This window comes from Bos indicus, chromosome 28 (assembly GCF_029378745.1).
Source record: "Bos indicus isolate NIAB-ARS_2022 breed Sahiwal x Tharparkar chromosome 28, NIAB-ARS_B.indTharparkar_mat_pri_1.0, whole genome shotgun sequence".
NCBI lineage: Eukaryota > Metazoa > Chordata > Mammalia > Artiodactyla > Bovidae > Bos > Bos indicus.
Window position 1 is genome coordinate 11,686,162 of NC_091787.1, and position 72,089 is coordinate 11,758,250.

A 72,089-nucleotide genomic window follows, 5' to 3' on the forward strand; every position below is an offset into this window, starting at 1 on the left:
TCACACACTAGCAAAGTAATGCTCAAAATGGTCCAAGCCAGCCTTCAACAGTATGTGAACTGTGAACTTCCAGATGTTCAAGTTGGATTTAGAAAAGGAAGAGGAACCAGAGATCAAACTGACAACATCCTATGAATCATCGAAAAAGCAAGAGAGTTCCAGAAAAAAAATCTATTTCTGCTTTATTGACAATGCCAATGCCTTAGACTGTGTGGATCACAACAAACTGTGGAAAATATTAAGAGATGGGAATACCAGACCACCTGACCTGCCTCTTGAGAAATCTGTATGCAGGTCAAGAAGCAACAGACCTGGAACAACAGACTGGTTCCATATCAGGAAGGGATTATATCAAGGCTGTATATTGTCATCCTGTTTATTTAATTTATATGCTGAGTACATCATGAGAAATGCTGGGCTAGATTAAGCACAAGCTGGAATCATGATTGCTGGGAGAAATCTCAATAACCTCAAATATGCAGATGACACCACCCTTATGGCAGAAAGCCAAGAACTAAAGAGCCTCTTTTTTTTTTTCTAATTTTATTTTATTTTTAAACTTTACATAATTGTATTAGTTTTGCCAAATATCAAAATGAATCCGCCACAGGTATACATGTGTTCCCCATCCTGAACCCTCCTCCCTCCTCCCTCCCCATACCATCCCTCTGGGTCATCCCAGAGCACTAGCCCCAAGCATCCAGTATCGTGCAAAGAGCCTCTTGATAAAAGTGAAAGAGGAGAGTGAAAAAGTTGGCTTAAAGCTCAACATTCAGAAAACTAAGGTCATGGCATCTGGTGCCATCACTTCATAACAAATAGATGTGGAAGCAGTGACAGACTTTATTTTTTTGGGTTTCAAAATCACTGCAGATGGTGACTGCAGCCATTAAATTCAAAGATGCTTGCTCCTTGCAATAAAAGCTATGACCAACCTGGATAGCATATTAAAAACCAGAGACATTACTTTGCCGACATAGTCCATCTTGTTAAAGCTACAGTTTTTCCAGTAGTCACATATGGATTGAGAGTTGGACTATAAAGAAAGCTGAGCACCAAAGTATTGATGCTTTTGAACTGTGGTGTTGGAGAAGACTCTTGAGAGTCCCTGGGATTTCAAGGAGATCCAACCAGTCCATCCTAAAGGAAATCAGTCCTGAATGTTCATTGGAAGGACTGAAACTCCAATACTTTGGCCACCTGATGCAAAGAACTGACTCATTTGAAAAAACCCTGATGCTGGGAAAGATTGAAGGCAGGAAGAGAAGGGGACAACAGAGGATGAGATGATTGTATGGCATCACTGACTCAATGGAAATGCCTTTGAGTAAACGCTGGGAGTTGGTGATGGACAGGAAGTCCTGGCATGCTGCAGTCCATGGGGTCACAAAGAGTTGGACACAACTGAGAGACTGAGCTAAACACTGAAAACTGGAAGATTGATGAGGGTAATTGAAGAAGATGAAAAATAAATGGAAAAGTATTCCATGTTCATTGTTTGGAAGAATAAATATTAAAGTGTCCATACTACCAGGAGCCATTTATAAATTCAATGCAACCAATCTCTATCAAGATTTCAATTGTGTATTTTTACAAAAGTAGGATAAACAATCCCTGAAATTTACATGGACCCACAAAAGCAATCCTGAGCAAGAATAACAATGCATAAGGCCTCACAGTTTCCGATTTTAAGCTGTATTAAACAATACAGTAATCAAACATGAGTTTAAGTAGGCTTTGGGAGTTGGTAATGGACAGGAAAGCCTGGTGTGCTGCAGTCCATGGGATTGCAAAAAGTCGGACACAACTCAGTGACTGAACTGAACTGAAAGTAAAAAAATAAACAAACACGAGTACATCAAACTAAAAAGTTTCTGTATAGCAAAGGAAACAGTCAGCAAAATGAAAATATAACATACCATATTAGTATGTTATATCAAAAATATTTGCAAATCTTATTTTTGATAAGTGGTTAGTATGTAAAACATATAAAGAACTCTCAATAGAAGACAATTTTATTATTTTATATTTAATTGAATCTTTCCAACCTAGGAATCAAACCAGGGTCTCCTGTAGTGCAGGCAGATTCTTTACCAACTGAACTATCAGGGAAGCCCATTTTAATGAGCAGAGGAACTGAATAGACATTTTCCTAAGAAAGCAGCCAAATAGTCAGAAAATGCATGAAAAGTACTCCACATCACTAATGATCAGGTGAATATAAACCAAAATACAATGAGAGTGTTACTATTTTCATTAGCATGGTGATCATCAAAAAGACAAGAGATAACAAAGTCTGATGACAATTTGGAAAAAAGGGAACCTTTGTACACTATTAGTACACTCACTATGGAAAATAGCATGGAGGTTCCTCAAGAAATTAAAAAGAGAACTACCATATTGTCCAGCAATTCCACTTCTGGGAATACAAAAACACAAATATGAGATGTATCTGCAACCTTGTGCCCTTTGCAGCATTATTTATAATAGCCAAGAAAAGGAAATAACCTAAGGGTTCAACTGAAAAATGAGTAGCTAAAGAAGTTGTGGTATATTCAAAAAATGGAATACTATTTAACCATAGAAGAAGGACATCCTGTCATTTGCAACAACAGGGATGGACTCTGCGGGCTCTATGTTAAGTGACATAAGGAAGTGAAACACATAGAGAAAGAAAAATACTGTATGATCACCACTTATTTGTGGAACCTTAACAACAAAACAAACTCATGGAAAGTAAGATAAAATTTGGTATTATCAGAGATGGGAGCTAGGGAGGACAGAGATTGAATGAAGGTGGTCAAAAGGTACAAACTTTCCATTAAAATATAAATAATTGCTAAGGATATAACATAGAGCACAATGACTATAGCTGACACTGGTGTATGGCATAGTTGAAAATTGTAAAGAGAATAGATGCCATGAGTTCTCATCAGAAGAAAATATTTTTTCTTTTTTTGTATCTATTGGAGATGGTGCATGCTAACTTAACTTACTGTGGTAATCATTTCAAAATATATGTAAGTTAGGTCACTATGCTATATAATTCAATCTTATATGGTGGTCAGCTCAGCAGTAAACAATTCGCCAGCAATCCAGGAGACACAGGTTCAGTCCCTAGGTCAAGAAGATCCCCTGGGGAAGGAAATGGCAGCCCACTCCAATATTCTTGCCTGGGAAATCCTATGGACAGAGGAGCCTGGCAGGACACAATCCGTGGGGTTGCAGAGTCAACCACAACTAAACAACAAAAACATCAACTGTATTTCAATAAAGCTAGAGGAAAAAATGTCTTCACTGCATTTATACTCTCTTACTTCCCAGTCTTTCTTATCCTAATAAGATTATATCATTTCACTGAGATTCCTATCACTTTCATTTTGGTTGCAGATTTCTAAATATAGTTCACAACTGTAAGCTTCTGTATTACTTGAGCTCTCTGTAGCATGCAAAAATATCATTGTCCTTTAGACATTTTATTTCAGGATAGCGAAGTGAAAGTGAAAGTCGCTCAGTCGTGTTCGACTCTTTGCAACCCCATGGACTTTACTGTGCATGGAATTCTCCAAGCCAGAATACTGGAGAGTGTATCTTTTCCCTTCTCCAGGGGATCTTCCCAACCCAAGGATCGAACCCAGGTCTCCTGCATTGTGAGCAGATTCTTTACCAGCTGAGCCACAATGGAAGCCCAAGAATACTGGAGTGGGTAGCCTATCCCTTCTCCAGCAGATCTTCCCGACCCAAGATAACAACTTCTCAATTCACTGGCTGTCCCTTTTCACCCTTTTTGGTTGATTCTGCTGCATTTTCTTGACCATATTACCATGCCCCATGGATCCTGCATTAGACTTCTCTTCTTACCTCACTGACCCTGTACTCTCATCCAGTCCCATGACTTTACTATTATCCATTTCCTAGTATGCCAAAATGTTTTTCACTTTTAAGAAAACAGGCATACCTGTTGTTTAGTTTGAAGTGTGTCTATATCTCCCCTAAGTGCTCAGTAAAATCTATGTAGATTTTCTAGAAGGAAATTAAGGAACTGGATTCTATCTAGTCTACAGAACTTGGCATAAGGACTATATGAATAAGACACTGAAATTGATGAAATTCAGAAGAAGCAGGAACTTAAAATGAGAAGAAGCTTTGAGAACATAAGAACTACCCGCCTTCAGCCCAAGTGGTGGTGTTCTTGTTTAGTCATGAAGTCATGTCTGACCCTTTTGCCACACCATGGACTGTAGCCCACCAGGCTCCTCTGCCCATGGGATTTCACAGGCAAGAATACTGGAGTGGTTTGCCATTTCCTTCTCCAGGGACTCTTTCCCACCTGGGGATGCAACCCACATCTTCTGCATTGGCAGGCAGATTCTTTACTGCTGAGCCACCAGGGAAGCTCTTCAGTTACTTCAGTGAAATTTGAAGGAAGGAATTGGGTTTTTTTACTAATCATTATCTGGTGATTTAGATTAATTTTGCCTAGGTCTTGGGGAAAGGAGTGTCTCTTTATATATACAGTACACTTAGATAAAACACAATAAACTCTCAATTTTACCAGATAACTTATCTATTAATAATAAATATTTAAAATTTTTAATTTTTTAAAATTGAAAGGTAGCTCCAAATTTGTAAGTACTTGCATGAAAACCTCCCTTATAAAGCGTAATTCCAACCTAAAAGAAACAACTCAAAGATCATTTGAATTTTTCTATTCCTAGTTATATAAAATTATACCAAGATGACTGTTCCCCAGAGTAGGAAAGTACTTCTTCAAAGTATGAGTTATTTGTTTTTATCATAGCTATTCTGGGTTTGAAACAGAGAACAAAATTAGCCTGAAATACTGGTTTCTGAATTCATTGGCTTGTGGTTACCTATTGTTTTGCAATAAATAACCACTGAATTTAGGGGCTTCACTTATTATTTTCTCAGCTTTGCAGACTATAGTCAGTCAACACTCCATATCCATAGCTTCCTGAGCCCTGGATTTAACCAACTGAAGGTCAAAAATATTTGGAAAAAATCCAGAAGGTTCCAAAAAGTAACACTTGATTTTGCCAGATTGGGCAACTATCTATAAAGCAATTACATTGTGCTTACAACTCTTCCTATAGCATTGACTTTGTATTAGATGTTATAAGCTATAGAGATAATGTAAAGTGTATGGGAAGATGTGTATAGGTTATATGAAAATAATTTGCCATTTTATAGAAGACACTTGATCATCCTCAGATTTTCATATCTGAGGAGGGTTCTGAGATCAATCTCCTGTGGATACCAAGGAACGACTGTACTGACCTTAGCTGGATGGTTGTCACTTGGGCTCTCCCATGTTGTAGATGAAGCTGCAGTCAGCTGAAGCTTTCACTAGTTGCTTGTGGTAGATGGGTCACTCACATGACTGAAATTTGATGCTGGATCTAGGCTCAGCTGGCTCTAGGCAGAGCTCAACTATGGCTGTTGATTGGAGTGTCTACGTAAGTGCTCATCTTGTGGCTTGGGATTCTACCTGATGGCTCGGTTCTCAGAAGTCCAAGAGCAGGTATTCTAAAATAACCAAGCAGGAGTTGTTATTCATAAAACTCAGCCTTGGAAATCATACAACGTTACTTAGTTCTTTCTATCTTTTTTATTTTATATTAGAATATAGTTGATTAACAATGTTGTATTAACTTCAGGTATAAGATAAAGTGATTCAGTTATACCTATATATGTATTTATTCTTTTTTCAGATTTTTTTCTCATTTAAGTTGCTACATAATATTTAGCAGAGTTCCCGGTGCTATACGGTAGGTCCTTGTTGGTTATCCTTTTTAAATATAGCAGTGTATACATTCCAATCCCAAACTTTCTATCACCCCCAACACCTTTCCTCCCTGATAACCATAAATTCATTCTTTAAGTCTGTGGGTGTGTTTGTTTTGTAAATAAGTTCATTTGTAGCATCCATTGAAGTTCTTTCACTTTTTATCTGTTAAATGTATCACAGGGTCAGTCCAGATTCAAGGGGTAGGGAATTAGATTTAACCTCTTGAAGAGAAGACTAAGAATTTTCAGCCACCTCTAATTTCTATATATTATGAGTTTTAGTTGTATCTGTGGTTAGACTAGGGATGCCTGCATTGACCAGTATTACCTAGAGTTAACAGAACAATCATAAGTAGGCATTCATGGAGATTCATAAAGTGACTAAGCTATTGAGAAGTACACACACACACACACACACACACATCTTACTGCTAATGGAATGCCACTAAGGATAAATTGAATAAGGACCACTCTTGTGAGTCAATTTTATTCCTTCCAAACCAAAGGCAATGAGCACTTTAAGAAATGAGGAATAATTTCAAAAGCATTTCTATGAAGTACTGCTCTATTAGTAGTCTCTTGTGATAACTTTGTTAAACATACTTGCCCTTATATGTTTAAAATTAATAGAATAATTGAGGTTAGTGGGTTTGTAAGTTTATGGGTTTGTAAATTTAACCTTTATAATACTACAACCATTAGAACAGTTGGGGAAATAAATTTTAAAAGTATGATTGAAATAGCACATTATGATATTTAAAGTTAAGGATCTAAAGGAGATATTCAAAAGTTGACTGGTTTTGTTTTGGGACCTCTAGAGAAACAAATGACTAAAAATCCAAAGCTAGGTGGTTTATTGCTGTGGACAAGCGTTCAGTCATGTCTGACTCTTTGCAACCCCATGTGCTGAAGCCCACCAAGCTACTCTGTCCATGAGATTTTTCCAGGCAAGAATACTGGAGTAGGTAACAATTTCCTTCTACAGGGGATCTCCCCAACCTGGGGACTGAACCTGGCTCTCTTGCATCTGCTGCATTGGCAGGTATAGTCTTCTTCAAAAATATTATTTTCAATTGTTCAGTCTCTAATTAGTCTTATCTAATACTCATTCACTGTCAGAATCATCATTTTTCTTTCTTGTTTCTACGTGAGCATTTTGAAATCAAGGACCAGTGTCTTGAAAATATCTGTAATTCTCATAGGACCAAGTATACTGACTTTCATATTAGAGACAACAAGCAATAAAGGAACTGTGTAGGAAAAGTAATATCTGATCATCTTTGAAAACAGCCAACAAATCTTTCAAGGCAGTTTTACTGCATAAAATTCTTGAATATATCATGCACCTTGCTTTTCTTCAGGCACAGCAACTCTAACTTGTTTAACAAACATGCAGTAACACTTACTATGGGCATAAGGTCCCATGCTAGAGTTTAAGGAGAAAATACAAGTATAAAATGCAGTCATATTTTACACTGATTTGAGTTTAAGTTGATGGATTCAGTTAAGGTAGCATGAGGATATTTAAGTCATTTTCATTTAGTGATAATGTAAAATAACTATTTTGAAGAAATTAATTTTCCCACTTTTCTGTAAGGAAAACAAAACCCAAGAGGTACTTTTGTTATAAAAAGAGTTGGACAAAATATCTGTGTTGTAAAATGAGTATTCATTGTAGTCATTTACTTAAAGTAAAATTCTATTGGAATAATGTCTAAGACCTAAGAAATAGATAATAAGCAAAGGCATGATTTTAAAAGGGGTGGTAACAAACAGTAAGGGAATCTTCATTATCTCTAAGGCATCCCTTGACCAAGAAACTGATAAGCTGTTCACCATAATTCATCTTCTATTCTTTTATCTAGTCTCCAAAGTCTCCACCTATGCACAGCCATATGACCAAACTCTACTCAATGGAAAACGGGTCAGAGTAATGCATGCCATAAAGAATACCAATGGACGTGATTAACCCATTGTTCCTGCTGCTGCTGCTGCTGCTGCTAAGACACTTCAGTCGTGTCCAACTTTGTGCGACGCCATAGATGATAGCCCACCAGGCTCCTCCATCCCTGGGATTCTCCAGGCAACAACAGTGGAGTGGTTTGCCATTTCCTTCTCCAGTGCGTGAAAGTGAAGCAGCTCAGCCATGTCCGACTCTCAGCAACCCCATGGACTGTGTTCCTACTCTGCTCCAATAAAGTAGAACTTTGACTCCTCCCAGCCCCACTTTCTACTAACATGAACCCACGCACCATAGACTGTTACATGTGTGAGAGGTAAACAGTTCTAATTTGTTGACCACTAGACCATTCAGGTATAATCTAAATCAAATCCCTTATGATTATACAGTGGAAGTGAGAAATAGATTTAAGGGCCTAGATCTGATAGATAGAATGCCTGATGAACTATGGACTGAGTTTCATGACATTGTACATAAGACAGGGATCAAGACCATCCTCATGGAAAAGAAATGCCCAAAAGCAAAATGGCTGTCTGAGGAGGCCTCACAAATACCTGTGAAAAGAAGAGAAGCGAAAAGCAATGAGAAAAGGAAAGACATAAACATCTGAATGCAGAGTTCCAAAGAATAGCAAGAAGAGATAAGAAAGCCTTCCTCAGCAATCAATGTAAAGAAAGAGAGGAAAACAACAAAATGGGAAAGACTAGAGATCTCTTCAAGAATATTAGAGATACCAAGGTAACACTTCATGCAAAGATGGGCTCGATAAAGGACAGAAATGGTATGGACCTAACAGAAGCAGAAGATATTAAGAAGAGGTGGAAAGAATACATAGAAGAACTATACAAAAAAGATCTTCAAGACCAAGATAATCACAATGGTGTGATCACTCACCTAGAGCCAGACATCCTGGAATGTGAAGTCAAGTGGGCCTTAGAAAGCATCACTACGAACAAAGCTAGTGGAGGTGATGGAATTCCGTTGAGCTATTCCAAATCCTAAAAGATGATGCTGTGAAAGTGCTGCACTCAATATGCCAGCAAATGTGGAAAACTCAGCAGTGGCCACAGGACTGGAAAAGGTCAGTTTTCATTCCAATCCCAAAGAAAAGCAATGCCAAAGAATGCTCAAACTACTGCACAATTGCACTCATCTCACACGCTAGTAAAGTAATGCTAAAAATTCTCCAAGCCAGGCCTCAGCAATACGTGAGCCCTGAACTTCCAGATGTTCAACTGGTTTTAGAAAAGGCAGAGGAACCAGAGATCAAAGTGCCAACATCCACTGGGTCATTGAAAAAGCAAGAGAGTTCCAGAAAAACATCTATTTCTGCTTTATTGACTACGCCAAAGACTTTGACTATGTGGATCACAATCCACTGTGGAAAATTCTGAAAGAGATGGAAATACCAGACCACCTGACCTGCATCTTGAGAAACCTATATGCAGGTCAGGAAGCAACAGTTAGAACTGGCCATGGAACAACAGACTGGTTCCCAATAGGAAAAGGAGTACGTCAAGGCTGTATGTTGTCACACTGCTTATTTAACTTATACGTAGAGTACATCATGAGAAACTCTGGACTGGAAGAAGCACAAGCTGGAATCAAGATTGCTGGGAGAAATCTCAATAACCTCAGATATGCAGATGACACCACCCTTATGGCAGAAAGTGAAGAGGAACTAGAAAGCCTCTTGATGAAAGTGAAGGAAGAGAGTGAAAAAGTTGGCTTAAACATTTTCAGAGTTTAAGAAAATGAAGATCATGGCATCTGGCCCTCCCTTCATGGGAAATAGTGTCATGGGAAACGTGGAAACAGTGGCAAACTTTATTGTTTTGGACTCCAAAATCACTGCAGATGGTGACTGCAGCCATGAAATTAAAAGATGCTTACTCCTTGGAAGAAAAGTCATGACCAACCTAGATAGCATATTTAAAAGCAGAGACATTACTTTGCCAACAATGGTCGGTCTAGTCAAGGCTATGGTTTTCCCAGTGGTCATATATGGATGTGAGAGTTGGACTCTGAAGAAAGCTGAGCACCAAAAATTGATGCTTTTGAATTGTGATGTTGGAGAAGGCTCTTGAGAGTCCCTTGGACTGCAAGGAGATCCAACCAGTCCATTTTGAAGGAGATCAGTCCTGGGATTTCTTTGGAAGAAATGATGCTAAAGCTGAAACTCCAGTACTTTGGCCCCGTCATGTGAAGAGTTGACTCATTGGAAAAGACTCTGATGCTGGGAGGGATTGGGGGCAGGAGGAGAAGGGGACGACAGAGGATGAGATGGCTGGATGGCATCACTGACTTGATCGATGTGAGTCTGAGTGAACTCTGGGAGTTGGTGATGGACAGGGAGGCCTAGAGTCCTGCGATTCATGGGGTTGCAAAGAGTCGGACACAACTGAGTGACTGAACTGAACTGAATTTGTTGACTCATTCTATTTTGGGGCCTATTTGTTACTCCAGCATAGTCTACCCCAATTCATACATCATAGAAGACATATTGAAAAAAATCTGTATTCCATATTAAAGTTTCTATGAACTTTAAAAAATATCTATGTTTATTAATTCAAAAATATGTCTAAATGAAAACCTTTAGTATACAACTGGCAATAGACTGTTTTTAATCATAGTATAAACCTGGTAAGTTTTGTAGCATAAAAATTTAAACTACAAATTCTTGATAAAATAAAGTCTTGTGAATACCAAATTGACAACTACAGGTAACAATGGTTCATGTATTTAAGTATAAATACTTAAATAAATTTTAACTTTGATTTTACAATTTTTCCCATTAGGAAGCACTACATTTTTTGTGTTCTATTAATATAATGTTTAATGAGTTATTCAAATTGATATCCACTCCATTCAAAAGCACAATTCTAAATCTCTCCAAAAGTAGAAAATGGTGGTATTGCTTTTTTCCAGGCAATCTATGTAGTATACCCTATGCTTATCATATATTATCTACATGGTAAGCTCCAAATAAACAGTTGTTGTATAAGCTGTGGAGAGAATTTCAGTCCTGATAAAACTTGAGCACCAAGTAGGGAAGATCAATATAGTCAGAAATTGGGTAAATGCTTAAAAACTGAATGTATAAGATAGGCCACGAGTCATATTCAAAGACAAATAGGTAGAATACCAAAACCACCCCAAACTGGGATCAGAGATTGAACAATGTTAACCCTGAGTTCCTCAAAAAATCAAATTTATACTAATCAAGAGCTCTAATGGATCCTGGACCTTCAGGGTAAGCCTAGTGATCTTAAATGTATAGGTGGGATGATTTTGCAGTGAGAAAATTTTTCTGCTTCTACTTTACAAGTACTGGCTTCTTATAGTTTGTTAACCTACTGTTTTGTTTTTTTTTTCTAAATTAGTTTTAAACAAGTGGACTGAGGATGCACATAATAAGGAATAAGATTTGATTAGTTCTCAACTTTTTGTAAGGAAGCACTCTTGCTTTAGGTGACCTACATGTGTATCGTTTTTTCCTTTATCCAAGTAACTGATCTTAAGGATATGGTCTGATGAATTCTGGCAAATGTATACACACATGTAACTAAAATTCTTTGTCAAGAAACAGAATAGTACTATCAACTTCATGCCTATTTTCAGTCAATGCTCAAACCTCTCCTGAAACAAAAACTACTTCAATTTTTGTCAGCATAGTTAAATTTTGCTCTTTATAGAATTTGATGTAAATGGAATCATGGAACATATGTTTTATTTCTGCACTCTTTTAGTCAACATAATGCATTTAAGATCCATTCATGCTCTATGTGGGCTTCCCTGATGGCTCAGACTGTAAAGAAACTGCCTGCAATGTGGGAGACCTGGGTTCAATCCCTAGGTCAGGAAGATCTCCTGGAGAAGTGAATGTTTACCCACTCCAGTATTCTTGTCTGGAGAATTTCATGGACAGAGGAGTGTGGTGGGCTGCAGTCCATGGGGACTGAGTGACTAACATTCTCTATGTATATAAATAGTTTGTTCTTTTTATTGTTAAATAGAATATCCTACTTAGTTGATTAACTATTATTCTCTTGTCTAATATTTTCTGCTGTGAACATTTTTGTATTTGTTTTATTTGTCATTACATGCTTTTATCTTGCTTGTATTTATCGCATGAGAAGAGGAACTTCTAGGACATAATAAATATAAAACTTTAAATAAAATTGCCTATCAGTTTTCTGAAGTGGCTGCACTATTTTACACTCCATCAGAAACACACTGAGAGCTCCTGTAGCTCCATCTCCTTAATAACAGTGGGCATTGTCAGGCTTTTTATTATTATCATTTTAGTTGATATGAAGCAGCAAGTCATTGTATGTCTGTGTTTCCCTAATGATTAATGATATTGAGCATCTTTAAGTACTTACTTTGCCAACAAAGGTCCGTCTAGTCAAAGCTATGGTTTTCCCAGTGGTCATGTATGAATGTGAGAGTTGGATTGTGAAAAAGGCTGAGCGCTTTTGAACTGTGGTGTTGGAGAAGACTCTTGAGAGTCCCTTGGACTGCAAGGAGATCCAACCAGTCCATTCTGAAGGAGATCAGCCCTGGGTTTTCTTCAGAAGAAATGATGCTAAAGCTGAAACTCCAATACTTTGGCCACCTCATGCGAAGAGTTGACTCACTGGAAAAGACTCTGATGCTGGGATGGATTGGGGACAGGAAGAGAAGGGCCGACAGAGGATGAGATGGCTGGATGGCATCACTGACTTGATGGACGTGAGTCTGAGTGAACTCCAGGAGTTGGTGATGGACAGGGAGGCCTGGCACAACTGAGTCGGACACAACTGAGTGACTGAACTGAACTGAGTCATTCAAGTATCTTCTTTTAGGAAGCGTCTGTTTCTGTTCTGCCAGTTGTATTTGGATTGTTTACTCTATATTATTGAGTTATAGGATTTCTTTGTCTAATTTAAATATAAGCCCCTGTTAGACCTATTCTATTATATTTTCTCCCAGTCTCTGGCTTTTTCTTTCATTTTCTAGAATGGTGTCTTTTGATGAACAATAGTTCAATTTATTGTTTCTTTCTCTAATAGGTAGAACATTTTATGACAAGTCTAAGAAATATTTGTCTACTCCAGGGTTAAGAAAATATTTTCTGTTGTAAGCTTTTAATAGCTTTATAGTTTAACTTTTATTGTTAAGGTCTATGAGACATTTGGAATTAAAGTTTTGAATAGGGTGAAGGAGGGTCAAGGTGCATTGTTCCACTTGCTTCAGTGTCATTTATTGTAAAGACTTGTTTCAGCACCATTTATCGTAAAGACTGTTTCTCCACTGAATTGCATTTTCTCCTGACTATTTTATTCCATTGATCTATTTGCCTATCGTTCTCTTGATACTATGTTACTAAAATTAATGTAGCTTTATTGTAAGTTTTACAATTAGGAAGTAAGTATATCTTATGATATAGTATATTACCTTGAAACCAAGTGAAAGCCCTCACAAATTGCTTTTTTTTTCCCCTCTTTTCTAGATTGCTTTGGCTATGCTAGATCCTTTTCAATTCCGTATACTTTAGAAACTTCTTGTCAATTTTTACCAAAAAGATGCTGATATTTTCATCCAGATAACATTGAATCACTAGTTTAACTTGAGAGTTGAAATCTTACCAATATTAATTCCACTTTATGAATGTGGTGTGTTTCTTATATTTAAGTCATCTTTGAGTGTGTGCTGTCGCTAAGTCGTGTCTGACTCTTTGCAACCCCATGGACTGTAGCCTGCCAGGCTCCTCAGTCCATGGGATTTTCCAGGCAAGAATACTGGAATTGGTTGCCTTCTCCAGGGATCTTCGCTACCCAGGGATGGAACCTATATCTCCTGTGTCTCCTGCACTGGCAAGTGGATTCTTTACCTTGAGTCACCTGGGAAGTCCAAGTCATCTTTAATATAACTCAATATGGTTTATATTTCATTGTAGAGTTCTTATTTACTAGACATTTGATTCAGTTCAGTTCAGTCACTCAGTCTTGTCCGACTCTTTGAGACCCCATGAATCGCAGCATGCCAGGCCTCCCTGTCCATCTCCAACTCCCGGACTTCACTCAGACTTACATCCATCGAGTCGGTGATGCCATCCAGCCCTCTCATCCTCTGTCGTCCCCTTCTCCTCCTGCCCCCAATCCCTCCCAGCATCAGAGTCTTTTCCAATGAGTCAACTCTTCACATGAGGTGGCCAAAGTACTGGAGTTTCAGCTTTAGCATCATTCCTTCCAAAGAAATCCCAGGACTGATCTCCTTCAGAATAGACTGGTTGGATCTCCTTGCAGTCCAAGGGACTCTCAAGAGTCTTCTCCAACATCACAGTTCAAAAGCATCAATTCTTCGGCACTCAGCCTTCTTCACAATCCAACTCTCACATCCATACATGACCACTGGAAAAACCATAGCCTTGACTAGACGAACCATTGTTGGCAAAATAATGTCTCTGCTTTTCAATATGCTGTCTAGGTTGGTCATAACTTTCCTTCCAAGGAGTAAGCATCTTTTAATTTCATGGCTGCCATAACCTTCTGCAGTGATTTTGGAGCCCAGAAAAATAAAGTCTGACACTGTTTCCACTGTTTCCCCATCTATTTCCCATGAAGGAAGGGAGCGGATGTCATGATCTTCATTTTCTGAATGTGGAGCTTTAAGCCAACTTTTTCACTCTCCTCTTTCACTTTCATCAAGAGGCTTTTTAGTTCCTCTTCATTTTCTGCCATAAGGGTGGTGTCATCTGCATATCTGAGGTTATTGAGATTTCTCCTGGAAGTCTTGATTCCAGCTTGTGTTTCTTCCAGTCCAGCATTTCTCATGATGTACTCTACATAGACGTTAAATAAGCAGGGTGACAATATACAGCCTTGACCTACTCCTTTTCCTATTTGGAACCAGTCTGTTGTTCCATGTCCAGTTCTAACTGTTGCTTCCTGACCTGCATATAGGTTTCTCAAGATGCAGGTCAGGTGGTCTGGTATTCCCATCTCTTTCAGAATTTTCCACATTTTCTTGTGATCCACACAGTCAAAGGCTTTGGCATAGTTAATAAAGCAGAAATAGATGTTTTTCTGGAACTCTCTTTCTTTTTCCATGATTTATTAAATATTCATAATAATTACTAAATATTTTATATTTACTATGTTTATTACAATATTTTATAAAATTAACTATAATTTTATAAAATTTTATAAAATAAAAACATTTTATATACTTACTATATTTATTATAATATTAATATACCATATATAAATGCTTTATATATTTATAAATATAAATAATTATATTTTATTTAGTAAATGTATTTCTAAGGGTCTTATGTTTTTGATACTAAATTACAGTTTGAAAAATATCATTTTTCAATTATTCATCCACATTATATAGAAATGTAGTTAAATTTTGTAAACTGACCTCATGTTTCCTGGCCTTTCCAGCAGTTTTTAAACGATACTTTTGGATTCTATGTTCACTTGAGGACTTTCCTTTAAGGTTTTTAAAGTGATTTTGAACCAATGAATTCACTCAGCTCTTGATTATCTAAATATTTCTTTATTTTTGCCTTCATTTTTAAAGAGCATTTTTGTTGACTGTTGAAAGGAAGCCTGTCTTTTTTCCCTTTGCACACTAGACAACTCTTTTTGTGGTCTACTACCTTCTGTTATGCCTGATAAGTCTACTTCAATTCTTATACTGTATTTCCTTCAGTGCAATATATCTTTTCTCTCAGTCTGCATTCAATATTTTAAAATTACCTTAGGTTTTCAGTAACTTGGCTTTTATGGATCTAAAGGTGGTTATTTTTGTATTTATTGAGCATAGGCTTGCTTTGTGTCTTGGAAATGTATATTGAATTTTTACAAAAAATATGAACCTTTCAAACTATTTTTTCATAAAATACTTTTCTCTATCATATTCTTTCTCTTCTTTTTTGACTCCAACTATAAGTAGATTAGAAATTGGATGTTTTTCTATAGGTCACTAGTTATCTCTTCATTTTTTTTTTTAATCTATTTTTGTCTCTGTGCCTCAATTTGGATAATTTCTACTAACCTGTATAAGGGTAACTAATCGTTTCTTCTGCTATGTATGAATTGTGTCCAAAATTATCATAAAAGATAATATGTGGGAATAGGTTTATACTGCTTTAAATTTCTTATTTTAAATAAATTTTACATTTGAGCTGTCATACATTTATGTTTTAGAATTTTTCTTTCATATACCATATATATTCTTTTCTACCATAATTTTCCATTTCTTTTCCCAACTGTTTTTTGTTTTTATTTTCATTTTTTGCAATACCTTTAAAAGTATTTTGTTTATTTTTTTAGCTGTGCTGGGTCTTTGTTGCTGTGTGGACTTTTCTGTAGTTGTAGTGAGCTGGGGCTGCCCTATAGTTGTGGTGGGTGGGCTTCTTATTGTAGCGGCTTCCCTTGTTGTGGAGTATGGGCTAAGGGCACAGAAGTTTCAGTAGCTGTGGCACATGGCTCAGTAGTTGTGGCTCCTAGGCTCCAGAGCACAGGCTCAACAGTTGTGGCACGTGGACTTAGTTGGTCTGTGGCAGGTGGGATCAGAGTTCAAACCTGTGTCTCCCACATTGGCAAGTGGATTCTTTACCACTGAGCCACCGGGGAAGCCCCTATTCTTAACATAGTTATCATAGTCGTTTTAAACTTTTCTGACTCATTATAATATCTAGGTCATCTGTTGCTCTTCCTCTGTTGACGTTCTTTTCTCTTAATTATGGTAACTTTCCCTGCTTTTTTGCTTTTATAAAAATTTTAATTCTGGGCATTTTCATTAAATAGAGATAAAACTATGAAAGAATTTGTTTTCATCTTGTGTTATTATGTTTCCTAGAGAGCTCAAGTTGTATTCCTGTAACAGGCAGCAAATGGTACAAAGGAATGATTTTTTCAGATTCCATGAAGAATTCGGTTGAGTTTGTATGACCTTGTTACTATAAATTAATTGCATTCAGCTGTGGCTTGAAATTGGATTAATGCCTTCTTTTTACTCTTTAGCTAATCCTTTGATTTTGTCAGACTTGAGCTGGAAGTGATTCAGACTGCAATTTTTGGTAGTTTGGGCTCATTTTTGGAGTCTTCTCTAGCTGACCCTTTGGAATATTAAGCACTGTGGAGCTGTGCATGTCTGCTGGAAGACTTTCTGCTTTTTACCCTCACCTCCACTGCCTTCACCCAGTGGTATTCTGTGAAAGGAAGTGAGAGGCTTGCCAGGCTGAGATATTGAAATTTTTTATTACCGATCTTCTGTCTTCCATTAGTAACTGGTTGATTTTACATTTTCTCTACTAGGCTATCTCTCAATGACAGGCCCACTTCCCCATTTAACTATTACCACACTGGGCGCTTGACCCCAGGGGTAGAAGTGGCACTTTGATAACCTATAAAGGGCTCATCTCTCTCTCTGGAATTTAGTTCATTAAGACATCTTAATGTCCACTGTTCTTCAGTAACATCATAAAAATTATACATCTTAGCATGATGTCTATTTTGTCTTGCTTCTACTATAGGAGTTAAATTATTTCATGTACTCCTATATCCTAATTGGCAGTGGAAACCCAAGTAGCTTTTTCGAAAAACATGAATCTCTAAATTTTGTTAATATTTCAGTGTATATCTTGTAATATTTTCCACAGTATTAAGGTTATATTACCAAGATTTTGCCCAGTTTATTTACTTATCTTGAAAAATGTCCATATTTGTTAATGATATCATTAACTGTATTATTGATTGCATGAGAGCAGTACGTTTCTTTTGAGAGTATGAATTTTGGTGATGGGCGATTTGGGTTGGAGTCCAGGACTGCCGTATACTACTGATCTGACTTTGGTCTCATCTGAAAATGGTGATGCTAATAGTAGTTTCTTCTTTTAGTTGTTATGAGAGTTACATAAATCATCTCCTGTGAAATGTATTGCATGTCTGGTGCATAGTAAGCACTGAGTAATAAGTCCTATTATTGTTCTACATTCCTGTAAATGTCTTCTATTTTCTTACACCTGTCACTCTATTATTATCTTTTGTTTTTTCACTGTCAAATTATCTAACGAGAATTTAGATGTGTTCCAGTGGATGGTCTGCTGCTAAAACAAGGAACTTATTTGCCTATCCAAGTATCACCAACTCAAGTATGTCTAAATCAATTTGACAGACATACAGATGAAAGGCAACTGAGAAAATGGTTACAATGTTTTAAAGAAAAATCAACAGTTACTTTTTATTTAATTCTTTGTCAAAACTTTGGCTTAATGAATCATAGGATGATTTACTAAATGAATTAACCAACTCTTCAGTGAATATAATGAATAACTGATAACTTCAACTGATTATTTTTAAAACAGAAGCATGTAAATTTACACATTTTGCTAAGGCAAATGCATTGAAATGGTAATGTCATTTATAAAGGGGAAGAACATACAATATTACAATGATATATTTATATCTTCCATTTGTATGTTAAACGATGTAATAAGGAGTAATATTCATAATACTTTGTTCTGAGCTGCTAAATGTGTTGCCTAAGTTAAGTTATAAAATTTATTTATGATATTTATTGAATATTGACACTGTACCTTCATAAGAAGCTAACACATATTTTAGAAGGAACTAATATAAAAGAATAAACTTTCATTTATTTATTACTTTTTGAATATTGACAAGATACTGTCAATATTTCATATTGCTAAACAATAAAAAAAAAAAAAAACTTGGATGGCTATTCTTTGCCTTCATCTTTAGGCCCCAAAGAGTTATTAGCTAGGGAAAAGTACTCCATGCCAATTCCCCTGAAGGACACAAAAGCTATGGACATCTTTTCTTTTTGGTTGAGAGTTAAGCTTGCCTAAACTAATTTCCAGTACATTGGGCTTCTGTATTGTGAACATTGGTTTATCTTCCAAATGTAAGAACACCTACAGGCAGAAGTAATCTTCAGGCTACTTTATCACAACTGCAACAGGAGAGGGAAAAAAAAAAAAAACTGTAAAAGTAAGAACACTTAGAACTCCATTAATATGGCTCCTAAAATCCCACCCATGTAGCTTGCTGATTGGGAATCTTTCAGAACTTCCATTTCCCCTTGATTCACCTATAGAACTTCTTGAGGATGGAATGAAGTGACCTCCCCCAAGAGGTTAGCTGGTTACCTACAACCCCAAATCCTTATTTCTTATTATTTTTATATTTTTTTCCAAAAGGATGTTGTTAGAATTTATTGCTTTATACTGTGTTTCCAGCATTGTTTAATCATTTTCTGACACTAGATCTGCATTATGCTGATACACACAATTTCTACACATGAAAATTCAGTAATTAAACTTCTTTTCTTTAGCCTAAGGATACTTGATTCTCCCAGTCACTCCTCCAAGCTCATCAACAAATCTGACCACCTTAAATGGATAAATGATAGTTTCTGAAATTTGGTTTCCTCCAAGCTGGAATCCAAATCGAGAAAGGAGAACATCAAGGCTGTATTTGTCACCCTGCTTTTTTAACTTATATGCAGAGTACATCATACAAAATGCAGGGCTGGATGAAGAACAAGCTGAAATCAAGACTGCCAGGAGAAATATCAATAACCTCAGATGTGAAGATGACACCACTCTTATAGCAAAAAGTGAAGAAGAACTAAAGAGCCTTTTGATAAAAAGTGAATGAAGAGAGTGAAAATTTTGGCTTAAAACTCAAGATGCAAAAGACTAAGATCATGGTATCTGGTCCCATCACTTCATGGCAAATAGATGGGGAAACAATGGAAATAGTGACACTTTTTTTTCTTGGGTTCCAAAATCTCTGCAGATGGTGACTGCAGCCATGAAATTCAAAGATGCTTGTTCCTTGGAAGAAAAGCTTTAATCAACCTAGACAGCATATTAAAAAGCAGAGGTATTACTTTGCCAACAAAGGTCGGTCTAGTCAAAGCTATGGTTTTTCCTTTTCCCAGTAGTCATGTATGGATGTGAGAGTTGAACTATAAAGAAAGAAAGCTGAGTGACGAAGAATTGAGGCTTTTGAACTGTGGTGTTGGAGAAGACTCTTGAGAGTCCCTTGGACTGCAAAGAAATAAAACCAGTCAATCCTAAAGGAAATCAGTTCTGAATGTTCATTGGAAGGACTGAAGCTGAAGCTGAAAATCCAACACATTGGCCACCTGATGTGAAGAACTGACTCCTTGGAAAATACCCTGATGCTGGGAAAGATTGAAGGCAGGAGGAGAAGGGGATGACAGAGGATGAGATGGTTGGATGGCATCCCTGACTCAATGGACATGAGTTTGAGAAAGCTCCAGGAATTGGTGAAGGACAGGGAAGCCTGGTGTGCTAAAGTCCATGGGGTTGCAAAGAGTAAGACACGACTGAGCACCTGAACTGAACTGAAGCTGGAATCAAGATTGCCAGGAGAAATATCAGTAACTTCAGATACACAGATGACACCACCCTTATGGCAGAAAGCAAAGAAGGACTAAAGAGCCTCTTGATGAACTGAAAGAGAGTGAAAATTTTGGCTTAAAACTCAACATTCAAAAGACTAAGATCATGGCCTTTGGTCCCATCACTTCGTGGCAAATAGATGGGGAAACAATGGAAACAGTGACACTTTTTTTTCTTGGGTTCCAAAATCACTGTAGATGGTGACTGCAGCCATGAAATTTAAAGATGCTTGCTCCTTGGAAGAAAAGTTGTGACCAACCTAGACAGGACATTAAAAAGCAGAGACATTACTTTGCTGACAAAGGTCCATCTAGTCAAAGCTATGATTTTTCTAGTAGTAATGTATGGATGTGAGAGTTGGACTGTAAAGAAAGTTGAGTGTTGAAAAATTGATGCTTTTGAATTGTGGTGTTGGAGAAGACTCTTGAGAGTCCCTGGGACTGCAAGGAAACCAAACCAGTCAATCCTAAAGGAAATCAGTCCTGAACATTCATTGGAAGGACTGATGCTGAGGCTGAAACTCCAATAGTTTGGCCAGCTGATGCAAATAACTGACTCCTTGGAAAGGACCCTGAAGCTGGGAAAGATTGAAGGCAGGAGGAGAAGGGCATGACAGAGGATGAGATGATTGGATGGCATAACTGACTCGACGGATGTGAGTTTGAGCAAGCTCTGGGAGTTGGTGATGGACAAGGAAGCCTGGTGTACTGCACTCCCTGGGGCCACAAAGAGTCAGACACGACTGAGTGACTGAACTGAACAAAATGTGAAAGTATATGTGCTCTTTTATCAAATCATTTTTTGATACAAATCATCCATTTGTATTTAAATATTAAATAGATATTTGCAGCCTGTTTAAATACATAAGCCAACTTAGAATGTAGGAAATGTGTTAAAATTTTTAAGATAGGGCAAACTGGTAAATAAGTAATAAATAGTTGATATCAAAGGACTATACATGGAACTAGTCTATATACTTAATGAGAATTCCTTTGACTAACATTTTTTCTTTCATTTTTATTAATTTTATTGGAGAATAGTTGCTTTTGGCTAGTCTTCATTGAATTTTCTTTTCACTCTATAGGCTACTCTTTTTCTTTAAAATCTACACTAAGGAAAGAATTGCTTGCATTGTCTGCTTAAAATGAAAAATTCACTTGTTAAATACCAGTTTTTTTGTTTTCTGCTGCTTTTGCAATTTTGGATATGATTTAAAGAATTCATATACTTTAACTTGTGTATGGGCAGCCTGTGGCAATAAATCTAGTGAACAAGCAGCTGCTTGTGCTGGTCAGTATAAAAACTGTTCAAATCATGTTTTCTTAACTGTTGCCTTGATATGATAGCTTCGATGCACTATGGAATTCTATGCGTATCAGTAGAACATTCAATTTTTCCTGCTTTACTAAGAAATTTGCAGCTTGTTCTCATAGCTAATGAGAGATCATAGAGCTGTCTGATTCTGGGGAAGCAACAGTAGGAGTTAACAGTTAATATTGCATGCAGAAAATTGTCCTTCAACTAAGTGAGGCAGAAAGAAACTGAAGTTCAGGTTTCCAAATGCATAGAGGATAAAACTTAATGTCACGTCAAGGGTACAACCTTTGCTAATGTAGATTACAGCCTCTCCAAAAGACTAAAAGCTTTTAAGGAAATTATAAATATTTCTTTTCACCACTGCTGAGTCTGGGCAAAAATCTTTCTTAGTCATATTCTCTTAGTTGAATCTCAGATAAGATTTATTTATTGATAATTGCTGCCACAGTAGTAATTATGGTTAAAAGTTCTAAGTCTTGAAATAAAAAAACAGCCCATATTTCTTAATTTTCTGTTGATTAACGGAAAAAATCCTTTATTCTCATTTTCTTCAAATTTGGCTTTTATTTATTAGCTGTGTGACCCTGAGCATGATTTTTATACTTGTTGAGGCTAAATTATACCATCACTCAAAACATTTAAAGATCACTCATGTGGAATAATTTAGAAAATGCCTAATATACCCAGCAAAGTGTCAGACACATAGTAAGTACTATTGGAAGTTGTTATTGATATTCATTTGCCAGTATATTTGTTATCTACCCAATCTTAACTAGAATATAATTTTAGTCATCTTATCTCCACAAAAAGAGATTACACAACCAAGGCTATTTGGATGAATCGAGATAGTTCTTGAACAGTCATCTACTGAGCTATTCTGTCTCAGCTTTCTGACTTGTATTCCATTTATGTTTTAATGACTAGACCCCTGGAATGAGCTCCTTGGAATTTTGACTGTGCACACAGATCACATGAAGATGTACTAGGACCCAGGTTCCTGCATTTCTGAAAACTTCTGAGTGATGCCAATGCTGTTTATTCATGGAGATGGTGTGAACGTCCCATATCTGTGTTGTATAGTACATCAGCCACTGAGTACTTACATGTGGCAAGAGCTACTGAGGAACTGCATCTTTATTTTATTTATTTTTAAAACATTCAAATTCACCTATAGCTAGCGGCTGCTGTACTGGACAAGAGCAGCTGTAGTTAACTTGGCTGATTCTCTCCCTTGTATTACCAGGCTATGGGTAGGTTCTGTTCTGAAACAAATAACCTTTGTTACAATCCTGCTAAGGATTGTCACTGCCCTGAGATTCCTGGTCTTTTGTTTCATCTAAAAGATCAGACATGCTAGAATATAACTAAGATTGGTATTAGGCCACCTAACTGGCTCCCAATTCTATAAGTTCTCTGAGTGTCCTGAATGAACACACTGTCTGTTTTTCCAAGAGTTGTTTGATGGTCAGTATTCCTGAAGGCTGAGTTGATGTGATATTCAGCAGTGAAGAGTATTTTTATTTTTATTTGTTTAACAATTTACTACTTTTCTCATTTTACATCCAACTTACAGTTATGTTTCTCTTTAATTCATTTACCTAATAGTTCAGTTTTTTCAGTGAGGTGCTTACTGTTGCTAATGGACAGATGTTTAAAGAGACATGGAGTTAAGTTGGAAGGCATTGCACTGCGATGATACAATCTGAAGGATTTGATATATTAAACTCATATCTTTTTCTCATGATTACCAAAACAAAGGAATGTAAAAATAACATGTTTATACAGAATTTTGGACTTTTTACTTTTACTTATTTTTATTTATTTCATTGGGGTTTAGCCTCTATTCAAAGTCTTCATTCATCCTTTCATCCTATTAGTTTATATTTCCTCTTTTTTCACTTCTTTGCTCTTGATTTCCAAAGTGCCTAACACTGGAGATGTGAAAACTCTAAGCAGAACTCTACAAAAAGCTTACTAGATAAATATACTGACATTTAACACAGCTAAATTAAATATTAAATATGGGGCTTCCCTGGTGGCTTAGCAGTAAAGCATCTGCCTACATTGAGGGAGACATGGGTTCAATCCCAGGGTCAGGAGGATCCCCTGGAGCAGGGCATGGCAACCCATTCCAGTATTCTTTCCTGGAGAATCACATGGATAGAGGAGCCTGCTAGGCTACAGTCCATAGGGTTGCGAAGAGTTGGACACGACTGAAGCATTCTAGCAGGCTGGCATACATATATTTAAATACTTTTGTATATTACACACATACACACACCCATACACATACATAATTATATGTACAACACACACACACACACACATATATATATATATTCTAGTAAAAGAGCATTACTGGAACAATACAGTTGACTTGGTAAATATTTAATGTAAAGCAATTATTAAAATGAAACTTTGGGGAAAATTCTGTCAAGATTCTCTATTACATTACCTAAGTTGCTTTCCCAAGTAAAATGGTCTAGTCCTGAACAATACTTCAGTTGTAAAAGACATTTCTTCTAATGTTATTTAAGTTATTTGATGTTTAAGTGATTTTGCTTTACTTTTGAATCAAATAAATTATTAGGACTTTTATTTTCCTGATTCTTATTTTACCTTTGAAATGGGAAACACCTTATGTAAATATAACAAGTGTTTATGGTTCTTTTTTAGTTATGGATTAGAGAATCTGAGTAAATTTCAGCAGTGATAATTAGTATAATCATATTTTGACTCTGTTTCTTACATTTTTTTTTCTCAGACATTCCTGGAAATTCTCTTATTAATGAATGAAATTCACTGGAAAATAACATTTAGCAAAAGAATAGGAAAATGGATTGTGTTTAGTGTGATAAAACTAAGAATTAAAGGAAATGTTTGAAAATTAAGAGAGACCAGAATATTAAAGAAAAAAAAAAAAGGTCCAAAGATGTTGATCCAAGATACATGAAAGGTAAAATGCCATCGTAGCTTGGGTAGGGGGAGACTTTTTCTATTTTATTTTTAAGAATAAAATATTACAACTAGAAAACAAGAGTAATCCTATGCACTATAGAAGTAAAAGCTTTCACCAAAGCTTGTGATGAAAATGTGACTGAAATGTATGCAGTTCTAGTCTTTTACAGATGAAGAAATTGTCGTGGGGCAGACACTGACTCATGCTAACCTCCCTGCACGCGTACTTAGTCTCTCAGTCATGTCTAATTCTTTGTGACCCTTTGGACTGTAGCCCACCAGGTTCCTCTGTCCATGGGATTTTTCAGGCAAGAATACTGGAGTGGGTTGCCATTTCCTCCCCCAGGGGATCTTCCTGACCCAAGGATTGAACCCACTTCTCTTTTTCTCTTCTGTGTCCTGCATTGCAGGTGGATTCTTTACCTGCTGAGCTATCAGGTAAGCCCACTAACCTCCCTACAGAAGGCCAGAGCCATGAGAAGAACTCAGGTCCCTGATTCTTCTGTCACCAAAGGCATTGTTGCGGGGAAATTAGTTTGCATCTTCCTAAGTCTCACTCCAACACTTGAGACCTTGGAGCCATTTCCTATTGATTCCCACATTGTGTTCTTCTTGGTCTGAAATGTTCACCTGCCTTTTCACTGAACTTCATATTATTTCATTAGCTCATTTTTCCCTTTCAATCTACTTCAATCTCATCCCACTCTGTCCTTCCATCTCATTACTTTTCAGATTGGTTTGATACAAATATCAATTTCTTTTTTTTTAATATAAATTTATTTATTTTAATTAGAGGCTAATTACTTTACAATATTGTATTGGTTTTGCCATACATTTACATTAATCCATCAAATATCAATTTCTTCATCATCTACTTACCCATTTTTCAAAATTAAAAAAATAATTCTAGTATACCTAGAGGTATAGAGGATAATATGAACAATTATGTAGCTACTCAGTTTAAAAAAACAATGAAACAAAGCAACATACGGCTAACATATCCTCATCATAATAGATAGGATGATGATCTGGGCTTTTCTTCAGAGAAGTATTGTCAGATTACTCTAGAGAGAATTAGCATATGTGTGTGTGTGTGTATATATATATATATAGCTATATATATATATATATATATATATATATAGCATATATAGCATTGCCATTTCCTCCTCCAGGGGATCTTCCTAACCCAGGGATCAAACCCTGCATCTCCTGTGGCTCCTGAACTGCAAGTGGATTCTTTACCATTGAGCCATTGGTAAAGATATTACATATATATATATATATATAAAACACATATACATTTTTTATCATATTATTATCAGTATACTAGCATATCAGTATATTAATATATCAGTATATTATATATATATAGGGCTTCCCCAGTGGCTCAGATGGTAAAGAATCCACCTGCAATGCGGGGCAACTGGGTTTGATCCCTGGTTTGGGAAGCTCCCCTGGAGGAGAGCATGGCAACCCACTCTAGTATTCTTGCCTGGAGAATCCCATGGACAGAGGAATGTGGCAGGCTATAGTCCATGGGGTCGCAAAGAGTCGGACACAGCTGAGCAACTAAGCACACACACGTGCATACCCACACACACACACACACACACACATTATATATAATTAGAAACAGAGAGACAGAGATAGATTTATTTTAAGGAATTGGCTCAAGATATTATGAAGGCTAGCAAATCCGAAATCTGCAGGATGGCCTGGGAGGCTGGAGACCCAGAGAAGAGCAGTGCTGTAGTTAAGTCTAAACGCCTTTGCTGGCAGCTTCCTCTTGCCCATGGGAAGGTCAGTCTTTTGTTCTATTCAAGCCTTTAACTCATTGTATAAGGCCTATCCACATTATGGTGGAAAATCTGCTTTTAAATTAGTCCACCAAATAAAATGTTAGTTTCATCTAAAACATCCTCACAGACATATCTGAATAATGAAAAATGTTTGACTAGCTATGGCCCAGCAAATTTGACACATAAAATTAACCCTCACAGTGGGATACCTAAATATAAGTAACAAACAGTAAGTATTCTTTCTTTTACCAGAAGTTATTCCAGGGGAAAGCTCTCTAATCTTTTGCCTGAAGACAGTTAGCAAGTGTCCCTTTAGTCTGGGAGCTAATCAAGGGCTGGGGAACATGCTGTCACCAATATTGCATAGAATTTCTGGGTATCTCCCTGTTTTTCGTGCAGCCCTTCATGCACACTCTCTGCGTGTGTTATCTCTGGAGACTTTCAGTTCAATTTCTCCAAAGGATTAAAGATGGTCTCTGCTAGGGTGTAAAAAGGAATTTGAAACTTTGGCTGGTCCTTTATACAGAAGTCTAATCAATTATCTTATTTTCAGTGCCACAGTTCCCCTATCCCTTCTAGGGTAACTAGATGTCCCTATTCCTGATCATTTCCTAGATTCATAGTATGGATTAGTTTGCTTCCCTTTACATTGCCTTCTGCAAGCCCTTAGATTTCAGCTTTTTTTTTTTTACAGTTAACTTAGTTGCCTTCTTTTGCCAGCTGTCTAATCTTCAAAAATTTGTTCACAAACCTTGTCCATCCACATTGTTTCTGTTTTCTTTACTTTCACGTATTTATACTTTTAAAAAACAGCTTTATGAAGATATAATTCATATACCATGCAATTCATTCATTGGGTTAATAGCTATACCTTTTAAAAATTATTTTTTGGAAATAATGGGAAAAAGTTCCCATGATTTTTTTGCTTTGGCCTTTTAAAACATTGTGTGTAGATATTTTAATTGAAATTTAATTAGCCTATCATAAAATTCACCCTTTAAACCATTCAGAGGTCTATTGTACAGTCCAAAAGTTGTGCAATCATCACCACTACCCAGAGTATTTTCCATTACCCTCAAAAAGAAACCTTATACCTATTATCTGTCACTCTCCATTTCTGCCTTCCTCTGGCCCCTGGACACCAGTAAACTACTTTCTGTCTCTATGGATTTTCCTGTTCTGGACATTCAATATAAATGACAACATACAATATGTGGCCTTTATGTCTGGTTTCTTTATTTTAGCAGTGTATTTTCAAGGTTCACCCATGTTGTAGCATATCAATACTTCACTCCTTTTTATGAATGAGTAATACTCCATTATATAGATATAGCATATATCATTTATCCATTTATCCTTTTTGGGTAGTTTCCATATTTGGTTATTATGAATAATATCGCTCTAACATCGTATACAAGTTTTTTGTGCAAATATATGTTTATTTATCTTGGATTCATATTTGAGTGTGAAATTGCTAAGTCACATGGTTATTTTGTTGTTAACCTTTGAGGAATTGCCAAACTGCTTTTCAAAGTTGCTACAATAACTTACATTCCTACCATCAGTTTCTCAGGACCAACTTGTCCATATCCTCCTCAACACTTGCTATTTTCCATTTCTGATTATAGCTATTGTAGCAGCTATAAAATACCTCATTTTGGTTTTTATTTTAATTTACCTAGTGACTAATAATGTTGAGCATCTGCTCATGGCCATTGTATAAAATCTTTGGGAAAATTTCTAATCAAATCTTTGTCTATTTGTAATCTAGTTTTCTCTTTAACACTGAGTTATGAGATTTTTTAATATTCTGAATATTAGACCCTTATCAGATACATGATTTGCAAATATATTCTCTTTCTCTGTGTGTCATCTTTCCACTTTCTTGAGAGTGTCCTGTGAAGCACACTTTTTTTTTAATTTGAAAATATCCAATTTATATTTTATTCTTGATTGCCTGTGCTTTGATGTCATGTTTAAGAAATCATTGCCTAATTTAAACTCACAAATATTTATACTTATTTTCCCTTCTAATAATTTTATTGTTTTACCCCCTACATTTATGTCTTCAATCAATTTTGAGTTAATTCTTATATGAGGTAGGCCAGAGATTCAATGCTCAATGCTATTATAAGTAAAAATAAGGTATTTTCTGGTTTTGGTATTAAGACAAAATCAGCCTCCTAGAATAAATTATGACAAGTTCCCTGCTCTTCTTTTTTTTTTTTTCTTTTTGGAATATTTTAAGACCAATTGGTATAATTCTTTTTTAAACATTTGTAGAATTCCAGAGAATGTATTCAGTCCTGACCTCTTCATTGTTGGAAGTCTTTGTTTGCTGCCCAGTAGAATACTTGTTATAGCTACTTGGATTTTTCATGTCTTCTTGAATCAATTTTGGTAGTTTGTGTCTCTCCAGGAATTTACTTATTATATCCAGGTTAACTACTATTTCTTTATAATTCATTTTTTTCCCTTTAAGGTTGGTTATAATCTCCCTCTTTCATTTCTCATCATAATAATTGGTATCTCTTCACTTTTTCCTTTTTTAGTTAGTCTGGCTAAAGTTTATCCACCATTCATTCTTTCAAAGGGACACTTTCCTTTAAAATAAACATTTCTCTAAATTTGTGAGTCTGTTTCTATTTTGTAAATAAGTTCATTTGTATCATTTCTTTGAGAGAGCACATATAAGTGATATCATTGATACCTGTCCTTGTCTAAGGGACTAACATGTACACACTGCTATATTTAAAAGAGATAACCAATATAGACCTATGCCTAACTCAAGGAACTCTGATTCATACTTTGTAATAACCGAAATGGGAAAATAATTTGAAAACGAATAGATACATGCATATATATAACTGAATTAATTTGTTGAACATCTGAAACTAACAAAACATTGTTAATCAAATATACTTCAATATAAAATTAAAATTAAAGAAAAAGACATTTTTTTCTCTATTTTTTAATTTCCTATTTCATTAATTTCTGTTCTATTTTTATTGTTTCCTTCTTTCTGCTTGGTTTGGAATTTATTTGCTTTTCTGTTTCAATCTTTTTAAGGTGGAAATTCAACTTCTTTTCTTGAGGAACTTAATGTTTTGATATACGCATTTACAGATGTTAATTTCCTTCTAAATCCTGTTTCACTCCATCTCATAAGTTTTGTGTAGTTTTAGAATAAGCTTTGCCTCTGTTTTCATTTTCATTAATCTCAAGATATTTTCAATTCTTTTTTCTTTGATTCATTGGCTATTTAGGAGGATATATTTAATTTACACTAAATATTGTAAGTTCTCAACTTTTTTTCTATTATTGATTTCAAACTTTGTTCAGATCAGATCAGATCAGTCACTCAGTCGTATCTGACTCTTTGCGACCGCATGAATTGCAGCATGCCAGGCCTCCCTGTCCATCATCAACTCCCGGAATTCACTGAAACTCACGTCCATTGAGTCAGTGATGCCATCCAGCCATCTCATCCTCTGTCGTCCCCTTCTCCTCCTGCCCCCAATCACTCCCAGCATCAGAGTCTTTTCCAATGAGTCAACTCTTCACATGAGGTGGCCAAAGAACTGGAGTTTCAGCTTTAGCATCATTCCTTCCAAAGAAATCCCAGGGCTGATCTCCTTCAGAATGGACTGGGTGGATCTCCTTGCAGTCCAAGGGACTCTCAAGAGTCTTCTCCAACACCACAGTTCAAAAGCATCAATTCTTCGGTGCTCAGCTCTCTTCACAGTCCAACTCTCACATCCATACATGATCACAGGAAAAACCACAGCCTTGACTAGATGGACCTTTGTTGGCAAAGTAATGTCTCTGCTTTTGAATATGCTATCTAGGTTGGTCATAAGTTTCCTTCCAAGGAGTAAGTGTCTTTTAATTTGATGACTGCAGTCACCATCTGCAGTGATTTTGGAGCCCAAAAAAATAAAGTCTGACACTGTTTCCACTGTTTCCCCATCTATTTCCCATGAAATGATGGGACCAGATGCTATGATCTTAGTTTTCTGAATGTTGAGCTTTAAGCCAACTTCTTCACTCTCCACTTTCACCTTCATCAAGAGGCTTTTGAGTTCCTCTTCACTTTCTGCCCTAAGGGTAGTGTCATCTGCATATCTGAGGTTATTGATATTTCTCCCAGCAATCTTGATTCCAGCTTGTGCTTCTTTCAGTCCAGCGTTTCTCATGAGGTACTCTGCATATAAGTTAAATAAGCAGGGTGACAATTTACAGCTTTGATGTACTCCTTTTCCTATTTGGAACCAGTCTGTTGTTCCATGTCCAGTTCTAACTGTTGCTTCCTGACCTGCATATAGGTTTCTCAAGAGGCAGGTCAGGTGGTCTGGTATTCCCATCTCTTTCAGAATTTTCCACACTTTCTTGTGATCCACACAGTCAAAGGCTTTGGCATAGTCAATAAAGCAGAAATAGATGTTTTTCTGGAACTCTCTTGCTTTTTCCATGATCCAGAGGATGTTGGCAATTTGATCTCTGGTTCCTCTGCCTTTTCTAAAACCAGCTTGAACATCAGGAAGTTCATGGTTCACATATTGCTGAAGCCTGGCTTGGAGAATTTTGAGCATTACTTTACTAGTGTGTGAGATGAGTGCAATTGTGCGGTAGTTTGAGCGTTCTTTGGCATTGCCTTTCTTTGGGATTGGAATGAAAACTGACCTTTTCCAGTCCTGTGGCCACTGCTGAGTTTTCCAAATTTGCTGACATATTGAGTGCAGCACTTTCATAGCATCATCTTTCAGGATTTGGAATACACTGTGATTAAAGTATACAATTTGTATAATTTTTATACTCAATTTACTGAGGCATAATATCCTTTCAAAAGGCTCTGCCCCTTTCCCTCCTTTCTCTCCTTCTGGGAATCCCATTGTGTAACTGAAAACTGAAAATGTGCTCTTACACATATCTGAGACTCTGGCAAATTTCCTTCATCATATTTTGTTTCGATTCCTCAGACAGGATAATCTCAAATGGGCTACATTCGAGTTCCTCAATTCTTTCTTTTACCCAACATGCTTTTGGGCCCCTCTAGTGAATGTTTTTACTTCAGCTATCATACTTTGAAATTAAAAATTTCTACTATATATATATATATATATATACACACTCAAAAATATATTCATACATATATATATTAAATATTATTAAAACACAAAAATACATATGTATATGTGTATGTCTATATGTAATTTTTGTGTTTTAATAATATTTAATGATATTCTCTATTTGATATCCCAATGTCTAGGCATCCTTAAGAGTCATATCTATTTATTGATTTTTCCCCCCTATATATGGATAACATGTTTATCCATTTATCTGCATGTCTCTATTTTTCTTGTTGTTGTTGTGGTTAACTGGAAATTTAAAAATAATACAGTGTGGTAACTCTAGAAACCAAATTCTCCCTTTTCCAGAGTCTGCTGTTATTGCTATCTTTTTTTTTTATCGGTAGGGACTTCTGAATTAACTCTGTAAATTCAGTATTTTTTCTTGTATGTGATCACTGATATCTCTACTCTGTTAACTTTACTTTGGCTTGGCTAATGTTTGAACAGATATTTCCTTAAATGTCATGAACCAACAAATCTCCCAGTCTTTGCTGAGTGGCTTTGTGTTTATGTCCAGGCCTGTTTTCAGCACACCATAAAGCAGTTAACTCTTCTGCATTTTCCTTCATTGCATGCTTATGTAGAGCTTCAAAGTTAGCTAGATATGACAGCTTAGGTTCTCCCAAGTCTTGCCTGGGCAAGTACATCTGTGTATGGTCTCCTAGGTTCTCAGAATATGGCACAACTTTTCAGAAATATTATGGACATCTCATTCCTCAGCTTTCTTTTTCATCTTTTTGATTGGTCTGTTGTCTGCATCAGCCATTATCCTATGTTATGCCAAGGGGTATGAAGTAAAGACACTTGCCTGTAATTGCTTTTGACAAACATCCCCTAGGTGAAGAATTTTTTGCTCCGAGTGAGCTCCAAATTAGGTCAATACAGGCAATCTTGTAAGCAGGATCTTCTAGGGAACTATCAGCAAATTAAATAATGACAGTTCTTTGGTAATAAGGCTTTGAAAGTAATGCAGTCCTGTTCTGCTCCCTCCAATGGCTACCAGGCTGCACTGGGATTGCTATTTTTCAAGGCTGCCACAGAGCTGGAGAGCAAAGAATGGGAATGGGACAAGTTAAAATGCCCCAAAAGCTGTGCTTAACTGAGAGTCAACTGATTTTCTTGAATAAATTTTGCATGGATTGCTGCAAATCTTTGGTTGATTTTCAGAGTTCTGAAATAAACAATATTTATATTCAAAAAATTTTTTGTTTTGCAGAAGCTCATTTTCAAAGGCCTTTACCTTACCATTTTATGGTAATGTCATTGTCATTGGGTTTTGATGATAGAACTTGAGACATTTAGGAAATTATGCTGAAAGTGTAACCTGTAAAGTATACCTTACATGATAAGGCCTATGACTAGCTAACCATGTCATATGATGTGCCCTGATATAATGGATGCATACTTTAGTTCAAATTTTTGTTTTTATCTATGCTTTAATCAACTCACATAACTGTACTTCCTCCTCTGATTGGGTGATGTGAAACAATTTCATATTTAGGTATGACTAACATGTACCATATTGCTGGAGACTTGAGAAATACAAACTTTATGCTCACAGGACTAGGAAACTCAACTTTCTCCCCAGTTGGCCCAAGGTTCAGAGAGGTAGTAATGAAAAATGATTCAGTTTGAAAAATACCTGGAGATATTTTCTGTGTTCAAAGGTCAATTCTGTTAGAGGAAAATAACCAGCTATTAGCTTTATCTTTGATACTAAAAAATTAGCACGCTGTCCTTTAAATGTATTAACCTATAGAAGAATACTGCCCAATGAGCTATAAGAAGAAAATTATTAATGTGGTTATGATTACTTTGCCCTAAATGGGCCATAAATAATGAATACCTTCAGAGGCAACATTAACTGGAATGGTAGCCTTAACTTTTATTACATTCTAGACTCTCTGGCCTGTGGATCTCTAATTATACTTTAGTTTATGGGGCCTGGGTGATAATAGTACCCTCACAAGGTGAAAGGCCATAGTTACTGCTCCTTTCAGGGACAGTGTGCAGGGAAAAAAAAAAATCTATGTCATTCCCGAATATTTCTACAAGCGTGATGTGTATTCAAACCATGCTCAGGTAATAGGTTGATGGCAGTTATTTATGTAGGAGACACAGGAGACCTGGGTTCCATTCCTGGGTCAGGAAGATCCCCTGGAGAAGGGCATGGTGCTCTACTCCAGTATTCTTGCCTGGAGAATCCCATGGACTGAGGAACCTTAAAGGCTACAGTCCAAAGGGTCACAAAGAGTAGGACACAGCTGAGTAACTAGGCACCCACACACGACACTTATTTAATGCTTTTCTCTGTTTGTTTTTGTGGCTTTGCTACTGCTATTATCTCTAACCCTGAATAGCAGTAACCATTTTCTTTAGCCACACAAAAGGTTTATATTAATTTATGATTTCTTTGCACAAGGTTTCCTTGAGTTGCCTGTGCTATGAATTGCTATTATTTTCCCTGTGAGTGTAGAATGTTATGACAGGCCAAGCATAAAATGTGCAGTTATGTATCCTGGCTTGACTAGTACCACTTCTAGTGGCTTCCAACTGGATCAGCTCTCTGACACTCTTTCTGTTTTTCCGTTTTATTTGCTAACTACTGAAGTTCCATGTATCCTGGAAACAAACCAGGAAGCCTGTGCCACCAGTAGCCTAGAAGATCCACAAACCCTGATTTATGAATTCCTATCATCTCTCCTCAATCCTCCTGCCATGAGAGATAAGGCTTCCTTAGCTGGATGGAATCTGCCTGACACTGTGTCCCTTTGACCCTGCTTCAAGTTCCTATGGGCTTCCTTGATGGCTCAGCAGGTAAAGAATCTTTCTGCAATGCAGGAGGCACAGGTTGATCCCTGGGTAAAGAAGATCCCTTGGAGGATAACATGGCAACCCAATCCAGTATTCTTGCCTGGAGAATCCCATGGACAGAGGAGCCAGGCAGGCTACAATCCACAAGGTTGCAAAGAGTCAGACACGACTGAGCGACTAAGCACACACACAAAGGTTCCTATGAAAGCATCCCTTGGCAAGATCAGGGATGCTCCTAGGTGCCTTCCCAGGGTACTTAGTGAATTTTACTTACAATAGTTTGTCATATCTTCTCCTCCAACTTTCAGAGTTGAAACGAGTTTACAAACACATTTGCTATGCCAAATGTCCATGGACTGTATAGTCCATGGGGTCGCAAAGAGTCAGACACAACTGAGCGAATTTCACTTCACTTCATGCCAAATTTATCGAGTAACATCTTATTCCTGATCAGAAGCTCCTTGGTAGTGCTGGGACTTTGGTTTGAATCAGTAGCATAAGGTTTCTAGTAAGCCTGTTTCACAGTCTACCACCATGGGGGTCAAGCATACGCAGATCCCTATGAATCCTTTCGCAGAACATAATGATATTCTCTTTTTAATTGTTTCCCTGTCATCAACAGAGAGGCAAAAGTAATAAACCTATTAACAAGGGCTGAACCATAGCCATGCAGAGCTATAACAGATAGCATCTGCCTACAGGCAGAAACCTGGCTGTAATCCTAGAATTCAGGTGGCACAACTCCCTGAGATCAGCAGACAATTCAAAGTCATTATGTAAGGCTCAGTCCCATATTTCTTTGTACTTTTGACATGGAAAACTCAAATACCAATACAGCACCTCAGAGAGAACTGACTTGACCCAGGAAAGCTTCTGAGTCATCTGAACAGAAGGCATATATGGCTTCATACACTCCAGCCACTGGGGTGCTAGCATGTGCCTTAGTCTGAGAAGGCACAACTAAATATCACAGACTGGGTGGTTTAAACAACAGACATTAATTTCTCGCAACTCTGGAGGCTAAAAGTTTAACATCCAGGAATTGGCAGGATTGGTTTCTTCTGAGGTCTCTCATTTTGGCTTGTAGATGGCTATCTTCTCCCTGTATATTCAGATTACCTTTTTTTCCTGTAGGTATGTAGGTCCAGAGGTCTTCTTCTTCCAAGGACACCAGTAGGATTGGATTAGGACCCATCGTTACAACCTTGTTGGTGTTCAGTTGCTAAGTTCTGTCTGACTCTTTGTGACCTCATGGACTGCAGAATTCCAGGTTTCCATGTCCTTCACTACATCCCAGAGTTTGCTCAAATTCACGTCCATTGAGTTGGTGATTCTATCTAACCATCTCAGCCTCTGCCAGCTCTTCTCCTTTTGACTTCAATCTTTCCCAGCATCAGGGTCTTTTCCAATGAGTTAACTCTTCTCAAAAGGTGGCCAGAATATTGGAGCTTCAGCTTCAACATCATTACTTTCAATGAATAGTCAAGGTTGACTTCCTTTAGGATTGACTTGTTTGATATCCTTACAGGCCAAGGGACTCTCAAAAGTCTTCTCCAGCACCACAATTCAAAAACATCAGTTCTTCGGTGCTCAGCCTTCTTTATGGCCCAACTCTCATATCCATACATAACTACTGGAAAAACTACAGCTTTTACTATACAGATCTTTGTTGACAAAGTGATGTCTGATTTTTAATACACTGTTTAGGTTTGTCATAGCTTTCCTTCTAAGGATCAAGCGTCTTAATTTCATGGTTGTAGTCACCATCCACAATGGTTTTGGAGCCCAAGAAAACAAAGTCTGTCACTGCTTCCTCTTTTTCCCCTTCTATTTGCCATGAAGTGATGGAACCAGATGCCATGATCTCTGTTTTTAGAATGTTGACTTTTAAGCCAGATTTTTCAATTTCTTCTTTCACTTTTATCAAGAGGCTTTTTAGTTCTTCACTTTCTGCCATTAGAATGATATCATCTGCATATCTGAGGTTATTGATATCTCTCTTGGTAATCTTGAATCCAGCTTGTGATTTATTCATCTCTGCATTTCCCATGATGTAGCCTGCATATAAGTTAAATAAACAGGATGACAACATACACTCTTGTCTTACTCCTTTCCCAATTTTGAACAAGTCCATTGTTCCATGTCCAGTTCTAACTGTTGCTACTTGATCTGTACACAGATTTCTCAGGAGACAAGTATTATGGTCTGATGTTCTCATCTCTTTAAGAATTTTCCACATTTTGTTGTAATGCACACAGTCAAAATTTGCGTAGTCAAAGAAGCAGAAGTAGATGCTTTTCTGGCATTGCCTTGCTTTCTTTGTGATCCAACAAATATTGACAATTTGATCTCTGATATCTTTGCCTTTTCTAAACCTAGCTTGTACATCTGGAAGTTCTCAGTTCACGTACTGCTGAAGCCTAGCTTGAAGGATTTTGAGCACAATTGTCTGGTAGTTTGAAAAAAATTTGGCACTGTCCTTCTTTGGGATTGAAATGAAAACTGACTTTTCCCATCCTGTGGCCACTGCTGAGTTTTTTAAATTTGCTGGCATATTGAGTGCAGCACTTTCACAGCAACATCTTTTAGGGTTTGAAATATCTCAACTGAAATTCCATCACCTCCGCTAGCTTTGTTTCTGGTAATGCTTCCTAAGACCCACTTGACTTCACACTCCAGGATGTCTGGCTCTAGGTGAGTGACTTCACCATCATAGTTACCTCAGTCATTAAGAACTATTTTGTATAGTTCTTCTGTGTATTCTTGCCACCTCTTCTTAATCTTTCTGATTCTGTTTGGTCCATATCATTTCTGTCCTTTATTGAGCCCATCTTTGCGTGAAATGTTCCCTTGATACCTCCAGTTTTCTTGAAAAGATCTCTAGCCTTTCCCATTCTATTATTTTCCCCTACTTCTTTTTATTGTTCATTTAAGAATCCTTTCTTATCTCTCCTTGCTATTCTCTAGAACTCTGCATTCAGTTGGGTATATCATTCCCTTTTCCCCTTGGTTTTGCTTCTCTACTTTCGTCAGCTATTTGTAAAGCCTCTTCAGACAGCCACTTTGCCTTCTTGCATTTCTTTTTCTTTGGGATGATTTTGGTCACTGCCTCCCATACAATGTTACAAACCTCCATCCATAGTTCGTTAAGCATTCTATCATATCTAATTCCTTAAATCTATTTGTCACCTCCACTGTAATCATAAGGGATTTGATGTAGGTCATATATGAATGGCCCAGTGGTTTTCCCTAATATTTTCCAATTTAAGCCTGATTATTACAGTAAAGAGCTCGTGATCTGAGCCACAGTCGCCTCTAGTCTTGTTTTTGCTAATTACCTAGAGCTTCTCCATCTTCGGTTGCAAAGAATACAACATATAGTCTATCTGATCTTAGTATTGACCATTTCATGATGTCCATGTGTAGAGTTGCCTCTTGTGTTGTTGGGAAAGAGTGTTTGCTATGACGTGTGTTCTTCTGACAAAACTCTGTTAGCCTTTGCAATTTTGTACTCTGAGACCAAGCTTTACTGGTCCCTTACTCTCTAAGTAAAGTACTTACTTTACTCCAGGTATCCTTATAACCTTGTTTCATTTATTTTTTTATAAAGATTTTTTTGTGGACCATTTTTACAGTCTTTAGTTGTTTCAGTATTGCTTATTTTTTATATTTTGGTTTTTGGCCATGAGGCATGTGGGATCTTAGTTCCCCAACCAGGGATCAAACCTGCATCCCCTGCATTGGAAGGCAAAGGCTTAACCACTGGACTGCCAGGAAAGTCCCATCTTATTTCAGCTGAATCACTTTTTTAAAGGCTCTGTTTCCAAATACAGTCACATTTTTCAGCACTAGTGGTTAGAACTTCAACATGTATATATTAGAAAGATACAATCCAGTTCCTGTGTGTGTGTGTGTGTGTGTTTTAAATTTTATTTTATTTTTAAACTTTACAATATTGTGTAAGTTTTGCCAAATATCGAAATGAATCCACCAACAATATTATGTTAACCTAGGTCTACTTTTTTCCTTGAGGAAATTATCACCTGATCACTATCAGGAAATGTGCATATCTGTTCTTATTCCCAATAATGCCACCTGTAGGAAGTTATTTGTGCATAGAGTTAAAGGTCTGATATTAACATATTTTCTGAGTTTGCATCACATGCACATAAAAACATTGTTTTAAATTAGCTTCTCCAAAAGAGTATAGCATACCTAAATTGATTAAGCTGCCAATCAGCTAATCCATTGAAATTTGCTGTGTGAGTGTCTGCCTGGGTGTAGCTTAGACATTCCAATAGTGCTGTGAGCCTAAGGGACCCCTCCGCCACTGACTTCATTTGGGAATCTGTCTTTAAGATATCAGGTGATCTTATCTGCATTAAAAGTTCTCTTTTAGAATGACCATCTATTACTTGTGTAATAATAGATGTCATTTATAATCTTTTGACTATCTGGGCATTAATTAATGACATTAGAATATCCACAGAAATGTAAGGAGGCCAAGTAAGCAAACTAATGATACAATGTACCATGTTAATACATGAAGCAGCTCCATGCGTGGTGCTAGTCTTTGTAAGATTGTTCTTCAGAATGGGAACTAACACACAGGTGGTTGCCCTGATCTCCACAGGCAAAAGGTAGCTAGGGTCTCCCAGTGGAGGGAACACGCAGACTTAAACAATAAGTAATTTTTGTCTGGAAAATCTTGACTAACTGATTAAACTTTATGCATACAGTATATGCATACAGTGATCAAACTTTTATGCGTAAGTGATCAAACTTTGATGCATACAGTATATCAAGAAGAATTTCCACCTTCCACTCTGCTTTTTTCTCACCTCTTCTTCTGCACCTTCTTAGCCTTCTCTGCTGAGTGAAGAGACAAGGTGCTCAGTGGTTCCTGCTATGCTATGTTTTCCCCATTCCCCTTGACCCCTTCTCAGCAATGACCTGTGTTACCAGGAAAGCGCTCACTCAGGATTTTTTTTTTAAATAGTAGCAACTGTGTTGTTTTATAGAGGATGCTCCTCTCTTCAACAATGCTTTCTAACCAAAGAAGAAAGTTATTAACCAGTCTGGTGCTTCTTGTCCTCTCCCAAGTTCCCTTTAGATATTCAAAGTAGCAACAGGAAGCTTTTTCCCTTGGATTATAACTCATGACCTGTCCAGTTATGTCCAGCTGTGTCCAATTATAGATATCATCTAGTTTCCTTATATAAATGAGCCCAAATTTCTGGTTATAGTATAATCATTTTGCTTTTACATACAATTTTTAGAAACCTAGTAATATGGTAGCTTGCTTCTCAGCATTTTGATAGAGTTGTATGTCACTTATTTTAAAACTATTCACACTTGTTTTATTGGTTCATATAAGTGAGTAATAATTGGTAGTTCTATTTCACTCTATATGAATGCATTATATATTTTAGAATAAGAATTAATGCCATTAATGTCTTACAAATGTCAATGAAGTATTTCCATTTGGGGCAAAGAAATATAGTGCACTAGGGAGATAGAAAGAAAAGAGCAAGTATTTAACAGCCTCTGGAAGCAGATCTTAACAGACCTAATAATGTATAATGTGCTATTTGAATTTCAAATTCTAAATTTTTGGTGCTAAACATCTGGAGCACTTTCATAAAAGCCCAGCATTATTTTAGCTGTCTACCATCCTGAGAATAATATAAGTGAACTAATAACTCCCACAGATCAAATGGTTATGCATATGGTTGGACAAGATGGTTATACAAATAAACCTTGACATGAATGAGCCTGTTGTCAATTCAGTATAAGTGAACATCTGCTGATCATGTAGTATGTTAATAAAACACATTTAGAGTAACTGACTCAGAACATTGGCAAAAAAGTGATAGAGCTCTTAAGCCTGGGCAACTGGCACTAATTTGCCTAACAATAGAAATTAATCATTTTAGTATTTTCTACTTCCATGTTTGCTTAATATTTCCCAGTGGTCTACCCTCTACTAGTACTACAAGTTTAGATCAATATTAAGGGCATGTAAAAGATAGATCATGTCTCGTTCAGAAATTTTGAGTCTTGTTTAGACAAGAACTAAACATATGGAAGAATTGGACATATTTACATAGAAATATGGATAAAAATAGAGACATATGTTTTTGTTTGAAGGGAAGCCAAACTGATAACTGAGATGGGGGTCAGAAAGTCTAAAATTGGGTTTTGAGTAACTGAAAGAAGATACTGCATTTTCCAATCCAAGAACATAGCCTAATATAGCCACTATGGAGAACGGTATTGGGGTCCCTTAAAAAAACTAAAAATAGAGTTCCATATGATCCAGCAATCCCACTCATGGGTATATATCCAGAGAAAACCATGGTTCAAAAGGATACATGCACCCCAGTTTTCACTGCAGCACTGCTTACAGTAGCTAAGACATGGAAGCAACCTAAATGCCCATCAGCAGATAAATGCATAAAGATGTGATACATGCACACACACACACACACACACACACAGGAATATTGCTCAGCCATTAAAAATAGTGCAACAATGCCATTTGAAACAACATGAATGGACCTAGAGATTATCATACTAAGTGAAGTAAGTCAGAAAGAGAAAGATATTTGTCTTTTATATAATGATATCACTTATATTCAGAATATTTTAAAAATGATACAAATGAACTTATTTATAATATAAAACAGACCTAGAGATGTAGAGAATGAATTTGTGGTTACCATGGGTGAAGGGTGAGAGGTAGACTGGGAATGTGGGATTGAGATGTGCACACTGCTATATTTAAAATAGATAACCAACAAGGACCTACTGTATAGCACAGGGAAGTCAGTATTCTATACGAACCTAAATGGAAAAAGAATATATATACATACACATATATATATATATGTGTGTGTGTATGTTTAACTGAATCACTTTGCTATACACCTGAAACTAACATAACTTTGTAAATTAACTATACTCCAATATAAAATAAAAAATTAAAAAAAAAACAAAAAATGAAAGTAGATATTGCAAAGGATGAAAACATGCCTTTCTCTGCAGAGGCGGTGGTGATTGTTGAGCCTAAGTATGGTAAAACAATAATTATGAAATAAATGTTTATAAAAATTGAATGGAAGTCTTCAAAATAGGACAACCAGGAGATCAAATTTAGAAGTCTTAATGTGATAGAGCAAAGAGAAGCAATAGTTTAAAATATTATGGTTAATATATGGTGAGTTACTGATCCAATGTTTGCTTACTAATCTAAAAAGTCACCTTTATACAATGAACAGGGTGTGAGAAAATATTTGTGATGCTTTACAAAAGATAATAACTTTCGACAAACATTCATTCACTATTGATTACCTACTGTTATTAACATATAAAAAAGACATAGGTCCTAATGTAAACTTATAATCTCCAATAGTATTAAGACAAGCTTGTAATGTCTACAATAAAGGTACACTGCTTTAAGGCTCATAAAAGTAACAAAGGTCTTGGGAGTTAAACTACAGAGAAAGTAATTTCAAAAGCAGACAAGATAGCTCTGTTTGTCACTAAGACACTGAACAGGAGAAATTCTGCCATCAGTTTAATGGTGTTCAAAATATGATATAAAAGATTTTCAGTATTCTGGATCCAGTATTCACTTGTGTTGTGTTACTTCAAGTAAGTTATTTAATGTCATTCTGTACAATCTTCTCCATCTGTAAAATAAGAATATTAAACTTTCTTCCTATAAGAGTAAAGTGCAATAATTTATAAAAATTACATACTTAGTTAACAGTACTTGTGCCCACTCATTAAAGGTTGATTTTTCAGATATGTTTACCTTATACATTAACCAAACAAGGGAATAAGATTGCCTTTTTATGCTTCCCTTGAAATTATTTACACAAGAATTCTCAAGTGAAAATTAGAATCAGAGTGAAGATGATTTTTAAAAAGATATTCTAATCCTAAATCTAAATGATCACTGAGCAAGTTTCCTTCAGAATTAACAATATCATAAGTTTATGATATCCATCATAACAATACTTCAAGTATTTACTGCTTAGAGTGGGAACTGAGTTATTTGCTGAAGGATTTGATTTGCAAAAGTGAAATACAAGATACAATAGAAGAAATTCCGCATAAAATACATGAGACTAAGGACCAAATATTTATGATGGTAGATTTTCCAGTACTCAGATTATTTTCACTAGAAAAGACAATCTTTGCATTTATATGTATGCTAAATAGGGCTCCTGAACTAAAACTCTGTTTTTGCAAGTTTGGAGTTTATTTGACAAAAGGAAAGAAAAATTTAAAAATTGAACTAATTTGGTATTATTTTATTTTGGCCTTCTCTTAAGAGTTTACATGTATTTTGTCATGAGAAATACATTTTAGGGTCTTCACAAAGTAAAATAAAAAGGATATAATTTGTAGTTATAATGGAGGAGTTCTTATAATCATGCAATATCCTAATAAATGTAAAAGGGGAAAATACAATGAAAGGACAGAATTCTCAATCATTAATATGGAGAATTTTGGAAAAAATAAAAATCTTGCTTTCTGCATTTTAATATATACACATTTGAAGTGAGATTTTCCTCTAAGAACTTGACTTTAAATATAAATTTTTAATTTTTGAGAAAGCAAATTATGAATTATTGACACATGACTTCTTCCCTCCTTATTCTCCCCAAAAGACAGATATGTCATCCTTCTTTCCAACACCACTGTGTGACTGAGTGGCTTTTCCTACAAACCAAACAAATATGTCTGGCAGTTGGCCTGATTACCTATTTCTAAACATAAGGTTAAGATGAATGCCGCCACCCTAACAGCTTCTGCCAAATCTGGCTCCATTTTCCCCTTCACAGTCTTGATACACAATGGCCAAAATCCTGCTGCAGAAAAACCCCCCAAGGAGAAGAGAAGTGCCAAAGAAATGAATCATGGGAAGAGATAAGAGATTCTGCTCCACTGAAAGGCATATTCTTAGAAAGAAAGGTATTTCATGCTCTAGCCCTGTTTCACCATTAATTGATGGAGAATGTTTTTTTTCCAAGTCCTGGCAGTATTTCTCTACTTATCTAATCAGTGTTCAGAAGTTTCATTTAGGGGAAAAAAAAAAAGGAATTGGTTTTGGTGACCACATTGAAATAAGTGCCAAATTTTCCTTGTGTTGCTGAAGCTTGCAGTAGTTCTGTACATATATCTTCCACCATGAATGAGGCAGTCTTTGTTCCTTTGTAAGCTTGTTCATATTGGATATGCTATGTGCCCACAGTCACATGAATTGGCCTAAGCCTTTTATCTTCAGAGACTTTGATAAAGTTAATCTCTTATACAAACTGGACATAAACCAGTATTCATAAGTCTCTACAGCAGAACAGCCTGTTATGACAAAGCACAAAGTAATATTTTCAGCCAATGGATCACAAAACATATGGATATTTTCCCCTTCTTGGAAGGATTTTATCAGGATGGCAAAGTGTTCATTTGGAACATTTTATGTTTGGGCTGTAATGCTCTTTTCAGTACCTTACAGTTTTAAGTTGTGGCAATCAATACTATTTATTATGAAACATTAAAATTGAGAAAATGTTTTTAAGCACTGTATTTCAGGTAGTGGATTAAGTACTAGAGATATAAACAGAAGTGGAATGTAAGGCAAATGCATTTTTTCAAGATTTCATAGTAAGTTTGGAAACAGAAACAGTTATAAGTTTAGAGGTTTAAAAGATTCACTTCTAATTTTTTTTTGCAATTGTATTTTTATATGTGGTTAATTATACTCATTTTTTTATTTTTCCAAGTTGGGGCATAATGCCAGGTTTTCTATATAGAAAATATGCTGTCTTGTTTTTCTGTTTTTGCCAAGCACTATTTTATCTTTCATGTTAAGAAGCTCAAAAACGCAGAAATTCAGCAATCCAAGATATACCAGATATAACAATGATTGCCTTTTCTTCTTAACTTGGTGATCAATTCAACTTATTTTAACAAATCTAGTAAGTGTTTAGAATTGCCAGTAGTCCATAACTTTTAGAAGTGTCTCAAAAAACAATATTTTCACTGGATCCCTATGGGGTGAAATACTGATGATATCCATCTGTCCCACTTTTTGGTATAAATCATCAGAGAAAACAATAAAAAATGGAGTAACAGAGGTGACCATTAAAAGTTTTTAAATCTTATTAAAATGGGTTGAGCAGAATGACCAAGTTTGAAATATTGAAAAGTTGGCACTGCATATATTTTTATATAGCTCATAGTCTTTTCAAATCTCTTAGCTGATTCAACTAAGACATAATCTTTAATATTTGAATGGACTCATGACATCTTTAATATTTGAGTTTAACTGCATAGTGGAAAGAGCTCTGGATTTGAAGTTATGTGTGGATCTATTTTATCTTCAATTTCAATCTGATCTACACATTTGCTGTGGGGAATCTTTCCTTATGATGCTCACAGATTTCATATTTGGGGAAGGAATTATATTAGCTAATATAATTATATATTAACAGAATAATTCAAATATTGGCAAACATTCTATCTTAGGATGTATATGAATGTGTTTTAATTTAAAATTTTCCAGTTACCATGGAAATAAGCTTTTTGGCCAATTCATGTTGATATATGGAAAAACCATCACAGTATTGTAAAGATACTAATCTCCAATTAAAATAAATTAATTAATTTACAAAATAAATAATTAAAAATATAGTCACAGCTTGTCCCAATAGCATTAGCTTCGTTTCCCCCATGCCCCTTGCATTGCTGGATATAAGGGAACAGGGTAAGATATCTGGATAGAATAGTAAAAAATCATCCATACACCCACATTAACTAAAGCAATTCAGTCTGTGTTTCAAGAATATTACTCTTCCCTGGTGGCTCAGATGGTAAAGAATCTGCTTGCAATACAGGGGACTCGGGTTCCATTCCTGGATTTGAAAGATCCCCTGGAGAAGGGAAGGGCAACCCACTCCAGTATTCTTGCTTGGAGAATCCCTTGGACAGAGGAGCCTGGCAGACTATAGTCCATGGGGTCACAAAGAATCAGCATGACTAAGTGACTAAGACTTTTCAAGAATAGTGAGTCAGTAATATAATCAAGGTTTATAAAATTATGTCTATTCTCCAGCGATGGAAGCTTTGTTATGGGGAACAACTGCTACTACAAGATCTGAGACTACTTTTTTTTTTTACATTTACAATGTGTATGAATCTCTTTTAACCTCATTTCTAAAAGGAATATAATAGTATATATCTCAAAGGTCTATTGAAAATAATCAGTTATGTGATATATTTGAAAGCATTTTTAAATATTAGGAAGTAGTAACTTATCTATGCCTTTTAGCAGATGAGTATTTGGTTCTGGTTTTGAGAATATATTTTTTTATTCTGTGTTCACTCAAGAAAAACCTAGATGAATAATATAACTAGGTGTGGTTTCTTGATTGTGTGTAACTTCTATTTTCATGATATGCAATAATCTTTTGAATAGCAGAAATCAGAGTTTCTAGACTGCAATTGTAAGCACTTAAAGCACAAAGTGTACAAAAAGCTCTATGTTTTATTTTTCTATCTTAAAATATAATTTTTGATTTATGTGATTTGAATTCAGTATTATATTTAATTTAGGAATTATGAAATTTGTTGGGTACCTCAATGGTCCAAAGGTTAAGACTCTGAACTACTGCAGGATGCCCAGGTTTGATTCCTGGTTGGGGAACTAAGATATGCAAGCTATACTGCAAGCTATCCTACAAGGCCAGAAAGAAAAGGAAAAAAAAAAAAAAAAAGAATTATGAAGATTAAAAAAAAATAGCCTGGATAAAGCAGCTTGACATGTGAATCTAAGAGATTCTTAGTGATACTTTGATTATGACTCTTCAGTACTAGTAACATAACACCTATATGGGAATTTTATCTTGTGCCTGAATTCATCTCAGCTTCCTCTGGTATCAAGTCATTGGCCCTGGTTTACTATAATATTGCTAAAAGCTAAGAAATTGTATTACATTATTATTATGAAAGTGTGTTAGCCACTCAGTCATGTCTGACTCCTTGCAACTCCGTGGACTGTAGCCCACCAGATTCCTCTGTCCATGAAATTCTCCAGGCAAGAATACTGGAGTGAGTAGTCATTCACTTCTCCAGGGATGTCTTCCCAACCCAGGGATTGAACCTGGGTCTCCTGTACTGCAGGCAGATCCTTTACCATCTGACCTACTAGGGAAGCCCACATTATACTATATTATATGTGTATATATATATATATATATATATATATATATATATATATATATATTAAATTTATGTGTTTATTGAAAGATAATTGCTTTACAGAATTTTGTTGTTTTCTATCAAACCTCAACATGAATCAGCCATAGGTACATCTCCTCCCTTTTGAACCTCCCTCCTGTTTTCCTCATCATCCTAACCCTCTAGGTTGATACAGAGCGCCTGTTTGAGTTTCCTGAGCCATACAACAAATTTTTGTTGGTTATATATTTAACATATGGTAATGTAAGTTTCCATGTTACTCTTTCCATATAGCTCACCCTCTTCTCCCTTCTCCCATGTCCATAAGTCTATTCTCTATGTCTGTTTCTCCATTGCTGTCATGTGAATAAATTATTCAGTACCATTTTTCTATATTCTAAATATGTGTGTTAGAATTCTCATTCTGACTCACTTCATTCTGTTCTAGCTTCATCCACTTCATCAGAACTGACTCAAATGCATTCCTTTTTATGGCTGAGTAATATTCCATTGTGCTATGTGTCACAACTTCTTTATCCATTCATTTGTCAGTGGACATCTAGGTTGGTTCCATGTTCTAGCTATTGTAAATAGTGCTGCAATGAACAATGGGGTACATGTGTCTTTTTCAATCCTGGTTTCCTCAGGGTATATGCCTAGGAGTGGGATTGCCGGGTCATATGGTGGTTTTATTCCTACACCTAAAACAACTGGAAAAAGAAGAAAAAAAATAGTAGAAGAAAAGAAATCATAACGATTTGAGCTGAAATAAATGAAAAAGAAATGAAAGAAACAATAGTAAAGATTAATAAAACTAAAAGGTGGTTCTTTGGAAGATAAACAAATTGACAAACCTTTAGCCAGACTCATCAAGAAAAAAAGAGAGAAGAATCAAATTAACAATATTAGAAAAGAAAAAGGAGAGGTTACAACAGACAATGCAGAAGTACAAAGGATTATATGAGACTATTATGAACAACTATATGGCAATAAAGTGGATAATCTGGAAGAAATGGACAGGTTCTTAGAAAAGTTCAATCTTCCAAGACTGAATCAGGAGGAAATAGAAATTATGAACAGCCCAATTACAAGCACTGAAATTGAAGCTGTGATTAAAAAAAAAAAAAAAAATCTCCCAAAAAACAAAAGCCCAGGACCAGATGGCTTCACAGGAGAATTCTATCTAACATTTAGAGAAGAGCTAATGCCTATTCTTCTAAAACTCTTTCAAAAAATTGAAGAGGAAGGAACACTTCCAAACTCATTCTACGAGGCTACCATCACCCTGATACCAAAACCACACAAAGACAACACACACACACACACAACACACACACACACACAACACACACACACACACACAAACCTACAAGCCAATATCATTGATAAACATAGATGCAAAAACCCTCAACAAAATTTTAACAAACATTATTCAGCAGCACATTGAAAAGCTCATACATCATGATCAATTTGGGTTTATTCCAAAAATGCAAGGATTTTTCAATATATGCAAATCAATGTGATACACCATATTAACAAATTGAAAGATAAAAACGATATGATCATCTCAATAGATGCCAAAAAGCCTTTGACAAAATTCAGCACCCATTTATGATTAAAACTTTTCAAAAAATGGGCATAGAAGGAACCTACCTCAACATGGTAAAAGCCATATATGATAAGCCTAAAGCGAACATTACTTTCAATGGTGAAAAACTGAAAGCATTCCCCCTAAGATCAGGGACAAGACAAGGGTGTCCACTTTCACCACTATTATTCAACATAGTTCTGGAAGTCCTAGCTACAGCAATCAGAGAAGAAGAAAAAAAAATAATTTAAAGGAATCCAGATCAGAAAACAAGTAAAACTCTCACTGTTTGCAGATGACATGATACTGTACATAGAAAACCCTAAAGATAGTATCCGAAAATTGCTGGAGCTAATCAGTGAATTTAGCAAAGTTGCAGGATAAAAAATCAATATGCAGAAATCAGTTGCATTTCTATATACTACCAATGAAAAATTGAAAATAAAAATTAAAGAATCAATCCCATTCACCATTGCAACAAAAAGAATTATATTTTTAAATTGAGGCATATACAATATACAATATTATATTAGTTTCAAGTGTATGACATAATGATTCAATATTTGTATATATTGCAAAATGATCACAACAGATCTGGTTAACATCACTAAACATAGTGATATCACAAACACTAAACATTTGTTGTGATGAAGGCTTTTACAATATACTTTCATAGCAACATTCAAATATGCAATACAGTAGTTGTAGTTACCATGCTGTACCTTACAGCTCATGACTTATTTTATAACTAACAGTTTGTAACTTTTACCTTCACTTCACTCATTTTGCCCACCTCCACCCTACTCCTCTGGCAACCACAAATCTGTTCTTTGTATTGATAAGCTTGGTTTCTGTTTGGTTTTGTTTTAAACTTTGCATATAAGAGAGAAAATACATATATGTCACATCATATTTTTTTATCCATTCATCTCTCCATTGTTCACTTAGGTTGTTTCCATATCTTGGTTACTGTAAACATTGTTGCAATGAAATTGTGTGTGTGTGTGTGTGTGTGCGCTTAGTTGCTCAGTCATGTCTAACTCTTTGTGACCCCATGGCCTGTAGTTCACCAGGCTCCTCTGTCCATGGGGATTCTCCAGGCAAGAGTATTGGAGTGGGTTGCCATGCCCTCCTCCAGAGTATCTTTCCAACCCAGGAATCAAATCTAGGTCTCCAACATTGCAGGTGGATTCTTTACCAATGGAGCCACTAGGAAAACCCATATATCTACTTATATTTGAAATAAAAGTGTCCCCAGTCAAATTATAGGATTTAAAAGTGATTGCAAGTTCAACATCAATGAACATTTACTGTGAATGAAACATTTCACTGCTAATGAATAGGCTTACCAAAAGAGGGATGAAGTCGATTTACAGAAATACCAATGATGGATATTATAGTGAAGATATCCAAGCAGATGATTGGTTTGGATGTGTAGGAAATCTAAGGTTTCCAGTACAAAATTTGTTGCTGCCAGGCTCATCAGTCATTGGATACACTTTGTTGTAAGTAAAGAAATTGAACTGTTCTAATGTGCTACACTAGTCTGTAAAAAATCCAATATTACTTCCTGTCATTTTACCTTCTGACATCCCTTGCTCTTCTTTAAAAATTAGAATGCTGGCAAAAGATCAGAAATGTAGGAAAGAGTATACTGAATACCCAATATGTTTAAAGCGATGATTCCAGGAGGTATATCCCAGCCTTGTTCATTATTGGCAAATTTACAACCAGATGCTTATAGCAGACTGGCTTGTAAAGTTAATGAGAATGGACAGCTTCCCTGTGTCATTTTGCAGCGAGGTCACAGAAAGATGCTCCCCATGCCAGCTGGAGATGACATTGGTTCAAAAACTCAATATTTTGCTACATTTTTATTAACTTGGCTAAAAGGAAAAGTAAAGCAGACAATCTCTCTGAGGGATAAGAAAATGGGAATAGAAAGCTTGGTCTTCTTTTTTTTCTTCCCCTGTCTCTTTGTAACTAATTCCATAGACTACTCCAAGCCCACTGGGAAGGGAATTTTGAAGTAGACAAACATTAATAAATATTTAATATTAGAGCAGAACCTTATTAATTAACTATTTAATAAAACAGTTGTAATGTAAAACTGATGTTTAATATTTGAATTAAATTACCTTGTAGCCCTCAGTATACTTGCAAGGCATGATCAGAAATATCAGGTTGAAACAAGGTGATTCTCACAGAAATCGTTTTCAGTTGTTATCTTAGTTCCTTCAAGCTGCTATAACAAAATACTACAGATCGGGTGGCTTACAAATAACAGAAATTTATTTTTCGTGGTCTGGAGACTGGGAAGTCCAAGATCATGCACAGGCAGATTCAGCATTTGGTGAAGGCTTGGTTCATAGATGGACATTTTCTCACTGTATCTCATATAGAAGGGCAGTGGAGCTCTCTCCTGGGTCTGTTTTACAAGGCAACTACTTTGCCAATAAAGGTCTGTATAGTTAAAACTATTGTTTTTCCGGTACTCATGCTCAGATGTGAAATTTGGACTATAAAGAAGGCTGAGTGATGAAGAATTGATGCTTTCAAATTGTGGTGTTGGAGAAGACTCTTGACAGTCCCTTGGACTGCAAAGATATCAAGCCAGTCAATCTGAAAGGAAATCAACCCTGAATATTCATTGGAAGTACTGTTGTTAAAGCTGAAACTCCCAATACTTTGGCCACAAGATGTGAAGAACTGGCAACAGTCCATGGGGCTCACAAAGAGTTGGACATGACTGAGTAACTGAGCACACACATGTACGCATAGCATAAATAAGGTGAAACTTCCACAATATGAATGTTTAGCCATGACTTTGACCTGAACTTAAGACACATTTACCCAACTGTCTACATACCCTTTCCAAATGACTTTTAATATAATAATCTTTATTTTTTGTGGGATCTTTGTTAGGTTTTGGTATTAGGGTGATGGTGGCCTCATAGAATGAGTTTGGAAGTTTACCTTCCTCTGCAATTTTCTGGAAGAGTTTGAGCAGGATAGGTGTTAGCTCTTCTCTAAATTTTTGGTAGAATTCAGCTGTGAAGCCGTCTGGACCTGGGCTTTTGTTTGCTGGAAGATTTTTTATTACAGTTTCAATTTCCGTGCTTGTGATGGGTCTGTTAAGATTTTCTATTTCTTCCTGGTCCAGTTTTGGAAAGTTGTACTTTTCTAAGAATTTGTCCATTTCTTCCACGTTGTCCATTTTATTGGCATATAATTGTTGATAGTAGTCTCTTATGATCCTTTGTATTTCTGTGTTGTCCGTTGTGATCTCTCCATTTTCATTTCTAATTTTATTGATTTGATTTTTCTCCCTTTGTTTCTTGATGAGTCTGGCTAATGGTTTGTCAATTTTATTTATCCTTTCAAAGAACCAGCTTTTGGCTTTGTTGATTTTTGCTATGGTCTCTTTTGTTTCTTTTGCACTTATTTCTGCCCTAATTTTTAAGATTTCTTTCCTTCTACTAACCCTGGGGTTCTTCATTTCTTCCTTTTCTAGTTGCTTTAGGTGTAGGGTTAGGTTATTTATTTGACTTTTTTCTTGTTTCTTGAGGTATGCCTGTATGGCTATGAACTTTCCCCTTAGGACTGCTTTTAAAGTGTCCCACAGGTTTTGAGTTGTTGTGTTTTCATTTTCATTCATTTCTATGCAAATTTTGATTTCTTTTTTGATTTCTTCTCTGATTTGTTGGCTATTCAGCAGCGTGTTGTTCAGCCTCCATATGTTGGAATTTTTAATAGTTTTACTCCTGTAATTGAGATCTAATCTTACTGCATTGTGGTCAGAAAAGATGCTTGGAATGATTTCAATTTTTCTGAATTTACCAAGGCTAGATTTATGGCCCAGGATGTGATCTATCCTGGAGAAGGTTCCATGTGTGCTTGAGAAAAAGGTGAAATTCATTGTTTGGGGATGAAATGTCCTATAGATATCAATTAGGTCTAACTGGTCTATTGTATCATTTAAAGTTTGTGTTTCCTTGTTTATTTTCTGTTTAGTTGATCTATCCATAGGTGTGAGTAGGGTATTAAAGTCTCCCACTATTATTGTGTTATCGTTAATTTCTCCTTTCATACTTGTTAGCATTTGTCTTACATATTGCGGCACTCCCGTGTTGGGTGCATATATATTTATAATTGTTATATCTTCTTCTTGGATTGATCCTTTGATCATTAGGTAGTGACCATCTTTGTCTCTTTTTACAGCCTTTGTTTTAAAGTCTATTTTATCTGATATAAGTATTGCTACTCCTGCTTTCTTTTGGTCCCTATTTGCATGGAAAATCTTTTTCCAGCCTTTCACTTTCAGTCTGTATGTGTCCCCTGTTTTGAGGTGGGTCTCTTGTAGACAACATATGTAGGGGTCTTGTTTTTGTATCCATTCAGCCAGTCTTTGTCTTTTGGTTGGGGCATTCAACCCATTTACATTTAAGGTAATTACTGATAAGTATGATCCCGTTGCCATTTACTTTATTGTTTTGGGTTCGAGTTTATACACTGTTTTTGTGTTTCCTGTCTAGAGAATATCCTTTAGTATTTGTTGGAGACCTGGTTTGGTGGTGCTGAATTCTCTCAGCTTTTGCGTGTCTGAGAAGCTTTTGATTTCTCCTTCATATTTGAATGAGATCCTTGCTGGGTACAATAATCTGGGCTGTAGGTTATTTTCTTTCATCGCTTTAAGTATGTCTTGCCATTCCCTCCTGGCTTGAAGAGTTTCTATTGAAAGATCAGCTGTTATCCTAATTGGAATTCCCTTGTGTGTTATTTGTTGTTTTTCCCTTGCTGCTTTTAATATTTGTTCTTTGTGTTTGATCTTTGTTAATTTGATTAATATGTGTCTTGGGGTGTTTCGCCTTGGGTTTATCCTGTTTGGGACTCATGTTATGGATCTCGGCGCGGGCGCATCCCCTGTACACATGGCCCGATGCCGCTGCCACCATCTTGAGTGGAGGCATCGTGAGTTTGTTTCTCTTCCCAGCTGCTGGGCTCAAGCAGAGTCAGTTTTCACCAGAAACTCTCATTTGAACTTCCCGCTGGGAGGCCTTTGCATGTAGCGCCCTAGGAGGGAGTGAAACTGGACTGAGCACAAAGGACAAAAAGCAGTAACTGGAATTCCCTAGTAGCTCAGCTGGTAAAGAATCCTGCCACGAGGGAGGAGCTCAGATTGGCGGAGGAGTAGGATGGGGAGAACACTTTCTCCCCCACAAATTCATCAAAAGAACATTTAAACACCGAGTAAATTCCACAAAACAACTTCTGAATGCTGGCAGAGGACATCAGGCACCCAGAAAAGCAACCCAAGTCTTCGAAAGGAGAGAGAAGAAATACTGCTCCACTCACCAGAACACCGACACAAGCTTCCTTAACCAAGAAACCTTGGCAAGCCACCTGTACAAACCCACACAGAGCGAGGAAATGCCACAATAAAGAGAACTCCACAAACTGCCAGAATACAGAAAGGACACCCCAAACTCAGCAATTTAAACAAGATGAAGAGACAGAGGAATACCCAGCAGACAAAGGAACAGGATAAAAGCCCAACAAACCAAACAAAAGAGGAAGAGATAGGGAATCTACCTGATAAAGAATTCCGAATAACGATAGTGAAATTGATCCAAAATCTTGAAATCAAAATGGAATCACAGATAAATAGCTTGGAGACAAAGATTGAGAAGATGCAAGAAAGGTTTAACAAGGACCTAGAAGAAATAAAAGAGAGTCAATATAAAATGAATAATGCAATAAATGAAATTAAAAACACTCTGGAGGCAACAAATAGTAGAATAACAGAGGCAGAAGATAGGATTAGTGAATTAGAAGATAGAATGATAGAAATAAATGAATCAGAGAGGATAAAAGAAAAACGAATTAAAAGAAATGAGGACAATCTCAGAGACCTCCAGGACAATATTAAATGCTACAACATTTGAATCATAGGGGTCCCAGAAGAAGAAGACAAAAAGAAAGACCATGAGAAAATACTTGAGGAGATAATAGTTGAAAACTTCCCTAAAATGGGGAAGGAAATAATCACCCAAGTCCAAGAAACCCAGAGTCCCAAACTTAATATAATAGTCTTTAATATTAATTTCAAATGCATTACTCCAAAGGGAATTCTTGCTCTGTACCCCTGAATCTTCCTAACTCATAGGAGCTATTCTTTTTCCTGTGATTTACTCAATACTCACATCCAAATCAAGAACAAGCCTTATATGCCATACATTTAAAACTTATCCCCAATTCTACTCCTTGCCACCTCTCTACTGCTTTCACATTATTCCAATCCATTCTCATCAGATGATGGCAATGCCACTGATACAAGCAGCTCTTGCACCTCCAATACAGTACTTGATCCAATACAGTGCAGTCCTCAAAAGACAGAGTGGGCATTTAAAACAGTAAACATTCACACCATCCACATGCTCAAAACTCTCCAGTAACTTCATCACACTTAGGGAAAAATAATACAACCTCCTCTGCAGAACCTCTAACATCTACACGACTGACCTAAATTTCCAAGCACATTTCCCACCCCTTTTTCTCCTGAAAATGTGTTCCACATTACTGGCTTCTTGCTTTTTCTTGCAGAGAAGGCAATGGCACCCTACTCCAGTACTCTTGCCTGGAAAATCCCATGGACGGAGGAGCCTGGCAGGCTGCAGTCCATGGGGTCACTAAGAGTTGGACACGACTGAGTGACTTCACTGTCACTTTTCACTTTCATGCATTGGAGAAGGAAATGGCAACCCACTCCAGTGTTCTTGCCTGGAGAATCCCAGGGACAGGGGGAGGTTGGTGGGCTGCCATCTCTGGGGTTACACAGAGTTGAACACTACTGAAGTGACTTAGCAGCAGCAGCTCTTTCTTGAGGTAGGCTGCATGGCTCCCTCTTTCTGACCATTTAGTTCGTGATTCAAATGTCAAAGCCTCCTTCAACCAGCTTCCCTGATACTGCTACCTAAAATAGGTCTTTTTCTGTAGTTTGCTGAGATTTCAATACAATGTGTGAGGCAAGGATTGTTTATCTTTCCTTCTTTGTGTCTTCTGTACTTCCTGTACCCATGAATTTGTTTCTTTCATTAATTCTGAGGGATCTCCAGGCACTGTTGTAGTCAGTTCTGGCTACTACAACAACATACCATAAACTGAGCGACAAACATTTATTGCTCAGTTCTAGAGACTGGGACTTCTGAGTTCAGGGTACTAGCATGGTCTAGTTTTTGATGAGGGAACTTTTCCTGGCTTGAAGAAGACTGCCTTCTTGCTATGTCCTCACTTGGCAGAGATCAGAGAAAGCAAGTGAGTGAGCATGGGCACATTAGTGAGCTCTGTGGTTTTTTTTTTTTTTTTTTTCCCCCTTCTCTCTCTCTCTTCTTATAAGGACACTAATCCCATCATAGGGCCTCACCTTCATGACCTCATCTAAATCTCAGTATTCCCCAAATACCATTGAACTGAGGATTAAGACTTCAGTATATGAATCTGTGCACGGGAGTACATTTAACCCATAATCCACATTATTCTTGAAAATACTGTCCCTCCTACCTTATTTCTATTTTCTTCTTTACTTTGTGTTCTATCAAGTTAATAATTTTAATAATGACCCCAAATTCCAATACAAAACATTATGGCAATTTAAAGCAAAAACAAAAAAAAATGTTTAATAAATTTTTATTTCAAAATGAAATGAGTCGCCAGTCCAGGTTCAATGCACGATACTGGATGCTTGGGGCTGGTGCACTGGGACGACCCAGAGGGATGGTACAGGGAGACTATTATCAAAATAATAGCAGATAATAAAAGTTGACCTTATAAGATCATGGCATCTGGTCCCATCACTTCATGGCAAGTAGAAGGGGAAAAAAATGGAAACAGTGACAGACTTTCTTTTGGGGGGCTCCAAAATCACTGCAGATGGTGACTGCAGCCATGAAATTAAAAGACACTTACTCCTTGGAAGAAAAGTTATGACCAACCTAGACAGCGTATTAAAAAACAGAGACATTACTTTGCTGACAAATGTCAATCTAGTCAAAGCTTTGGTTTTTCCAGTAGTCATGTATGGATGTGAGAGTTGGACTATAAAGAAAGCTGAGAGCCAACGAATTGATGCTTTTGAACTGTGGTGTTGGAGAGTCCCTTGGACTGCAAGGAGATCAAACCAGTCCATCTTAAAGGAAATGAGTCCTTAATATTCATTGCAAGGACTGATGCTGAAGCTGAAACTCCAATACTTTGGCCACCTGATGCAAAGAACTGACTCATTTGAAAAGACCTTGATGCTGAAGGCAGGAGGAGAAGGGGGCGACAGAGGATGAGATGGTTGGATGGCATCACTGACTCAATGGACACAAGTTTGAGTAATCTCTGGAAGCTGGTGATGGGCAGGGAAATCTGCCTTACTGCAGTCCATGGGGTCACAAAGATTAGGACATGACCGAGTAACTGAACTGAACTGAAGAGTTGACAAAGCTGTGGAGAAAAGACAAATTTTGCACCATTGGTGAAAACATAAATTTGTGCAGTCACTATAAAGCACTGGGTGTTCCTCGGAGACTTAAAAATAGAACTGCCATAGTATCTAGCAATTCCACTTCTGGGTATACAGTAGTGGCCTTATCTGTGTGGGATATATTTCAAGACCCCCAGTGGATGCCCGAAACCAAGAACAGTACCAAACTGTCTATATATAATATTTTTCCTATACAAACATACCTTAAGAAAATTTAATTTATAAATTAGGTATTGTAGGGATTCATAATAATAACTAATAATAAACTAGAACAATTATAACAATATATTGTAATAAAAGCTATGTGAATATGGTGGTGGTTTAGTTGCTAAGTCGTGTTCAACTCTTGCAACTGCATGGACCATAGCCAGCCAGGCTCCTCTGTTCATGGGATTTTCTAGGCAAGAATACTGGAGTGGGTTACCATTTCCTTCTCCAAAGGATCTTTTGGACCCAGGAATTGAACCCCAGTCTCCTGCAATACGACGCTGCAGGAGTAGCCAAAAGGAGCTACCCTACGTCCAAGGTAAGGAGCAGTGGCTGCGCTTTGCTGGAGCAGCCATGAAGAGATACCCCACGTCCAAGGTAAGAGAAACCCAAATAAGACAGTAGGCACTGAGAAAGGGCATCAGAGGGCAGACAGACTGAAACCACAATCACAGACAACCAGCCAATCTGATCACATGGGCCACAGCTTGTCTAACTCAATGAAACTAAGCCACTTGGGGCCACCCAAGACGGAGGCATCATGGTGGAGAGGTCTGACAGAATGTGGTCCACTGGAGAAGGGAATGGCAAACCACTTTAGTATTCTTGTGTTGAGAAACCCATGAACAGTATGAAAAGGCAAAAAGATAGGACACTGAAAGATGAACTCCCCAGGTCAGTAGGTGCCCAATATGCTACTGGAGACCAGTGGAGAAATAACTCCAGAAAGAATGAAGGGATGGAGCCAACGCAAAAACAACACCCAGCTGTGGATGTGACTGGTGATAGAAGTAAGGTCCAATGCTGTAAAGAGCAATATTGCATAGGAACCTGGAATGTTAGGTCCACGAATCAAAGCAAATTAGAAGTGGTCAAACAGGAGATGGCATGAGTGAACGTTGACATTCTAGGAATCAGTGAACTAAGATGGACTGGCATGGGTGAATTTAACTCAGATGACCATTATAGCTACTACTGTGGGCAGGAATTCCTTAGAAAAAAAAATGGAGTAGCTATCATAGTCAACAAAAAAGTCCAAAATGCAGTACTTGGATCTCAAAAACGACCATCAGCAATCAATGCAGCAATCTCAAAAACGACAGAATGAACTCTGTTCGTTTCCAAGGCAAACCACTTAATATCATGGTAATCCAAGTCTATGCCCAGACCAGTAACACTGAAGAAGCTGACATTAAATGGTTCTATGAAGACCTACAAGACCTGTAGAACTAACAACCAAAAACGATGTCCTGTTCATTATAGGGGACTGGAATGCAAAAGTAAGAAGTCAAGAAATAGCTGGAGTATAAGGCAAATTTGTCCTTGGAATACAGAATGAAGCAGGGGAAAGGCTAATAGAGTTTTTCCAAGAGAATGCACTGGTCACAGCAAACACCCTCTTCCAACAACACAAGAGAAGACTGTACACATGGACGTCACCAGATGGTCAACACCGAAATTATATTGATTATATTCTTTGCAGCCAAAAATGGAGAAGCTCTATACAGTCAACAAAAACAAGACCAGGAGCTGACTGTGGCTCAGATCATGAACTCCTTATTGCCAAATTCAGATTTAAATGGAAGAAAGTGGGGAAAACCACAAAGCCATTCAGGTATGACTTAAATCAAATCCCTTATGATTATACAGTAGAAGTGAGAAATAAATTTAAGGGATTAGAGCTGATAGTGCCTGATGAACCATGGACGGAGGTTCATGACATTGTACAGGAGACAGGGATCAAGACCATGCTCATGGAAAAGAAATACAAAAAAGCAAAATGGCTGTCTGAGGAGTCCTTTAAAATAGATGTGAAAAGAAGAGAAGCAAAACGCAAAGGAGAAAAGGAAAGATATACCCATTTGAATTCAGAGTTTCAAAGAATAGCAACAAGAGATAAGAAAGCCTTCCTCAGCGATCAATGCAGAAAAATAGAGAAGAACAATAGAATGGGAAAGACTAGAGACCTCTTCAAGAAAATTAGATACCAAGGGAACATTTCATGCAAAGATGGGCTCAATAAAGGACAGGAATGGTAGAGCCTAACAGAAGCAGAAGCTATTAAGAAGACGTGGCAAGAATACACAGAACTACACACAAAAAAATCTTCATGACCCAGATAATCACGATGGTGTTATCACTCACCTAGAGCAAGACACCATGGAATGTGAAGTCAAGCAGGCCTTAGGAAGCATTACTAAGAACAAAGCTAGTGGAGGTGACGGAATTCCAGTTGACCTATTTCAAATCCTAAAAGATGATGCTGTGAAACTGCTGCACTCAATATGTCAGCAAATTTGGAAAGCTCAGCAGTGGCCACAGGACTGGAAAAGGTCACTATTCATTCCAATGCCAAAGAATGCTCAAACTACTGCACAATTGCACTCATCTCACACGCTAGTAAAGTAATGCTCAAAATTCTCCAAGCCGGGCTTCAGCAATATATGAACTGTGAACTTCCAGATGTTCAAGCTGCTTTTAGAAAAGGCAGAGGAACCAGAGATCAAATTGTCAACATTCGCTGGGTTATCAAAAAATCAATAGAGTTCCAGGAAAAAAATCTATTTCTGCTTTATTGACTATGCAAAGACTTTGACTGTGTGGATCACAATAAACTGTGGAAAATTCTGAAAAAGATGAGAATACCAGACCCCCTGACCTGCCTCTTGATAAATCTGTATGCAGGTCAGGAAGCAACAGTTCGAACTGGACAGGGAACAATAGACTGCTTCCAAATAGGAAAAGGAGTACGTCAAGGCTGTATATTGTCACCCTGCTTATTTAACTTCTATGCAAAGTACATCATGAGAAATGCTGGGCTGGATGAAGCACAAGCTGGAATCAAGATTGCCAGGAGAAATATCAATAACCTCAGATATGCAGATGACACCACCCTTATGGCAAAAAGTGAAGAGGAACTAAAGAGCCTCTTGATGAAAGTGAAAGAGGAGAGTGAAAAAGTTGGCTTAAAGCTCAATATTCAGAAAACTAAGATCATGGCATCTGGTCCCATCACTTCATGGCAAATAGATGGGGAAACAGTGGCTGACTATTTTGAGGGGCTCCAAAATCACTGCAGATGGTGCTTGCAGCCATGAAATTAAAAGATGCTTACTCCTTGGAAGGAAAGTTATGACCAACCTGGACAGCATAATTAAAAACAGAGACATTACTTTGTCAACAAAGGTCCATCTAGTCAAGGCTATGGTTTTTCCAGTAGTCATATATGGATGTGAGAGTTGGACTGTAAAGAAAGCTGAGCACTGAAGAATTGATGCTTTTGAACTGTGTTGTTGGAGAAGACTCTTGAGAGTCCCTTGTACTGCTAGAAGATCCATCCAGTCCATCCTAAAGGAGATCAGTCCTGGGTGTTCTTTGGAAGGACTGATGTTGAAGCTGAAACTCCAATATTTTGGCCACCTGATGCTAGGAAAGATTGAGGGCAGGAGGAGAAGGGGACGACAGAAGATGACATGGTTGGATAGCATCACTGACTCAATTGACATGGTTTTGGATAGACTCCAGGAGTTGGTGATGGACAGGTAGGCCTACCATGCTGCGGTTCATGGGATCGCAAAGAGTCAGATACGATTGAATGACTGAAGTGAACTCCTGCATTGCAAATGGACTCCTGCATTTGCGGTGCCACTCCTGCATTGCAGGCGGATTCTTTTACTGACTGATCTATGGGCAAAGCCATGTGAATATAGTTTCTCACAAAATACCTTACTGTACTAATTGAATGCCTTTCTATGTTAACGAAGTGCTATCACACACTGTGGCTGTAACTTCTGTGGTGTGAGGTGCAACAGAAAAACTAGGACCCATTTCTTTCTCCTTTCTCACAATTTCAGCAATAGAACGATTCTTTCTTACTGGAAATCTTTGCTACTTCAGGGTATGTTTTTTGTTCCCCCCCACCCCCCCCCGGTCTTTATTCAGACGAGGACTTTTATTATGGACCCTACTGAGTTGGTCTCCAACAAGGGTCCTTCTGCCTGTGTCCTTGGATCCAATAGAACGAGACTGAATTCGCTTTAGAAATTATGGAAAGCTCTCATTGCTGACTGAAGAATGAAAAGTGGACACCTGCGAACTCTTGCTCCAGAGCACAGTCTCTTCAGGGTAGGGTAGGCAGCCACCAGAGCCGCTTTATAGCTTTCTCCACAGCGGGGATAGGGGGCGGGGTTCTCACGCAGCTCTTGCAGGCGGGTAGCTAATGGCTGAAGATCCACATGCAAGGTCTTAATGTCTGGGCAGACAGCTTGCTGCTGCCATCTTGGATTGAGGGGTCATGCGCAGAGCTTGAACAGCCTGCCAGCTGAGGAGTCAGGTGGCACGGTTTTCAGCCTGCCTGTTGAGGCATCAGGCACTGCCATTTTGCCAAAGGAGTTCTGGTCTCAAGTGCCAGGTGTGGGGCCTCTGCATGTGGCACAATTGAAAAAAAGAAAAAGTCAGACTTTTTTATTTCCCAGATTCTATTTTTATTCCCAAGGAGTTAATGGCCTTTGCTAGTAACATATTCACCTGTTCACTTAAAGGAAGCACTTAATTGCTTCTCTTTGGTGTATGCGAATTACCTGTGTCACTACTCTTGAGTTTTGGGACAATTTAATGAAATAAGAGCAGCTTGAACACAAGCACTGTGAGACCTGGACTATCTGATAACCCGGTGGCTGCTAACTGACTAACAGGCGGCATGTGCCGGGGCAAAGGGATGAGTCACATGCAGGAAGAGTGGAGCCGAACAGTCTGAGTTTTTGTGGTGCTGCTCAGAGTATCATGCAATGTGAAACTTACGACATATTTATTTCTGGGATTTTCCATATTTTCTGACCATGGTTGTCTAAGAGTTACTGGAACTGAAGAAAGTGAAACCGTGGATAAGGTAGGAGTACTGCGTACTCAAAGGAAATAAAAATAGAAACTTGAGACATTTGCACACCTGTAGTCATAGCAGCATTATTTGCAATAGCCAGGATATGAAAACAACCTAAGTGTGTGTGAATGGATGAATTATATTAAAGACATGGTTTACAGATGTGTGTGCGTGCTAAGTTGCTTCAGTCATGTTTGACTCTTTGCAACGGCAAGGACTGTAGCCCGCCAGGCTCCTCTGTCTCATGGGATTCTCCAGGCAAGCATACTGGAGTGGGTTGCAGTGCCCTCCTCCAGGGGATCTTCCTGACCCAGGGATGGGACCCGTGAGTCTCCTGTCTCCTGTATTGGCAGGCAGGTTCCTTACCACTAACACCACCTGAGAAGCACAGTTTATATACACTACAGAATATTTTTCAGACATGAGAAAGAAGGATATCCTTCTATTTGTGACAACCCAGATGGACTTTAAGGGCATTATGCTACATGAGATAAGTCAGACAGAAAAATAGGTCTCACGCAAATAAACATGATCTCATTTATATGTGGAATTTTTTAAAAATCACATATTCATAGTAACAGAGACAAGAATTGTGGTTAACAGGGAATGTAGTATGGGGAGAAGAGGAGATGTTGGTCAAAGAGTACAGATTTCAGTTATAAGATGAATCAGTGCTGGTGATCTAATAATGTGTGGTAATTATAGTTAGTAATACTGTGTCATATACTTGAAAGTTGCTAAGAAAGTAAATTTTAAAAGTTCCAACAAGAAAGAAATGCTAATTATGTGGTGTAATAGCAGGTGTTAGCTAAAGCTATGGTGATAGTAATTTTGCAATACTAGTATGTCAAATCAAAGTGTAATACACCTTAAACTTACATAATGTTATATGTCAACTATATCTGAATAAAGATGGGAAAAAGGGATTTTTAAAAAGGAAGCACTACAGTTATTACTCTCGGATAATATACATGAATATATTTACTTTTGTTTCCTTTTTATTTTCCACTGGCTATATTCATGCTAGTATTTTTTTCATGCTATATTTATTTTCATAAATATTTCTGAAATTCATTTTATATACCAGTTTTCATTATAGAGGCTAATAATTCAGCATTGAACAAAATTTAAAAAAAAATCTGCTCTCAAGAACTTCCACTCTAGATTAGTATTCACACACTGTGTTAGATAATGTCAGTCTGTACATTCTTGCTACCTTGTTGTGGTCATCTCTGGCCGTTTTGTTTACTTAGTTTCACATATGCAAAATGGCACCGACCAAGTAGTCATTGTCCACTAAGGTTTTGGTTTCCACATTTTATGTCAGTCTTAGAGCAGAGCCATATATACAGAATCCTGTGTGAAAGCTAGGATCTGAGCCCTACCTATTTATGTATTGTGAATGGTATACCTGGTCCCAACCTTTCTTTTAATATGTATTTTTCCCAATCTTTTCGGTAATTCTGGATGTTACTACTTGCCTGGTGAATGTCTTCTATTGTACAAACTTAACTCTAAAATTAAAACTTTTCTGTGAAAATTTTCCTTTCAAAGATATCTTCCTTTTATTTTTCTTTCTTCCCCATTCCTTTGTCTCCTTGCTCGTGCTATTCTTCCTTCCCTCCCTTTGTTGAAAACCATATATGATTCAGTCTGTTTTTTTACTTAATCCTTGGTATTCTTTTATTGCCTCATAGACTAAATTTATATATGAACCCATTATGCTATACAGGTTGTGTTTTGCTTGCTTGTTTGGTGTTTGGCCTTTTCCATTATCCAGTGAGTTCCTTATTCTTGGTAGTTGCTCAGTCATGTTCAACTCTTTGAGATCCCATGTACTTGTAGCCCACCAGGCTTCTCTGGCCATGGGATTTCCCAGGGAAGAATACTGGTGTGGGTTGCCATTTCCTTCTCCAGGGGATTTTCCTAACCCAGGGATTGAATGGCATCTCCTACATTGACAGGTGGATTCTTTACCACTGAGCCACAAGTGTGACTCATGACTTAGGACTAAAACAACAACAAAATGGTGCATCTAAGATGCTGGATTCACCTACACCAAGCAAAGGTCTTTATTGACAGATCATATTGGTGACATCGTTTTGTCTTTAATACCTTGTATGTTGCTTAAAACTTAGAAACACTCCATCAAATTGATGAATTAATATGTTGGACATCTTGTGGAAGATACTGAATGTTAGCATGAGCTGAATGGATTTTGTCCTTTTTTGTTTTAGGTCATGAGAATTCTGGATTGCAAAACTCAGGGACATTATGAGAGAAGGAGTGATGTCTGAGTACGGCCTTGCCAGGTAGGTTTAGATACTTGACAAAGAAACAAGAAACAGAGAATGGCATTCCTGGCATAGGAAGAAGCTTGTGCCAAGGTGCAGAGTTAAGAATCAATACAGTGTGTCAGGGAATTTGAAGTAGTGTGTATTGCTAGAACATAAACCATGAGTGAGGTGGATTGTGTGAGTGATGAGTTGGAGAGGTAGGTGGAAGCAGGATAGATGCAAGAGCCTTTTAGGCAGAAAGCTTTGCAATTTGAAGCCTTAAACCCCTGCAGCATCCCTGCAGCCAGTTCATCTTTAGAGATGTCTACATGAATAGGCAATGACCTGCCAAGACAAGCATGGAATCCAACCAGAGGGCAAAATGAAGCAAAGTCAGCCAGGCTCTGGTGCAGCCTGAAAGCTGATTTCTAGCTAGTTATCAACAGAAGACTGAATTCCCAGTTAAGAGAGTTTGACAGTAAACAGGAGAACAAGTAGGTGTCACATGCAGGTATTTTGTTGTTATATGTTTCTGGGCTGCTCAGGTGGCCCTAGAGGTAAAGAACCCATCTGCCAGTGCAGAAAGCATAAGACACATGGGTTTGATCCCTAGGTTAGGAAGATCCCCTAGAGGAGGTCATGGCAACCCACTCTAGTATGCTTGCCTGCAGAATCCCATGGACAGAGGAGCATGGTGGGCTACAATCCTTAGGGTCACAAAGAGTCAGACATGACTGAGGTGACTTAGGACACATGCACATACATGTTTCTATCTAGTTTATTTAGGAGTGGATAAATATCTCAAATATTGATGCATTTTAGTTCATCACAGATCCTTGTCTGTCACATGCCAGAAGTACATAACAATGAATGTTGTGAAATTGGTTTAAAAAACATTTGAAATGGGATAAATTTAATCAACTCTCCATTACAGTATGAACATTTGGTTGAGACTACCAGTTATCAGTGAGTTCACCTGGAAATATTTTTTAACTAAGCTTTTACTTTGTTAGATAGAGGCTAGCTACACAGCATAAAAAGGACACAGTTCTTCACATTGAAGAACTTACTGAGCTTACAGATGGTGAATATCCAAGTAGTTTCTCAAGCAGACTCTCTCTAATTTGGGTATCACTTAGGAAGATGTGAAATGGTTTAAGCAGTAACTAAGTTTAAAAACAAAGATCTATGTTAAAAATAGGATCTGTCATGAATGTTTAAACTATAAAGATGTATTGCTAAGTGACATAAGCAAATAAACCAAAAATAGCAGAAAATAATGACACAGACATGTATTTCACATTGAAATTTTTAACGTTAATATTTTTAAAATGCATCTCAGAAACTTTACTGTTTTTTAAAGGACTACTACATTACAGTTAAATTGAGGCCACTTGACTAATTCATTAACCTTCATTTCCTCCTAGATATATAATCAGTGGACTAAATTTATTGTTTATTCTTTCTATTTGTGTTTTCATACCTTTCCTACATAGGTATGTATTCACAACTAATGTATCATATTTTTGCTGTTTTTAAAATTTGGATCAGGGAACATATATATTAATTTACTTTATCAATACTGTTGCTTAGTGTTCCATTTGTAAATATATCATTATTTAGTTACTCAATTTATTATTGAAAATTTTTTAAGTTTTATTTCCCTTCCTTCCTTCTTGTATTCCCAATAACATTCTAATATACATTCTTGCACCTGCATTGTGTGTACAATTGTTTCTATAGTGTATATACTAAAAACCAGGACTTCTTGACTCAAGAGGTTCATGTCTTTATTAAGTTGACCTGATATTGGGAAATTGCTTTCCAAAGTGGTTGAACCAGTGTATACTCCCACCAGAATTATCAGAGCATTCTATACTTCCACATAAGATTTTCAGTATTTATACCAATTTGTTATATGTGGAATTGCATTTCTATTTTAATTTGTCTAGAAACTAATAGTTCATGATGTTGAACCTCTTTCATATTTATTAGCCACTTGTACTTTCTCTTCTGAAAATTGCTTACTTATCCTCATTTCTAGGATATTCTTGTTTAGAGTATAAAGAATAATGATTTGGAGATGTGCAAAGCAACCATTCTTGCCCCAGTGCATACCAAGCTCATATCCTTATAGACTCTTAACAATTATTTGGAAAGACAAAATTTTTAAAGCAAAAAATATTTTCAGTTTCAGCTATAATCCAAATTACTCGTATAGGGATATTAAATCTTTTCAAGTATGAGGTTGTCAGTAAAGGTTGTGGATCCCCAAGTGTTTATTGCACTTAAGGCAATAGTATTGGTCAATGCAATGCATAGAAAATGTGAGAACAAATAGGTAAAAAAATATACTTTCACTGTAATTAGGAACTCTAATTTTGTAGCATAGCATTTACATGGAAAAGAAACTGAATACCTTCTTTTCTGAGAAGAAAAATGCAGTGATGTGGAATGTAGAACTGAACTGATATCTTGCTATTTATTTAGCAAAAGCAGAGACATTACTTTGCCAACAAAGTTTCGTCTAGTCAAGGCTATGGTTTTTCCTGTGGTCATGTATGGATGTGAGAGTTGGACTGTGAAGAAGGCTGAGCCCTGAAAAATTGATGCTTTTGAACTGTGGTGTTGGAGAAGACTCTTGAGAGTCCCTTGGACTGCAAGGAGATCCAACCAGTCCATTCTGAAGGAGATCAGCCCTGGGATTTCTTTGGAAGGAATGATGCTAAAGCTGAAACTCCAGTACTTTGGCCACCTCATGTGAAGAGTTGACTCATTGGAAAAGACTCTGATGCTGGGAGGAATTGGGGGCAGGAGGAGAAGGGGACGACAGAGAATGAGGTGGCTGGATGGCATCACTGACTCGATGGACATGAGTCTGGGTGAACTCCGGGAGCTGGTGATGGACAGGGAGGCCTGGCGTGCTGCGATTCATGAGGTCACAAAGAGTCGGACATGACTGAGCGACTGATCTGATCTGATCTGATCTGCACATGTTCTTGCCTGGAGAATCCCAGGGATAGCGGAGCCTGGTGAGCTGCTGTCTATGGGATTGCACAGAGTCGGACACGACTGAAGTGACTTAGCAGCAGCAGCACATCTTTTAACTTATTTAGAATATTATATAGACTCACCAAATAACATATGTGTTAAGATACCATTTAGTAAGAGCAAAACCTGTGATTGGCATTGCTGTTCTCCTCCATGTGGTGGTTTAAGGACATAGGCTCCTCCTACTCTGGGACCTTTCCCCAAAGGGATCACTGATCAAAGGGATCAGTGATGGGAGGGTGAAACTGAACATGCACTTTCTAACTCTTTGGTCTAAAGTGACCAAATGGATTAAGGATATTCTGCATCTTCGATGGGTGATAGAAGGTGAATATGAACATGCACTTTCTAAGTCTTTGGTCTAAGGTGACCCATATCACCTCAACTACTCTTTTTTAGTAAGAAGTACTTATATAGCATCAACTAGATTTAAAGGAGAATTCAGAATTTAGTCTCTGGATGGAAACCCGTTTTTAACAATTCTATTATCCCAGGGATGCAAGGATTCTTCAATATCCGCAAATCAATCAATGTAATACACCACATTAACAAATTGAAAAACAAAAACCATATGATTATCTCAATAGATGCAGAGAAAGCCTTTGACAAAATTCAACACCCATTTATGATAAAAACTCTCCAGAAAGCAGGAATAGAAGGAACATACCTCAACATAATAAAAGCTATATATGACAAACCCACAGCAAACATTATCCTCAATGGTGAAAAATTGAAAGCATTTCCACTAAAGTCAGGAACAAGACAAGGGTGCCGACTTTCACCATTACTATTCAACATAGTTTTGGAAGTTTTGGCCACAGCAATCAGAGCAGAAAAAGAAATAAAAGGAATCCAAATTGGAAAAGAAGAAGTAAAACTCTCACTATTTGCAGATGACATGATCCTCTACATAGAAAACCCTAAAGACTCCACCAGAAAATTACTAGAACTAATCAATGATTATAGTAAAGTTGCAGGATATAAAATCAACACACAGAAATCCCTTGCATTCCTATACACTAATAATGAGAAAACAGAAAGAGAAATTAAGGAAACAATTCCATTCACCATTGCAACAAAAAGAATAAAATACTTAGGAATATATCTACCTAAAGAAACTAAAGACCTATATATAGAAAACTATAAAACACTGGTGAAAGAAATCAAAGAGGACACTAATAGATGGAGAAATATACCATGTTCATGGATTGGAAGAATCAATATAGTGAAAATGAGTATACTACCCAAAGCAATTTATAGATTCAATGCAATCCCTATCAAGCTACCGACAGTATTCTTCACAGAGCTAGAACAAATAATTTCACAATTTGTATGGAAATACAAAAAACCTCGAATAGCCAAAGCGATCTTGAGAAAGAAAAATGGAACTGGAGGAATCAACCTACCTGACTTCAGGCTCTACTACAAAGCCACAGTTATCAAGACAGTATGGTACTGGCACAAAGACAGAAATATAGATCAATGGAACAAAATAGAAAGCCCAGAGATAAATCCACGCACATATGGACACCTTATCTTTGACAAAGGAGGCAAGAATATACAATGGATTAAAGACAATCTCTTTAACAAGTGGTGCTGGGAACTTTGGTCAACCACTTGTAAAAGAATGAAACTAGAACACTTTCTAACACCATATACAAAAATAAACTCAAAATGGATTAAAGATCTCAATGTAAGACCAGAAACTATAAAACTCCTAGAGGAGAACATAGGCAAAACACTCTCTGACATACATCACAGCAGGATCCTCTATGATCCACCTCCCAGAATATTGGAAATAAAAGCAAAAATAAACAAATGGGACCTAATTAAACTTAAAAGCTTCTGCACATCAAAGGAAACTATTAGCAAGGTGAAAAGACAGCCTTCAGAATGGGAGAAAATAATAGCAAATGAAGCAACCGACAAACAACTAATCTCAAAAATATACAAGCAACTCCTACAGCTCAACTCCAGAAAAATAAATGACCCAATCAAAAAATGGGCCAAAGATCTAAATAGACATTTCTCCAAAGAAGACATACAGATGGCTAACAAACACATGAAAAGATGCTCAACATCACTCATTATTAGAGAAATGCAAATCAAAACCACTATGAGGTACCATTTCACACCAGTCAGAATGGCTGCGATCCAAAAGTCTACAAATAATAAATGCTGGAGAGGGTGTGGAGAAAAGGGAACCCTCTTACACTGTTGGTGGGAATGCAAACTAGTACAGCCACTATGGAGAACAGTGTGGAGATTCCTTAAAAAACTGGAAATAGAACTGCCTTATGATCCAGCAATCCCACTGCTGGGCATACACACTGAGGAAACCAGAAGGGAAAGAGACACGTGTACCCCAATGTTCATCGCAGCACTGTTTATAATAGCCAGGACATGGAAGCAACCTAGATGTCCATCAGCAGATGAATGGATAAGAAAGCAGTGGTACATATACACAATGGAGTATTACTCAGCCATTAAAAAGAATACATTTGAATCAGTTCTAATGAGGTGGATGAAACTGGAGCCTATTATACAGAGTGAAGTAAGCCAGAAGGAAAAACACCAATACAGTATACTAACGCATATATATGGAATTTAGAAAGATGGTAACGATAACCGTGTATACGAGACAGCAAAAGAGACACTGATGTATAGAACAGTCTTATGGACTCTGTGGGAGAGGGAGAGGGTGGGAAGATTTGGGAGAATGGCATTGAAACATGTGAAACGTCATGTATGAAACGAGATGCCAGTCCAGGTTCAATGCACGATGCTGGATGCTTGGGGCTGGTGCACTGGGACGACCCAGAGGGAAGGTATGGGGAGGGAGGAGGGAGGAGGGTTCAGGATGGGGAACACATGTATACCTGTGGTAGATTCATTTTGATATTTGGCAAAACTAATACAATTATGTAAGGTTTAAAAATAAAATAAAATTAATTAAAAAAAAAACAATTCTATAATATATAAAGAGAAATGGCAAATTTGGGGAGCTAAAAGGTGTCTCTGTGATATAAGACTGTTTACTTTATAATTTACCTACTACAGATAATATCTTTTATAAATCACTCGGTTGGCATCCTGGTGGTTTAGTTAATGCACATAATTTAGATTCATCTCCTGTTAGTATTTCCTCTTCAGCCTCATGGAATAATGTGTAGAACAGTAAGAGTATTTCAAGTTTCCAACTGTGTTCTCATTTCCCCATATTGATAACACCTAATTAATTGTTTTATAAGTCTTAAGTCAAATATTATTCTATTGAACAATCATTAACACTACCCAGCATTTACCCTTTTATGATCCAATATCACCCAATATTGCTTCTACTAAACCAGGCCACAATTTTTCCTCTTGTTGTTTGACTGCCAGCCTGAAATGTAAGCGTCCTCTGAGCACAGAAAATATGTAACTTGAGCCTCAGCAGAGTATTTAATAAATCCAAGCACTTTGGTCTGAATAGTGATTTGAATGAATAAATTAATATACCTAACCTCACTTCTCAATTAGAGGGAAAGATGTCATGGGTCCATAAGCTTGGGAAATATACTGATCTTGTTTCAACTTTGTCCCCAGTTCTAACCATAACTAAGCAATAGTAATCATCCATTATCTATTTGTTGGATAAACAAACATGAATTTGAATAAGGCTGGAGTCTTTGCAAGGTGGTAGGGGAATAACCAAAATCCCCCAAAGGACAAGGGGACCACAGTCTTATCAATAAGATACCTTAAGGATGGATGGAGAGCAACATGTATATTCAAGTGTCAGGATCTGAAAGTGAGATGGTAATGTAGAATAAAAGTATCTGACATAAGCTAGAACGTTTCTTTAAATCTGTTGAATGCAGAGGGAGGGAGCCATAGCCATTCAATTACATATTATCTAAACCTGTGTTCGTACTGCAACATCAGAGTTGAGTAATTGGGACCAAGGCCAGGACTACAAATATACTTACCATCTGGATCTTTAAAGAAAAAGTTTGTTAACTTCAGAAAAGATTTCACAGTTGATTTAAATATTGTAAATATGAGTATGGAGAGCTTGTGGGATGCTAAGAAGAGCTAGAGAAACATGATGATTGTATTAGCTGGGGTATAGGCTCTGACTGTGTTAAAGGAAAAAAGAACCCTAGTAAAACAGATTATGGAGAATATAGATAACCTGCAAAAGCATCTGATCTTTTTCACATGGAAAATGGGAAGATTTGAAAAAATTTTGGTAGGTCAATAGAAAAATCTCTTCCAAGCTTTAGAAAGATACCCTGACAGCAACATGTATTATATATTAGAATTAATCTGAGCCAAGTGTGTTCTTAAGTCACATAATGGATGCAGTTGAGCATGTAAATGCCTGAACTCTTTTCGTGGAAATTCTGATCTGGTTTGTCTAAATGGAAAACTGACATTGGCATTCTTAAAAACTCCCCACATTTTTATGTCATATATTCATATCTCTTTCTCATATCAAAACTGTTTTAGTGGTTTCTAATTCATATCTTTTTCTCATATCAAAACTAGTTTAGTGGTTTTAAACATCAAGAATTTCAGCACTGAAGTCTGTGATAAAGATCTAATAAAAAATCTAGAACAGAGAAATGTGATAACTAAAACAACCAAATCCTTAGACAGTTACCTGGAAAATCAGATATAGTTGAAAAGATGATTAGTGAATTGGAAGATAAGTTAGTAGAAAATACTTAGACTACAAAGAAAAAAAATTAAAGAAAGAAAATATAAAGAAGATATTAAGAGATATTTCAACTCACTGAAAAGGTTAATCAATGTGCAACTGGAGTATCAGAAAGAAAGAAGAGACTGAAATTCAGTAGAAATGATAATTATTTTCAAGAATTAGGTAGAATAATAATTGTTATAATATTAATAATATAATTTTTCAAGAATTTCCCTGAACTAAATATATACATTAAGTAAGAAAATAAAGAGTTAAAAATCAAATAGAATTATGAAAAGAAAGAAACCATGTATATAAATATCACAGTTAAACAAGTGAAAATGAGAATGAGAGAATCCTAAAAGCAACTAAATTTAAAAAGA